Genomic DNA, 70,598 nt, shown 5'->3' on the forward strand with positions numbered 1-70,598 from the left:
GCAACCTCAACTCTGTCTTGCTTCAATCTCTCCTCTTCTTGTACACAGTATGAAATGAGCTCATTAAGAGACCACTTCTCCTTTTGGCAGTTATAACTGACCTTAAATTGACTGAATTGTGTAGGAAGAGAGAGTAACACCAAATGCACAAGTAAGTCCTCAGGGACTTCAAGTTTGTGCGCCTTCAAGTTTGAAGCAATGTGAGACATCTGCATGATGTACTCCCTTATGTTGCCCTTGCCCTTATACTTCATTGAGATCAAGCTAGCCAGAAGCGTGCTTGTCTCGGACTTTTCGTTTTTAGCAAAACGCTCCTCAATTTTGGCAAGGTATTCACTAGCATTAGCAATATCCTCAGAAGCCGTGCCCCGAAAGGCCTCTGGGATGCTGCGCTTGATGATCATAAGACTCACGCGATTCGAGCGCTCCCACCTCTCAAAGTCCCGCTTAAGATCAGCGGTACTTACATCCGTAAGAGGGGCGGGTTTCTCGGTTCTTAACGCGAGGTCAAGATCCATGCAGCCCAAAGTGATTAGAAGGGTTTCCTTCCAATCCTTGAAATTAGACCCATTTAACATAGGTATGTTTTGCACGTTGGTTGACACAGTAGCAGAAGACGTCATAACTACAGAGAAACAAAACCAAATTAATGCTCACATCATAAAATTCAAATAAGAATGTAACATCTCGAGGTACCGGCACAACATTCAAATCAAGTCTGTGGACAGTAATATGAATTTGTAAGTGGCAACCTCTTTGTAGTAATCAAACACTGACAATAAAATCATGTCAAGTAATGTCCACCTGTGGGCATCACATTTACTTACACGAAAACTGAATAATCATCACGTATTTATTACCACAGGTATGTGTGCATTTCGTGCCAAATATTAATCTTCCTGTGGGCCGACTAGTATCCGCATTAAAATACACACACACTTACCGTCCTAACATTCGCAGTAAAGAAGTCTAGACAAGAGAGGTTACTGTTGCAACGTCTTATTTCGACTAATCTATTTTGAACATTAGTAAAACATAAAGGAACATGAGATGTACCAAAATTATTGAATTTAAAACTTAATTGAACTCTCAAAAGAATTCATCCCAAATTAGTTAACCAAATAAAACCTTATTAGTTAACCATCAATCTGTTGACCAAATAATTTTCGCCAGAAAGTATCAAAATTTAGATACATTAAACATTAGATTAATTGGTAAACAGAAAAGGCAATTCATCGAGAATTGATTCCATATACATATATATTCCTTAATTATTAATTCATAAAACCAAAACCCTAATTCTCCTTTTCCCAATTCTCAGAGAATCATCAATAGAGTGGCTCTGATACCACTTATTAGAATAATTGAGTGAACAATCTCTATGATGATTAACCGAGAACAACGGAGAAGGAGCACAAACTGTAAAGCGGAAGCGTACCTTGATCCATATCGTATATTGAATTATAGCGGCTATGGATCTTCCAAACGATCAGAGACGTTCTTCGCGATAGTCTGCCGAGAGAATACAGAGATATCGAATGTTCTTCTGACGTCTGGGGACCATAACCCTAGCTTATATTTATATTGAATATAAACCCCTTTATTTTCTATTCGGTCCCTCATCAAATAGAAAATCACTTTATGGTATCTACACTTATTTCCATAACAAAATAAATACATTTTAGCCCAAACTTTAATCTTTATTGGATCACTTTAATTGGGCAACTGAAAGATAGCCATACACATTAAATTAGTCATGTGGAAGCCCAAATTTCTAACAGTGAGGGGCCTATACGAGCAAATGCAGCCCTTACTTGCACCTTCTTTATTTTTCAACCGTACTCTCTAAATTCAGAAAAACAAACTATGGTTTTTGACAACCTTTTGTATTAAGGGATTTCATTTCCAAATGCCTATATCTTGGAGATGGAACGTCATACCGCATACCATATCGGAAAGTGTGGTATGACAAAATATCATACAATACCAAACTGATTTTTTTGTTATATTGAAAATTCGGCATGATTAATTTTTGATACTGTTATCTTACTATTATTGCAGTATACCAAAGTACGGTACAGTATACCGTAATACCGTTATGCAAAAAATATCTATTTTATATACAAAATATTTAAATGTAGGATTTTAAGAGATTTTTTCTTTTTAATTCTATTTTATATATAGATATATTAAATATAATATAATATTTCAACGTTTACCGATTTTTTCGTATGCGGCAAAGATTCGTTATACCGAATCTACGGTATATACCAAATATTCGGTATTCTATAGTATACAGCGGTATAGGAAAATTGATACTGTTGCGCACTGAAAAATTACGGTACAGTATCATACCGTGCCGAAAATTGTTGTATACCAAATAACCGGTATTTTCGGCATTTTGGTATTTTCCCCACCCCTACCTACATCTCATTTGAACTTGACTTTAGCTAAATTTTCATACTCCCTCTGTCCCAATATGCACTTTGGGTTAGACACGAGTTTTAATGCAAAATTTGTAAAGGAATAGAGGGGTAGAAAGAAAAAGTAATTAAAGTATTGTTAGTGAAGAACAAGTCCCAACTCATTAGAGTGAAAAGAGTTTCCAAAATTAGAAAGTACATATTCTTGTGGGACGGACTAAAAATGAAAGAGTGCATATTCTTGTGGGACGGAGGGAATTTTTGGAATCATGATTTATTTTCTTGGTTTATTCAATTGTACAGGCAAGTATTGCATTGGTTTCGGTTTGAATAAAACATACTCAATCTGTCCTGAAGAGTATAAACTATTTTCTTATTAGTCCGTCTTCGAAAAATATGAACTTTCTGATTTTGTAATATTTTAACACAATACTCCTACACACTATTTTATTTACAACTTATATTATTACACTAACTACTAAAGATGTGGAGTTCACTCTCTACTAATACTATTTAAACTACTCTTTATCTTCCTCTCTCTTACTCTATCAATATACATTATAAACTCGTGCCAAACCAAATATTCATAATTTTCATGGACGAAGAGAGTATATTTATTCATGACAATTGTGTTTTCTTAATCCTGTGTTTACAAGGTGGACGCGTGGTGAGACAACCCCCCCTCCGTCCATTGGTCGAGCAACACACGGGAGACAAGATGCTTGCAACACGCCCTTCCTTGTGTCATCTCTACAAGACAGAAACCAAATGTGTATAATCAAGTCAAAATGAGATACATTACATATGGATGAATAGATTGTCTATTATTCTAACGAGATATTATATTTAGGGCAAATTGTCCTAAAAGTCACAGACTTTTTCCATTTTTCGGTTTTTCTCACGAACTAATAAAAAATTGAAGTATAATGTCATGAACTTTACCAGGTTATTGAAATTTTCCATTTGACCCGACCCTGGAGTTTTCCGATCGAAATCTTGTGCACATGGCAAGCTTGAATCTGACATGGAAAAAGGCAGATAGTCATTAACCCTAACAGTCACAAACTTTTCCCATTTTTCGGTTTTTCCCATTAACTTTTCCCATTCTTTCATCGCAATTTCTTCTCCCTCCAGTCGAGATTTCTACCGCAATTCAATTTTGATTTTTCCTATTTCAAACAATCGATTTTGCTCAATTTCAATTGAATGTGCAACTTTTCAACTTGTTCGAATTCAGCCAATTTTCTTGTTTGAATGTGCGGTTTTGATTTTAATTTCGTCCTTTTAGAATAATCACTTTAGCTCCTAAATCTTGATCAATTCAACGTTTCTTTCAACAATTTAAACGACTCCATTCCGAAAGGCCTTGTGGGAAAATCGAAGGAATCATTTCTCGACACTTCTCTTTGTGGGAAGCCTCTTGACATCATGTGCCCCGAAACTCTAGCTATTGCCGCCGGTGGAGCCGTGAGTGGCGGTGGCGGAGGGAAGAAGAAGCTTTGTGACGACACCATTGCTTCTGTTTTGGGGTGGTTTCTCTTGCTTTTACTATTATTTATCCTGTGTAGGAAGCGGAGCGGGAAGAAGTAGCAGTCAGTCGCCGTGGCGGCATTTAAGAAACAGGAAAGTGACCCTCCGCCTCCACACAGAAACTCCTCGCCACTGCCATGCTCATCGTTGTCGACAACGATGTAAAAGTGAAGTGGATGGAATTTTGGGGTGTGAATTTATGGTAAAAAAATGGAGAGTGAATTATGAGTGAATAGGGTAAATTTGGAGATTTTGTGGGTTAAAATACGAGTAAGCACGTTTGTATACACTCAGTAACCGCGTCAGCTTAAAAGGACACGTCAGCTGGATAGTTTGTGACTTTTAGGGCAGTTTGACGCGTCTGCAGCCACGTCAACTTATACACTCAGCAACCACGTCAACTTGCTTCATGGCCGGAAAACCCGTCATGAGAAAACGGTGACCGAATTTAAAGTTCATGACATTATATGCAATTTTTTAGTTCGTGAGGAATACCAGAAATCGAAAAAAGTTATGACTTTTAAGGAAGTTTGCCCTTATATTTATACTCCATCTGTCTAAAAAAAAAACAACGTTTAGGACGGCAACAGAATTTATGCATAATTAGAAACGAGATTTTATATGACGGGCGAAATTGGAAAATGCCCTTATTTTTATGGACGAAGCATTTTCTTAAAATAAATCACATTCAAATAAAAAATACTCCCTTCGTCCCGACCTAAGCGAGATGTTTCTATTTTGGTACATGAATTTAGGTAGTAGTGTTTTATGAATTAAACTGTTAATAATAAAGTAAGAGAAAGAGTAAATAAGAAAGGGAAACAAAGAAAAAAGTAAGAGAGAAGATAAAGTAAGAAAGAATAAAGTAAGAGGGAGGAAAAAGTAAGAAAGAGAAATAGAGAATAAAGTAAGACGGATGAAAAAGTAGGAGAGATAAGAGGAAAAGGTAGGAGAGAGGAATGGGTTGATTATTGCCAAAAAAGGAAACGTCTCACTTAGGTTGGGACGTACAAGAAAGGAAAATGTCACACTTAGGCTGGGATGGAGGGAGTATATAAGATGTCAATATAAATTGAACTAAGAGTGTCCACAGTGGGATGACACGGCGTCCGCCGAGGAAGGTGGCTGGGTCGCGCCTCTCTATAGTGGAGGACGAGGGCGGATAGGGTGGTGGATGGAGCCACGGGCACGCCGAGTATTGGGCGGGGACGCGGCTGAGTGCGAAGGGGGGCGGCGGTGGACGGGGCTCCTATTGCACGGTGGCGACAAGCCGCGGCGAGGACAAACTGAGTGTGAAGGGCCGGCGATGGGAGAGAGTGTCCACCTTATTTGATTTTTGGCTCCATGCGTAAGTCTAAAAAACAAATATGAAAATTTTAAAATATTTGATATATATCCTTTAAGATGGTGTTCGGTTTGCTAGATAAAATAATATCAAGATATAATCTAGAATTGAGTTGTGAGATTATTTTAGTCATAGGAGGTTTAACTATGAGTCTATGACTAATTATCTCATGATTATCCATCTAGGATTGAATTGTGAGATTGAATCTCACGAACCAAACATACTATATATTTAATCCGGATACAATCTTGCAAATCGAATACCCCTAACTATATATTTAATTATGATACAATCTTACAAATCGAATAGCCCTAAATATTTAAACACTATTTAGTTATGAGATGTGATCAAATGAAAACTTTAAATATTGTACAAACTCAAAACTATGATCTGGACCATTGAAAAATGTCAACAGATCACAAAAAAACATCAATAGGAAAATGTCAATAGAATTTCAACGGTAGTTAATGATTTGCTGATATTGTGTTAATACTATATTGATATTAAAATCTTGAAATTTTACACTGTGTTGATATTGTATTGAAACTGTGTTGAAGCTGTGTTGAGTAGTTTTGAGTTTGTATAATATACAAGTTTGCATTTTATGATTGCCTAGTTAGTTATTCTATTATTAATTTATTACTTATATCATTATTAAATTAAATGCGCAAATTAAACTTTAATGTAGTACTAATACATAAAGAATTATGGAATTTTTTTTATGGATCGATCTATGATTCTCTGGCTTCATAAATTTTGATAAATATTTATTCTTGAATTCGAGGAAACTATGGAATTTGATATATTTGGCCATGGATAATCTCTTCTCCTCTATTAATAGGGCTCGGTTTCCATTAGATCTTTTGTTGTCCTAAATATTATCCCACACCAGAATCCGCCATTGATTCCTCTGTTTCTTCTACTGCGCAACCCTCAATTTATGAATGTATGAGAGGTCGGCATGATAAAGACGCCTTCTTGGCAAGCAATTTTGTCGAACGCTAATTGCTTTCCCCGATTCCGCCGTTTGGTTCGTTGTTTTATGGCGGCGGCGGCCTCGAATTCCTTGTTGAGCCAAAGAGATTTTAATAGGAGTATGTCTTTCCGAAGGCTTTCTTCCGCTGCATCGTCAGCAATTGATTCGAGTAGGGGGAAATTTTTTGCGTATGGATTCAGCCGCGCCTCTGATAAATGCAATAATGTTTTGCGGAATTGTATTGATCCGAATAGCGACCGTGTTGGTGTGAATGAGGCGCTGAAAGCGCGGGCGTATGGCCCGTCGATTCCGCAGCTGCTGGATCTTTCTGAAGAGGTTGTTAGGGCGGAGGATCAGCGGCGGACTGTTGATCCTAGGGTTTTTAACGGTGACGCCTCTGCAAATTGGGGGAATTCCGCTGGAGCTAGGGACCATTCTTCCTCCGAGAAAATCATGATTGCCGTTGATGTTGATGAAGGTATCTAATATTCACAGATTTTGAATTTCGCTTTTGTTTTGATAGAACAATTTGTTGCATCTTTTGGTATTGTATCGAATAATATATTAGCTGGTGATTAGTAAATTGAAAAAGTGCCTTGTGCTATTGGCATAATTTAGGATTCTATTAGAGTCTAATCTTGTTTAGTATCATTTTGATTCTACTTGACTTCCTGATTCTATCATTGAAAGTCTAGAAGCATTTGTTATCTTCGTGAAATGTTGAAATCCATTTATTGGTTTGTTGGCAGTTCTAGGGAACTTCGTGTCTGCTCTTAATCGATTCATAGCGGATCGCTACTCTCTAAACCACTCGGTTTCTGAATACCACGTCTATGAGTTCTTCAAGGTACTGTGTAAGACAGGATAACTCTTTTATAGTCTCCTCAAAGTGAAATGTCTCTAGATATATCTATTTTGATCCTATTGTGATTTATATAAGTAAAATTTGCTTATCGTTTTTTTTTTCTGTTACTTGCACCTTGTTTCTGTATAGAGGATTTTATTCTGCTATACAGCAAACAAGTATAGAGAAGAAAACAATTGCTTCCTTATCTCTTTGCCCCTCACTGTGGCATCTCTTTTCATTTTTGTTTTGAATCATTCTGTGGAAGTGTTTTAAGCATTGAGTGGCTAGTGATGTATATATGCATATTCCGCCGTTTTAAATATGTTGTTCTGGCTTCTATCTATAGACTTGAGTTCCACTTTCGTCTGCTACAAACACCAAATAAATGTAATAGCATTTGAGATGTAAAATAAAATTGAGGGGGTTTGAGAAAGTGATTCTGCTGAAACTTGAAAAATAATTTTACGCTTCAACAAGTGAGCTACACAGGCATGGGATTGGGTGGACAATAATGTCATAGTTTGCTATATGATTACTTCGCGTCCGTTAATTGAGAAACTGCAAGTAGGGTGGTTTGGTTATTCTGCCTCCTATATTATCTCCAGAGACAATTGCTAATCATCTGTATCCTTCCTGACCCATACTTATTTTTCTTGCAGATATGGAACTGTTCACGCGGTGAAGGTATTACAGAATATGCTCAACTTGGCTTGTTGTCACACTCATACACTTTAATCACGTTTTCCTTTATTTTTGGGCTTATATGTGATTTCAATGATTTGAAGTTCATTTTAAGCATGCTGTTCTATCTTCCTTTTTCATCCCTGCTGCTATTTTTAGGATAAATCCATGATTTTATTTCCTCCCTTTTCTTGAAAGAAAATACATTTTTTATATAGATTTTATCATAGTATCATGATACAATATGTATTCTGTTGTTTCTGAATAGTGTAATATTGGCTTCGACTACAATATTGACGCACTCTTATGTCCAGTCCTTTAGTTATAAATGTTTTAGATGTCAGAGGTTTCTAATTGCTGCATTGGCTGAAATATACTCCCTCCGTCCCACAAGAATATGCACTCTTTCCTTTTTTTGTCTGTCTCACAAGAATATGCACTTTCTAGTTTTGGAAGTCTTTTCTCTCTAATGAGGTGGGACCCATTCACCACTAAAAATACTTTAATTACTTTTTCTCTTTACCTCTCTCCTACTTTACCAAGTTTAGATTAAAACTCATGCCGAACCCAAAGTGCATATTCTTTGGGGACAGAGGGAGTACTGTTTTTCAAATCTTGTTTGGATGAGTTTATATATTTATATGGACCTGATGGTTTGGTCCGATAAATTTCCTACCAAGAGCTTGATATATCTGCTCTCAGTCGAGTTGAATGAATCATTTACTTCCTTAAAAAGGAAAGAATAAAAATTGTGTGCGTGTTTTCTTGTATTTCATGACTCTATTTATTTGGAATTTGAATGAATGTATGCTGTTTCTCTTCTTGTGGCAGCTGATCATCGTGTACATGAGTTTTTCAAGACACCTTACTTCAAGAAAGGGATAAATCCAATTCCAGGAGCTCGAGAAGCACTTGAAAAGCTATCTGAAGTTTATAACTTGTCCATTGTGACGTATGTATACTGACGTTTTGATATTTCCCCTCAGGATCATTATCTGATTTAGTATATTATGTACAGGTCTCGCCAGAATGCTATCAAGGACCACACAATCGAATGGATCGAGAAACATTACCCAGGTCTTTTCCGAGAAATCCATTTCGGGAACCATTTTGCTTTGGATGGCAAATCAAGACCGAAATCTGACATTTGCAAGTACAAATCAACACATTTGTCCTTTTTCCTTTGTGTTTCAACATTTTTCCAATGTGTTGCGTTATGTATATCTAGCTGAATAGAACTATGTATGTCGTGCAGGTCGTTGGGAGCAAAGGTGTTGATCGATGATAACCCGAGGTATGCGGTAGAATGTGCAGCAGTAGGGATAAAGGTTCTGCTTTTCGATTATGAGAATTCATATCCATGGTGCAAAACAGAGCATGCTGCTCATCAACATCCTCTTGTAACCAAGGTCCACAATTGGGAAGAGGTGGAACAACAATTATCTTCGTTGCTTGTTTCTTAGTCATTTTATTTACTAAATTTGACAATTTTTTTGTTGCGATTCCTTCAAAATTGTGAAAGAGAATCCTCTCAAAACATATATAAGTAGTTTAATTTGCTTTTATCTAAAATTTCCTTGTACAGGTTAAAAAGGAATTTTGTAGGGAAGGTTCCACTACATGAAATAGCTCATGTTTAATTTTTATTATTGCATTTTGTTCAAGCTCGACAATCATTTAGGTCGTCATATAGCATTACACATTTCTTTTATTTTTATAGCTCACACAACTTTAAATACGTATGCTCTAATAAGAATAAGAATTACTCTATATGTTCCACGTTAATGTAAGAGATGATCCCCGCACGTTAATAGAGATGTTTCATTTTTTGCACTCGTATTAAAAAAAATAATAAAGTGGAGAAAACGTAAGTTTAGATAGAAAAGATGAATGTCACGGAGAAGAACTGTGCAGATAGAAGTCTTCGGTGATCAAAGCCTTCCGGATACCTTCCTCTTGCTCTAGGACGAAAATATGATGTTTGGGGGCGTGAATGGGTTCCCTGGAAGTCGTGTTTGTGGGCCTTAAATACGTAGAAATCTAAAAATGAATCGAATTTGGCCGCAACAAGTCGCTCGGTTGCAATTCGGCAAGTCGCTGCTGGCCTCTTCCGGAATCCCGTGCAGTCATACCGAGTAGCTGTATGTTCTCTGAAAAACTGCCGGTTTTAGTGAGTCGTTGACTTGCCATTCAGTGAGTCACTGAAACATGGCTGGCCTCCAATTCATTCTATGCGCTCGTTTTCACTCATTTTCACCTATTTTTAACTCTTTTTTTTTAAAACTTTATAAAATGGTCAAAATACCAAATTATAGAGAATAAAAGATATTAATGTCCTTTTAATAGCCAAATGTATACAAAAATCAATCAATTCCTATAAACACGTACAAAATCCAATTTTATCGAATGATCCTTGCTATGCCCTATCGCCATATTATACTCCCCCCATTTTAAAAAAAATAGACAATATTTGAAATGTACGAGTTTTAATACAAGATTGGTAAAGTAAGAGAGAGATAAAAAAAATGATTGAAATATTATTAGTGGAGAATATGACCCATCTCATTAAAAAAAAAGTTTTCATAAATAAAACTACTCTATCTTTAAGAAACATATAGCAAATATTGTCTATTTTTAAAGTACGGATGGAGTATTATATACAGAAGTTAGAAAGTCTTGCCAAATGTAATCGGAAATGATTCAAAGTAATGTATCATGGACTCAATCACAATGCTACAAGTGTAACTTCCTCGAAAAGTACCAGTTAACAAACTTATAGCTACGTGACTTTCTAAGGTCTAAGTTCACACATTAGCTCTCATTTCTTGGTGGCATATATTTTAAGAAATGTTAAAAAAAGTGAGTGGTCAAAATTTAATGGTATATGAGTCTCATTTATATATATTAGTTTTAAATAAAATATGCATAGAATGAGTTGGTGAAATGTGGGACCATTTTATCATTTATAGTAAAAATGAAACGGAACTACACTATTCGTAGACAAATAAAAACATGAAACAAGACTCTATTAGCTGACGGAGGATGTAGTTTCTTTGACTTTTAGCAACTGATACAAGAAAATTATACTACAATTGACTATAGTATTTCAATTTTAATTTGGTACGCTAGCTTCATAGGGAATTAAAGGCAGGAAAAAACTTGTTTTTTTCTCAATAAAACTGGAGAGATTGAGAGAATCAGAAAGTTAGCTTTAGTTAACGCGTAATCGTGGGGACCGTTGCTATCCATGATTAAGGTTTCGGAAACACTAATTTTTTGTAATGTTTACGCATTGCAAATTGCATGCCATTCCTAGTCTCTCTCTCTCTCTCTCTCTTTTTTTTCTAATTACTTTCGTTTTATTATCATGCCTTCTATGTCTATAACTGGAAATTGTGGAAATGGAATCGAAAAAAGGTTCGTGCATGGATGTTCACACCCATTTATTTACGACTTAAATTAGTTAAAAAGTGGTAAAAAGTCCAAATCATTTTGCACCTAATGTTACTTCTGCACTATTTTGATGCAAATTTCTCTATATATGAGCTAGAATCATATAGCATTCATATTCTTTGGTTTGCATCCAAATGCAGGGGAGTCTTCCCATTTTGCATTATTATTCTATGAAATATATTCTATCCCAAAAAATTAGTGTTGCGTGTCAAATATACTTTTATATAGACTAAGAAGCACCACATTTATATTTATTAGATTTATCAAGATTTTTCCATTTTTATTCATGAAACTCTATTGAAATGCCCGTGCTAAAGTGTATTTCAAAAAGTTTAAACTTATTAGACAAGATCCTTTGCTTACCTTTTTTTGGTACCAAATCAAATTAGTAGTTATTTTTAATAACAATGAGATCTTAATTATGGAAAAGCAACGGTTACGATCAACAACATTGAACTATAATGATAAAATCTAAAAAACAATTATATATCCTAATTTCCAATACCTGGCAAAATTAAATATGTCCAGAGAAAGAGCAAATCGAAGAAAAACTAAAACATTGATTAACAGTGGAAATAAAAGTGGGGTATATGTTCTTACGGGATATTATTGAACACATATTTTTTGACCCACAATTATTATAATCTAGCTAATTCATGTTTAAAATTTTCATAATCTATTGTATTAAAAAATTTCAATATATGATCAGTGTAAAAAGCCAACAAACTCTAGTGCTTAGATGTTTGGCTTAGCTAGTTTTGTATTTCATTTTAATAAGTCCTAGCTGGGTTGGTTAATTTCCATCTAATTCTCACGAATCTTTAGTTGTTAAAATTAACTGGATTTTTGCTTAATTTATTTAAAACATTAAATTCAAGAACAATGGAAATTGTTATTCTCACAATTTTAAATAGACTACTTAGACTAGAAGGAAATAAAAGCCCTCAAAAACAAGTTCTCAAAAATGGAAAAGTTTAAAAATATTTTATTACGTACGTAAATACACTAATAAAATTCAGAAGATATATCTATATATATACCTTGATAAAGAGTGGAACTAATAAAAAAGCTTATTAGTTCTTCTTCTAGAGACTATAATGGCTTCTGGTTTATGGAAAACTCTATTGATGGTGATAGTTGTGTGTTTGGCTGAGGGTGGGCGTGGCGATTTGAGCGAATCAGCATGTTTAAAAGTTCCGGTCTCGGAATTTTCTGAGACGGTGAAGTCCACCGTTGGTGTAGTGCAGAAGGTGGTCTCCATCGTGTCCATGTTTGCCGGAAAAGTGGGTGATTTCCGGCTTAGCAATGCCATCTCCGATTGCCTCGAACTCATGGACGTGTCCATGGACCAGTTGAGCTCTGCCCTATCTGCTTCGCTTAATACATATGGTAAGGTTGTTTTAGTGTAATGTTTTTTACAAAGGAGAGTTGTTTAATTAGGCATACATTTTTAGGGACAATAATCAAATCCAAAATCTCTATATATTGTACAAACTACAAATTATGATGTGGACCGTTAGATTTTAAGATTTGATGTCAACAAACATAGAACGTCAACGGAAAATGTCAACATTGTCAACCGACTGACATTGAGATGACATTTTCTTTTGACATAATTTATCATCTGTTGACATCGAATCTTGAAATCTAACGGTTCAGATCATAGTTTGGAGTTTGTAAGAAAAAGTACATGCTGATTGCAGATCTACACTTGCATGGATGTAATGATCCTTGAAATTTAAAAATCTTTGCTTATGAAAATATTCAGCTGTGATACATGCAAAACTCAATCTTATTGTAGAACCCTAGAATCCCATCCGGAGGTCATTTTTAGACAATGCAGACGTCATTCCTAGTCTTGTTTTTAGGTTATGATGGTAAGCATGACCTAAACTGATCTAAAAATGACATCCGTATTTTTCAAATCCGGATTTTATAAAATTCCCTAAAACAAACTAAAAATGACGGGTTCGACAGTTCGGCACTTGAAATTTGTTCGATATTGATTATAACCCCTCGTGTTTGCTTAAAAATCTTCCCTATAAACAATATGTAGGGAAGAGTAACGACACCGGAAATGTGATTGACGACGTGAAGACGTTACTAAGCGGAGCATTGACGAATCAAGACACTTGCATAGAAGGATTTGACGGCACAAACGGCGTCGTAAAAAGCTTGGTTTCCGGCAGCTTAGACCACGTCACCTCATTAGTCCTCGACCTTCTCTCCATGGTCAAGTCCAATTCCGGCGGCGGCGGTAGAAGGTTGACGAGCAGCGATCAATTTCCACGCTGGATCAAATCGCGTGACCGGAAACTCCTCCAATCCGCCAGCAGCGCCACTGCGGACGCGGTGGTCGCTGCAGACGGGACCGGGAACTTCAGCAGCGTCGCGGAAGCGGTCCGCGCAGCGCCAGAGTATAGCACCAGGAAATACGTTATATACGTCAAACGAGGTGTGTACGAGGAGTATGTGGAGATCGGGAAGAAGAAATGGAACATAATGATGATCGGCGACGGCGTCGATGCGACGATTATTTCTGGTAATCGCAGCTGTGTTGATGGCTGGACTGCTTACGACTCTGCTACATTTGGTAAGAATCTCATCATTCATTTCTGCGATTTAAAGTCCTATTTGGTTTTTTTTTTCATAAGTGGATTTCACTATTTAACTAAATTATTACTCCCTCCGTCCCGCTTAAGATGACACATTTTCCTTTTTAGTTTGTCCCAACCAAGATGACACATTTTCTTTTTTGGAAACTTTCTCTCTCCAATTAATACACTTAACCACTTTTTTCCACCCCTATTAAAATATTCATCTTTCTTTCTCTCTCTATTTTAATACTTCCACCCACCTTTTCTCTCTCCAATTAAACACATTAACCAATTACTCCTAAAATCCCGTGCCAGCTAAGGAATGTGTCATCTTAGCCGGGACGAAGGGAGTATAAATTAAAGTCAAATAATTTCTTAAAAGCCACTTCTTTCCAACAATGGAATGAGGAAACAGATGGAGTATTTCATATTGTCTTGATTTTTTAACAATAGAATGAAGGGTAGTGTTAATCAACATACTGTATTTTTTACAACAAACTCCACACTATGATAAGACCTGTTAGATTTCTAGATTTGCTGTCAATAGATGACAAATAACGTCAAAATAAAATGTCAATACATTGTCAACCAGTTGACGTCGTGTTGACATTTTCTGTTGACGTTATTTGTCATTTGTTGATATTAATTTTAAAATCTAACCATCCAGATCAAAGTTTGGAGTTTGTACGATGTAAAGAGTTTTCATTTGATTCCATCCCGTGGCATGAATATATAAATGTTTTAAAATGATCTTGTATTTTGACGAAAATAAAAAATTTTAGAATATTATAGATAGGTCACACACATATCACATAATTTCATTAATATATTTACTAACGAGCCTTGATAATGGAACAAATGAAGCCGCAAATGGGCAAGGATTCTTAGCCCGTGACATAACATTCGAGAACACAGCCGGCCCGCGAAAGCACCAAGCGGTGGCGTATCGATCCGATTCCAACCTCTCGGTGCTATACCGCTGCAATGTCAGAGGATATCAGGATACATTATACGCTCATTCAATGCGCCAATTCTACCGCGAATGCAAGATCAGCGGCACGGTCGACTTCATATTCGGCAACGGGGAGGCCGTCTTCCAGAACTGCGAGATCATGGCCCGGAACGGCCTTCCCAATCAGAAGAACACTATCACCGCACATGGCCGGCGGAATTCCAGCGAAGAAACGGGCTTCTCGATCCAGTTCTGCAACATTTCAGCCGAGCGCGAGGTTACGATTCCAACGTACCTTGGGAGGCCGTGGAAATCGCATTCTCGGACAGTGGTGATGCAGTCGTACATCAGCAGCGCAGTTAGGCCCGAAGGGTGGTTGGAGTGGAACGGCAGTTTCGCGCTGGATACTCTGTTTTATGCAGAGTACATGAATTACGGGCCGGGGGCGGGAACAGAGGCCCGTGTTAAGTGGCCCGGTTATCGGGTTTTGAACGGTAAGGATGAGGCGAAGAGATACACGGTGGCCGAGTTTATTGCGGGAAATACATGGCTGCCTGCGACGGGGGTTAAGTATAATGCTGGATTGACTAATTGAATATTTTAAGAAAAATTATCATTTTTTTTTATTAATTCACTTTTTATTAATTGATTTGAGTCTTATCTATTGTTATAGTAATAACATGGAGTATTTCGTTTTGTGTCATAGTATTATTGAAGCTTTGATTATATGCCATAACATGTTATAAATTATAATGGTTGGAATGAATAGAATATATGTCTTTGAAGTTTGAAGGAAATTATTAAGGCTACAGTGAGAAAGCCTGTTCATAAAAAAGGGAAAGAATTCAATATATATGAATATTAAAGATTATTGAATCATAAATATATTATTTACTTTCATTATTATAAATGTGTAATTGATCTTTATACAAAGAGTTGAATGTATTAGAGTTGATTACAATGAATCATGGACTCAATCACAATGCTATAAGTTAAAAAACTAGCTAAGTGATTTTCTAAGGTCTTAGTTCACATATCAGCAGTCTCATTACATAGTGGCAGTGGTGAAGCTAAAATTTTAGTATTGGGGGGCCCAATTTACTTTTCATAGTTGTGAGATTTTTTTGTGTTTTCATCGTCAAAAATCGTTGGGACCTAAGTGGAGACTATGAAAAAGATTAATAATACGTGTGAAATAACTTTAAAATTGGACTTACTAACAATATTAGTGTAAGATACATATATGGATGCAAAAACTAAGGAGTAATAAATATAAAAAATGAACATTGTTAAACTAAAAATTCAATATACAAGATTTGGGGCGCTTCTAACTCTAAACATGGTGGGACAAAGACAGAATGGTAAACCACCTATGCTAGTTATTAATACATGAATTATGGATATATGTATATGTAATATAGTAAACGATGAAATTGATGGGGGGCCATGGGCTCCCCTGGCCCTCATGTGGCTTTGTCACTGCACGATGATATTAATTTTAAGAAATATTAAAAAAAGTGAACGGCAAAAAATTAATGATATATGGGTTCCACCTTTATAGTAGTATTAATTTTAAATGATATGTGAGTGGAATGAGTAGGCGAAATATGAGATCATATCACTATTATAAAAATGAACTGGAACCACTATTCGCGGACAAATTAAAACAAGAAACAAGACTCTATTATCTGACGGAGGGAGTAGTTTCTTTGACTTTCAGCAACTGATACAAGAAAAACAACTGACTATAGTATTTCAATTTTAATTTGATACACTAGCTTCGTAGGGAATTAAAGGCAGGAAAAAACTTGTTTTTTTTTCTCAATAAAACTGGAGAGATTAGAGCATCCGCAGCGGTAGCAAGGACGCTGCTCGTCTGTCCGTGCCGCTGAGCACGGTATTGTCCGTCCACCCCTGGAGCTCGTCCGTCCGTGCCGCTGAGCAGCCCTACGTGGCAAATTCGTTTTTTTTTTTTTTTTAAAAATTCAAAATTTATTTTAAAAAATGTTTTTAAATAAAAAAAAATATTTTCCCACTTCCCAAAAAATTATATCCGTTTTCTACCCACTTTTAATTTATTTTTCAATTTTTTTTCCCCAAAATTCACATTTTCATCTATAAATACCCCCACTTCAACACAAAAAAAAAAAATCACATTCTCATCTATTCTATCATCATTCATCTACATTCTCTCATCTTTTTCCTCATACTCTCTCATCTAAATTCCCACCACACTACACAATGTCCGGCTCCGGCGATCACCCCTCCGGCAATCGCGGTTGGAACCACGATTGGTTCGATTCCGAGGCCGGATATAGTCCGGAAACCCAATTTACGGCCCCTCCTCAAACTCAAGGTTCGCAAGCTCCGGGTGGCTACCGTCCTTACCCGTTGCACGACCTAAACGCCCCCGGGTTCGGGTGGGCACCCGAACCCGGATCGGGAGGGAGCAGAGCTCTATTCCTACTCCTACTTCTGTTCCTACTCCTCCTGTTCGTGGCACCCTCACCGCGTACACTCCGGGTGAGATGATGGTGATGTTCAAAGCCTACTTGGCAGTCTCCGAAGATCCGGACGTCGGCACGAACCAAACCGGAGAAACTTATTGGTGGCGCATCACTCGCCTCTACAATGAAACCCGGCCGGCGGGAACCATATATCGCAATGATTGTATGGTTCGCAATTGCATCTTCGATGTAACGAGGCAATCCCGGGAAGTTCCAGGGGGATTTACCTCCAGGGGAAGAGGGTCGGCGGGGAGCGGCACGAACAAGCTTGACATCATCACTGCGCCTTGGCGGCATACCAACGGGAGGAGTTCAAACCGTTCAAGTACCTAGATTGTTGGCAGGAGGGGCGCCAACATCCGGCATAGGGGCGGCATAGCGAAGATCCTCCTCCGGCCTCCTCCAAAGAACGGTCCTGTCGGTTGCCCTATCCGACTGGGCGTCTCCGATGATGTGGCTACCCCGGCCTTGCCGGAGCTAACTTGGGTAGCCCCGACGCTGGCCCGAGCAGCTTCCCGCCCGCAAGGAAGGAAGAAGGCGGCGGCCAACCGCTCTCACCGTCGCGCCTCGACTCCATCCGCCCCCGCCGCCCCGCTCGCTCCCTTTGTGCCTCCTCCACCCCCGAACAACACGTTGTGGGCCATCTTGAGTCAACTCTATATGAACGATACGTCTCGGATGACTCCGGATCAACTTGCAACACATGAGCAAATGATCCGGGGTCTCAAGAGGCAATTGGGGATAGAGGACTAGTCTTCCACGTGTGTAATTTTTAATTTCTAGGATTTTAATTATGTATTTTTTATTTTCTAGGATTTTAATTATGTATTTTTATTTTTTATTTTTTAATTATGTAATTTTTTATTTTTTAGGATTTTAATTATGTAATTTTTATTTTTTAATGTATTTTTATAATGTAGAAATGTTTTTAATAATTGGAGTATTTAAATTGAATAATAGAATGGTAGGACCCTTGAGCTTGTCCTTAGCTAAGAGCACGGATGTGGGTGTTGTGCTCTTAGCTAAGGACAAGGAGTAAAAGTGGGTCCGGGCCAACCTCTATACTCTTAGCTAAAAGCACGGATGGGGATGCTCTTAGCTTTAGTTAACGCGTAATCGTGGGGACCGTTGCTATCCATGATTAAGGTTTCGGAATCAATTAATTTTGGAAAAACACTAATTTTTTGTAATGTTTACGCATTGCAAATTGCATGCCATTCCTAGTCTTTTTTTTTTCTTCTAATTACTTTCGTTTAACTAGAAATTGTGGAAAAGGAATCGAAAAAAGGTTCGTGAATGCATGTTCACCCAATTATTTACAACTTAAATTAGTTAAAAAGTGGTAAAAAGTCCAAATCATTTTGCACCTAATGTTACTTCTGCACTATTTTGATGCAAATTTCCCTATATATGAGCTAGAATCATATATTCATATGCTTCGGTTTGGGAGTCTTTCCATTTTGCATTATTAAAAGATAGTAGTAATATAGGGAGTAGTATTTTTTAGAAATATTTTCGATCCCAAAACTTTTGTGAATTGCGTGTCAAATATACTTTTATATAGACTAAGAAGCACTGTATTTACATTTGTTAATAAATATCAAGATTTTTTCATATTTATTCTTGAAACTCTGTTGAAATGCCCGTGCTAAAGTGTATTTCAAAAAGTTTAAACTTATTAGGATAACATCACTATAGATCTAAACGTAAATATCAATTAAAATTTGAATTATTGGGATTAAGCCCGGCCCTATAAGATCCTTTGCTCACCTTTTTTTGGTGTACCAAATCAAATTAGTTATTTTAATAACAATAAGATCTTAATTATGGAAAACCAACCGTTACGATCAACAATGATAAATCCTAGAAAACAATTATAAATCACAATTTGATACTAATTGAACACCTAGCAAAATTAAATATGTCCAGAGAAAGAACAAATCGAAGAAAAACTAAAACATAGATTAACACTGGAAATAAAAGTGGGGTATATATGGTTCTTAAGGTAAATTGAACACATATTTTTTGACTTATAATCTAGCTAATTCATGTTTAAAAATTTTCATAATTCTATTGTATTAAATAATTTCAATACTCCTATATGATAAGTTTAAAAAGCCAACAAACTCTAGTGCTTAGATGTTTGGCTTAGCTAGTTCTTTATTTCTTTTTAATAAATCCTAGCTGGTTTGGTTAATTTCCATTTGATTACTCACGAACCTTTAGTTATTTAAATTAACTGGATTTTTGCTTAATTTATTTAAAACATTAAATTCAGGAAAACGAAATTGTTATTCTCACAATTTTAAATAGACTACTTAGACTAGAAGGAAATAAAAGCCCTCACAAACTAGTTCTCAAACCTGGAAAGGTTTAAAGAAAAAGAAGCGAGGCCTTCGCTGGCACCTATACTCCATTTTTTTCTTTTTCTATTTAGTATAATATTAATAATATTCTATTACGTACGTAAATATATCTATATATATACCTTGATAAACAGTGGAACAAAAAAAAAGCTAATTAGTTCTTCTTGTAGAAACTATAATGGCTTCTGGTTTATGGAAAACTCTGTTGATGGTGATAATGGTGTGTTTGGCTGATGTTGGGCGTGGCGATTTGAGCGAATCGGCGTGTTTAAAAGTTCCGGTCTCGGAATTTTCTGGGACGGTGAAGTCCACTGTTGGTGTAGTGCAGAAGGTGGTCTCCATCGTGTCCAAGTTTGCCGGAAAAGTGGGTGACTTCCGGCTTAGCAATGCCGTCTCCGACTGCCTCGAACTCATGGACGTTTCCATGGACCAGTTGAGCTCTGCCCTGTCTGCTTCGCTTAATACATATGGTAAGGTTGTTTTAGTTTAGTTTTTTGTTTTTAAATGAGAGTTGTTTAATTAGGCATATTACATATAATCAAATGAAAACTCTCTATATTGTTCAAACTCGAAACTATGATCAGTACCGTTAGATTTCAAGATTTGATGTCAACAAATGACAAATAACGTCAACGGAAAATATCAACATTGTCAACTAATTGACGTTGTGTTGACCTTTTCTGTTGGCATTGTTTATAATTTGTTGACATCAAATATTGAAATCCAACGATCCAGATCAGAGTTTGAAGTTTGTAGGAAAGATGCAATTTGCATATTATCGCTACCCTAAATTTGTAATATACTCCCTCCGTCCGTAAAATGTTGTCCATTTTTTGTCATTTCGGTCCGTCTGCGAAATGTTTTCCACTTTGCTTTTTTTCTTCTTCTCTATTTTTAGTAAATGGAGCCCACGTTTCAACTAATGTATAGATGCGAAACCTAAATTCTACTAATTTTTTCCACTCACTCTTCGTCACGTTTCTTAAAAACCGTGCCGAGTCAAATGTGGACAACATTTCACGGACGGAGGGAATACTAAATAATAAAGTGATAATGAATCAGTACATTTGCATGGATATAATGATCCTTGAAATTTAAAAATCTTTGCTCATGAAAATTGATGATCAATTGACATGTAAACTCATATGATATATATGCGTGAAATAAATGTGACTGATTTTAAAAAATGTGACTGTAAACTATATAGGGAAGAGTAACGGCACCGGAAATGTGATTGACGACGTGAAGACGTTACTGAGCGGAGCATTGACGAATCAAGACACTTGCATAGAAGGATTTGACGGCACAAATGGCGTCGTAAAAAGCTTGGTCTCCGGCAGCTTAGACCACGTCACCTCATTAGTCCTCAATCTTCTCTCCATGGTCAAGTCCAATTCAGGCCGCGGCGGTAGAAGATTGACGAGCAGCGATCAATTTCCACACTGGATCAAATCCCACGACCGGAAACTCCTCCAATCCGCCAACAGCGCCACTGCGGACACAGTGGTCGCTGCAGACGGGACTGGGAACTTCACCAGCGTCGCGGAAGCAGTCCGCGCAGCGCCAGAGTATAGCACCAGGAAATACGTTATATATATAAAGCGAGGTGTGTACGAGGAGTATGTGGAGATTGGGAAGAAGAAATGGAACATAATGATGATCGGCGACGGCATGGATGCGACGGTTATTTCTGGTAATCGCAGCTTTGTTGATGGCTGGACTACTTACCGCTCTACTACATTTGGTAAGAATCTCATTATTATTAATTACTGCAACGATTTGAAGTCCTATCTGCTTTTTACCATTTTATATAAATAAATTTTACCATTCAACTAAATCATTACACATATATTTTATTATAAAATTAGTATATAGAGTTAGACTAATATTTCGCTAACTCATTTTTTAATGTCTTTTTACAAAGTTAAATAATTTCTTAAAACTCGTGTCAAGTCAAAATAAGTTTATAAATGGCGAAGGGATTGAGTTATTAATTTATATATACCGATTAATTACATTAATCTGACTAACTGCAACTTCTATTTAATTCTGTGCATTTAAGATTGGCTTTTCCAAGTTTCACAGAGAGATTTTTGGGACACGTCTCGTGGCATGTCTATACTACTATACTACCTCTGTCCCTGAAAATTTGATACATATTACCATTTTGGTCTGTCCCTGAAAATTTGATACACTTCACTTTTACCATTTTTGGTAGTGGACCCTATATTCCACTAACTTATTCCTACTCACATTTTATTATAAAACTAATACTTTAAAAGTAGGACCCACATCTCACCAACTTTTTCAACTCACTTTCAATTACATTTCTTAAAACCCATGTCGGGTCAAAAGTGTAGCAAATTTTGGGGACGGAGGTAGTATAATTTACATGGTATACATATTGCATATTCACTTGTATATAATACTCCACATCTTCACATGGTCCCCATACATCTTTGTTCCACGCCTTGGATGTTCAAAAAGGGATATAAATGCATGTTACGTCTTATTTCATATTATCACATGAATTTTTAACAATGGAATGAATATATAAATTTTAACATACTAAAGTCTTGTATTTTGACAAAAATCAAAATTTTAGAATATTGTAGACATGTCACACACTCACATCACTTGATGTAATAAACTAACCTTATAAGATACTTCAATCCCTCCATGCACCATTTAAACAGTCATTTTGACTCAGCACAGATTTAAGAAATTGTTTAACTTTGTGAAGAAAAAAATAAAGGGAGAAAGTGAGTGAAATGTGAGACCTACTTTTAGTACTCCCTCCATCCAAAGGTAGTTGAGTCGTATTCATTTTTTTTATTGTTTCAACGTAGTTGAGTTATTTCTTTTTTTTTTTCAAAAGCTATATCTTCTCTCATCCTTTACTCTTTTTTTCTCTAACTTACTTCATTTTCTTTCTTATTTTACTATCCTTTTTAACCTTTAACACCTCAGTTTCTTCATTTCCGTGCCAAAAGAAATGCTTCGACTATATCAGGACATATGGAGTATTAGTTTTATAATGAATTATGAGTGTAAAATATTAGTGAAATAAAATAAATAGTTCTATAAATGTTTGACAAACTAAAATGACTAAATGACTCTTTAAATGGTGGATAGAGAGAGTAATATTTTACTTTTATTAAAAGTTAATTTCATGAGCATATTTACTAACAAGCCTTGATCATGGAACAAATGAAGCCGCAAAGGGGCAAGGATTCATAGCCCGCGATATTACATTCGAGAACACAGCCGGCCCGGGAAAGCACCAAGCGGTGGCGTATCGATCCGATTCCGACCGCTCGGTGCTATACCGCTGCAATGTCAGAGGATATCAAGACACATTATACGCTCATTCGATGCGCCAATTCTACCGCGAATGCAAGATCAGCGGCACGGTCGACTTCATATTCGGCAACGGGAAGGCCGTTTTCCAGAACTGCGAGATCACGGCCCGGAACGGCCTTCCCAATCAGAAGAACACTATCACCGCACAGGGCCGGAAGGATTCCAGCGAAGAAACGGGCTTCTCGATCCAGTTCTGCAACATTTCAGCCGGGCCCGAGGTTACGATCCCAACGTACCTCGGGAGGCCGTGGAAATCGTATTCTCGGACAGTGGTGATGCAGTCGTACATCGGTGGCAGCATTAGGCCCGAAGGGTGGTTGGAGTGGAACGGCGATTTCGCGCTTGATACTCTGTTTTATGCAGAGTATATGAATTACGGGCCAGGGGCGGGAATAGGGGCCCGTGTTAAGTGGCCCGGTTATCGGGTTTTGAACGGTACGGATGAGGCGAAGAGGTACACGGTGGCGGAGTTTATTGTGGGGAATACTTGGCTGCCTACGACTGGGGTTAGGTATATTGCTGGATTAACTAATTGAATGTTTTAAGTAATATTATCATTTTTTTGTGATTAATTCACTTTCAATTAATTGATTTGGATCTTCTCTATTGTTATAGTAAAAAGATGGACTATTTCGTTTTGTGTCATTGTATTATTGAAGCATTGATTAATATGTTATGTATATGTCACATTTCACAACATATTATAATGGTTGGATTGAAGACAATATATGCCGCCTTTGGAGGAAATTATTAAGGCTGCAGTTAGAGAGCCTATTCGAATAAAGGGAAGAAATCAATTTATATTAAAATTAAAGATAATTGAATCATAAATATAGTATTTACTTTCATTATTATCAATGTACATTTTATCTTTATATACAGAGTTGGATGTATTAGCTCCTTAACACGAATCAAAACTATGAATGATGAAAATTGAAGTACTCTTTAATACTAGTATGAGTCAAAATTGTCATCCAAATATTAATGAGCTACTTAATACGTAACCTATTAATGAAATTCCAAAAGAATTTTCATTATTGAATATTACAAAAGAATATTCATTACGTCGCTTTCAAGATTTTACTTTAAATTTTCACTGTCTGGTGAAAGAATATTAACCTGTTTCGATTTTTACTTTTCACTGTTTGGTGCAGTATATATTAAGGACAAACAACTTTTATGGACTACATTTTATTTTCTAAAATAATTTTAAGAAGTTATGATATGTATATTTATTTTCACGCGCTTTTACTTGTATACTAAATTGGATTATTTGAAGTGGGCCATATATCATTTATTCCAACTTTTATGTTCATTTTTAGCCTCATTTTTATTTTGTCTTGTTTTGTTATAAATGTAGTCATTATTTTTATTCTTCTCTTCCATTAGCATAAAGCATTCCTGCCGTGCATTCCGTGCATTTCACTGTAATTTAAATATCTGAATCGGTCAATCAACTTGATTCACAATTGTGGTATATATTGGTTTAGTTTCAAACATTTGAACTACTATCTTTTTTTTATGAATACAAAATTGAATAATCACAGGAAAATATATGAAATTTTATATGCACCGTTATTGAAATGTAACATAATATGGATAAAACTAAAATTATACAATTACATCAATTCAAATTTGTGAGTATTTTTAAATATGTTTTATATAAGGATGATTTGTGTTTATGATAAAGTTTTTTCATATATACTCCATTTAAATCAAATACTGGTGTTTAATTTCCTGTAGTTGAATTTTATTCTTCTCATAAAATCGCATAAAACATACCAACAACTTTATTTTCGACGCACTTGTGAATTCTTCTCTAAAACGGCCATATGTGTTCGGATTCGGTTTGCTTACACCACTTTGCATGTGTTTTGTTGATTTCATATATGTTGTTTTTACTATGGTTTCAAGCAAAAATGGATTTTAGTTTTAATAGTTTTCCTATTTTGAATTTAGTTTATAATTTCAGCTTGGATACATGTGTTGGTTGAGTTTCACGTAGATCTAAGAATTCTAAGTTTGTATGCTTGTAATTTTAGTTTAGTAAGCTCAAACTTTTCAAAATTATTCTAATTCGGTTTTATTTGACTTTGTATAGGTAAGGTTCATCCAAGTTGACATCATGCTCGGATTCCTAATTTAGTTCGGTGTATCGGTTAAGTTTGTAGTCAATTTGAGATTCGTGTTAGAAGTCTAAAAATGGAGTTTAATGGAGTTTCAATCTTAGTTTTTGTTTGTTAACTTGGAGAAGAAGCACGGATAAAAAAGGATTTTAATTGTTCTTATTTGATTGTTGAAATGTGCTTTATATTTTAAAAAACTTTCATTAACTTTATGTTCTCTGCATTTGGTGTACATAGGTTGTATTGGAACCATGGAATAATAGTTCTATTGTTTGAGTTTTAACTATGTGAATTGATTCTAATTTCCAAAATGTAGGGTGAAATATGCATAGGAGAAAAGTCATCGGAAAATGTTTAGGATGCAGTAATTGCAAAATTGTTAGAATTGGCATTTGCATATGAGGACATGATCATACCATAAACCATATTTATAGTGATAACCTAATAACCCTCATTTTATGGACGAAAAATATTATTTTTGGAACAGAATATCATTTTATAGAATAAAAGTATCATTTTATGCATGTTGAAAAAATATTATTTTATCGTGTATAAATATTATTTTTAATAAAAATGATACTTTTGACCCATAAAATGATAGGGTTATTATATTATTACATAAATATGAGTTATGATATGATCGCACCCTTTACATATAATTATATATTTATTCTATAATTACAATAATTGTGATCTATAAGTTTTGATTTTTCTGGGAAGCTAATATGTTCCACTATTGACCCACCTCACTCACGTTGATTTTGGTAGATATTTGCTATAGTCTCCCCCTCCTTCCACGCTCAACAGTCGTTATCAAAGTGTCCAAAAACAATAGTAATAAACTAATAATAATTGGTCAAGTCAAAAAATGTGTGACGTCGACCACGTAAAGATCTACTAATAGGCACACTTAATTGTTGGGTGAATCCTGTATTAAATCCTCTTATACTTGAACTAAATCGAAATTAGAAAAGAAAGAAAAGAGCCAAATGTATTAGAATTTATGTTTGGTGACGACACAAAAACTTTTGTCATAAAGTATATGACATCCTTTATGTAACTAGACACCTCAAAGGTTGCAACTCCTTCGCCTTTCAAACCTTCGAGCCTTGTTTCAAACAAGTTAGCAAAGAAGTTTACGTTCGTGTGAGCACTCGAGGATCATGAGGGATCAATCAAGGATCACATGAAAGTCATGTTGAAAACCCTGCACGTCTTTATCTTTAGATGAACATGTTGAAACATTAATTTTATCACTACAACAAAAAAAAAATGAATAATGACACTTTTTAATGTTTTTAAGGACACTAATTTGTGTGTCTAATTATACCATCAACGGTTCATTAAGTGCCCTTATTGTTAGTGTCTCAATTAAAATTATGGGACACAAATAGAAGCGTCCTAAATAGCAAATGATTAAGTTAATTTGCTCTCGACTTAGGGACGTTTGCGTTCATTATGGTTACTTTTAAAATTTCCAAAAATACTAGTAATTGAGTTTCAATTTTTATGTTCCTGAAAGATATTTTTTTAGTGTATATGATTTTTTGGTAAAAACACCAACTTTCGTGGTATCCAACCATGGGCTTATATTTACATGCACAAAATAAACTATATTGATTTGTATGATAAAATCAACCGAACACCTTAAATAATGTGGCAAAAGCGAGTGACTGTTCCAAACGATGAGACAAAAACGGGTAAGCTAATAATTCTACAGGTTACACATTAGATGTCCATTGCCGCATGGATAAAAGATGTGTAACTTCAATTGCCACATTAATAGCCCGTTCTTCGAATTCTTTTTGCAAGAAATTTATTTATGAAAATAAAATGATGGATGCTAAATACTACTCCCTCCGTCCGTGAATAGGAGTCCATTTTTTATTTTAGTCTGTATGCGAATAGGAGTCCCAGTTCATTTATACTAATCACTAAAAAAAAATAAAAAAACGAATTAGTGACATATTTGTTCGTCACTAATACGAACTTACCATGACAGCCGCCCATGTTTTCTGTTATTGGGTCGGTTAGTAATATTAGTGACTAACAAATCTGTCACTAAATTTTTTTAGTGAGAAGCTTTGTAATGACGGATCTGCAGATACTTAATCTGTCACTAACCCTGTTAAGTGAAGAAATTTTGCTAATTAGCGACAAAATTATCTGTCACTTAATAGCGAGTTTTTTGTACAATTTTATTAGGCCACACATTCTATTACCTCATTCGACTCACATGTCATTTAAAACTAATATATACAAGGGACGATCATATACCGCTAACTTTTTTTCACCCACTTATTTTAACATTTCATATAACACGTGCCGAAAAGAAATGAGACTCTCATTCACAAACGGACGGAATATTAATTATCCAAATATTGAGATATAAATTTTTAGTAGACATATCAAATAATTAGACAAGATTGATAGTTTATCCTACTAAAAATATAACGAAATATCACAATTTCATTTTACAGCATTTTTAAAATCATAAATCTTCAAAACATTATATGCAACGACTACTAGGACATTTGATTACAGTGATCGTTATGTATATGATTTTTTAGGAAAAATCACATAACATAAAATATTTTTTATAAAAGTCGTAAAAGTTAGACCGATGTTAGATCTAGGATGGTTTGTCTGTATATATTATTTTCTTTGCGAAAGGAAATTCGAGATTCAGGTCCACATATGACATATGGCCCAACAAGTAGTCGGTTGCATATAGTATTTCCTCCGTCCGAGTATAAATCACTTAAATAGAATTTTGAAGATTTTGGTGCCCCAAACTTTTAATGTTTATTTATCTATTTATTTCGAAAAAGATAAAATATACACCTAATTAATTTGATTGAAATAAAAGAATACATTTTGTTGTAAACCAGAGCTTGACAAGAGAATCGGGAAGAGCGAAATACCAGAGAAAAAGCTGAAAAAGGCGAAAACAAACAAGAAAAAAACAGAGAGTATTCTTCGATCATATTGCAATCGGCAATCCTACTATTAGTCTAATATAATTGGCGAATTAAGTTGAGAAATATATGTATGTGACAGTATAAAATTCCATAACAATCACCTAATAAAACAAATCTACCTTCACATGTGATAAATCTACCCCCTTTACATTTTCAAAATTTTAAAGAACAACACATATCTCTCTCTCTTTCATTATTAAAAAGTAGCAATAAATAATTTAAATCTTGTCACATTTCACCGCCTCAGTGCATGTCTTTCCTGTCCATCAATCTAAACGCACTATGCTGCAGAATCCCCCTTCATACAGAATAATTGATCACGGATTCTTGTTTTCTAGCTTAAATTACATACCACTAATTAACCCTATCATTTAAGGAAAATGATTTATTGAGGTAATATCTTATGCCATATTATCCTTAATTTTTGTCTTATAGTTATATTTTATGTTCTTACTAATGTGTCCTTGTATCATGTGGAATATTTTAGAAAAAAACACGTATCCAATAAGAAATATGTACTCCTTTCGTTCCACGTTATTTGAGTCATTTTTTTTTTCGTATTCATTTTGAAAAAATAATACTCTAATAAATAGTTAAAATGGAGAGAAAGAAAAGTAATAGAGAGAATAATGTAGAGAAATGACTTATTATAAAATTAGCATGAGTAAGATCAAGATACCTCGAATCGCGTTGGATTCTTTTAATTTTTTATTAAATTATATTTTACATTTTGGAACTCAAAGCAAGTGTAGGATTTTTATGTACTCCTCTCTCGCATGGGTTTTCAACATTACGTACATTTTTCTTTAGAGAATAAAATTTTACCAATAATATTATGGATTTCAAGTTTCTTTTGATGAAGATATCTAATTACTGTACTTAATTTTGTGTTAAGTGCTACTACTATTTTTCATTTTCTGGAAAATATAAATATATCATCCTCGAATATTTTTAAAAGTATACGTACTTTTTATCATTATATTTGTGTATTAATAAAAATCATATAATTTTATTTAAACAAAACTATACGAATCGAGTTGACACAACTCAACAACACTCAAAGCCTAATATTACATGATTAAAACTTGATATTACGTAATAAAATTTAATATCACACAATTTAAGCACAATATAACATTATTAAAACTTTATTACAAATCATATATAGATAAGAAAACAAAAGTATAATAATTCTTTTAAATAAATAAACTAATAATTTTTTAGTAGATTATCTGAATCCAAAATCCGAAATCATCATATTCTTATTGAGTCGTACAGATAAGGACCCAAACCCAAAATTACTTGACATAACCCAGTAACTTCATGTTGATTTGTATTGCATTTCCATATTGTGTTGAAATTTGCCAACCCTACGTAATATGATTAACCCAAATCCATCATCAATCTCAATATTTTGAAATTGTTACCATTATTCAATTTCCAAAAAAGTATTCATTCAAAAAATATAATCAAAAATTTTATTATAAAATATAAGTAAAAAATTAATAAAATTTAAGAATATTTATAAAAATAGTAAAAATAAATACTCCTAGAATATCCAATAGTGAATATTTCAAAATCATAATTTGAGATTCATACCCTAGTACCTAGTAACAGGATGTAAGTGAAAAATGTCATTACAATATGAATTCTAATTTTATAATAAAATATGAGTTAGATAGCAATGATTTCAACAATCACATTTTTCGATTCGGTCGGTTCCATAATAAAAGTTACATTTCACGTAAATCATAAGTAAGTCTTACATTTCACTAATTCACTTCACCCACATTTTGTTATAAAACTGATATTAAAAAATGAATCTCATATTTCAGTAACTTTTTCAATTCATTATTCTTTATGTTTCTTAAAATCACCCACATTTTGTTATAAAACTGATATTAAAAAATGAATCTCATATTTCAGTAACTTTTTCAATTCATTATTCTTTATGTTTCTTAAAATCGGGGTTATACCAAAAATGTGACTTCTATTGAGGAACGGCGAAAAAAGTTACTCCAAAGTACTTAGTTAACATAGATTCTCGTAATAAAGCCTTTACGTCAATTATCTAGTCCTAGATTCGGCTGGAGCTTTACTAAAAGAGTAGGACCGTGTTGCAAGATGCAATTAATCTTGACAGTCTTTTCTAAGCACTAAAACGACTTCGATAATTTATCTCCATACAATTCATTTTCGTTAAAGTGACAATTACAATCACACAGAAGCTCTCACACGAACTAAATACGGTATAGTTACTACTCTATGAGACAGAAGCAAAACACATTTATTTTCACAGAATCTGATGTACAAATGTTAATAACTCCCACACATTTATATCTCCAAAATTCAGAATCTCGAATTTCTCACTGCTCCCCCTAAGCTTCTTCCATGGCTTCCACCTCTCTCAAATCTCTCATCCTCTTCCTCTTCCTCTCTATCTCGACAATCTCCGGTCTCAACCCCAACTCCACACAACTCAACCAGGTTTGCCAATCCTCGCCACACCCAAATGCCTGCTTCGAATCCCTCAAGCTCTCCCTCTCCATCAACATCTCTCCCAACATCCTCTCCCTCCTCCTCCAATCCCTCTCCTCCGCCCTATCCCAAGGCGCCCACCTCTCCTCCCTCCTCTCCACCGCCGCCGCGTCCAACCTCGTCGAGAAACAGCGAGGCGCCATCCAAGACTGCCGCGAGCTCCACCAGATCACATTGTCCTCTCTAAAAAAGTCCATCTCCCGACTGCCCGCCGCCGACTCCACAAAACTAGCCGACGCCCGAGCCTTCCTCAGCGCCGCCATGACCAATAAGATCACGTGCTTGGAAGGCCTGGACTCAGCCACCGGCCCGCTGAAGGCGCCGCTGCTCCAGTCCCTCTCCAGCATCGATATGCAAGTCAGAAACTCGCTGTCCATGCTGGGAGGAAAGCAGAGCAGCGGCGGCGGGAACAGGAGGCTGCTCGCCTTCCCGCGGTGGCTCTCGAGGAAGGCGAGACGGATCCTGGAAAGCTCCGGCGACGAGTACGATCCCGGCCAGGTGCTGACGGTGGCGGCGGACGGGTCAGGGAATTTCACCACGATTAGCGAGGCGATCAGTTTCTCTCCGAACAACAGCATCGACAGAGTAATCATATATGTCAGAGAGGGAGTTTATCAAGAGAACGTCGAGATTCCGAGCTGGAAGCCCAACATCGTCTTGCTCGGAGACGGCAGCGACGTCACTGTCATCACCGGCAGCAGAAGCGTGGCCGATGGATGGACTACGTTCAGATCTGCTACCCTGGGTACAAAACAGAATACTTTACCAATTTAAGTTATAATGAATTTGATTTGGAATTAGTGTAATTTGAATTTTCAGCGGTGTCTGGGGAGGGATTTCTGGCACGTGGCATAACGATCGAGAACACGGCGGGGCCCGAGAAGCACCAGGCGGTGGCCCTGCGCGTGAGCGCGGACCTGGCCGCGGTGTACAGGTGCGTGATAACGGGCTTCCAGGACACGCTGTACGTGCACTCGTTCCGCCAGTTCTACCGCGAGTGCGACGTGTACGGGACGATCGACTACGTGTTCGGGAACGCGGCCGTGGTGTTCCAAGGGTGCAACATCGTGTCGCAGCTGCCGATGCCGGGGCAGTTCACGGTCATCACGGCCCAGTCGCGCGAGAACCCGGATGAGGACACCGGGATCTCGATGCAGAATTGCTCGATTTTGGCGACGGAGGATCTGTATTCGAACCGTGGCTCGGTGAGGAGCTATCTTGGGCGGCCGTGGCGTAATTACTCGAGGGCGGTGTTTCTGGAGTCGTATATTGATGAGTTTATTGCGGCAGAGGGGTGGACTAATTGGGATGGGGACCAGGGCCTTGATACCTTGTATTATGGGGAGTATGAGAACTACGGGCCGGGCTCGGCCACGGATGGCCGGGTTTCGTGGCCGGGGTTCCATGTCATGGAGTACGAAGAGGCCTCGGGATTTACGGTATCGTCGTTTATCACCGGACAGGAGTGGCTTGATTCCACTTCGTTTCCTTACGATGATCAGGTCTGATTGCATTGTCACGTCACTTTTTCTCGATTTTCAGTGAAGCCAAGCATAAGCATGAATGTACAAAGCGATCTGCTATTAATCTCAGCATTCATGTTCCAAACTAGTCATCAACACAAGTATTTTTGTACTCTATCGGTTCTTCCGTGAATAAATGTCTTATAGTTGGCCTAATCAGATTTTTAAGACTGGTTAACTAAGAAGGAAAATGGATCAAAAAAGTTAGAGAGACCCGACTCCTACTTTTATATAATACTCCCTCCGTCTATGAAATATTATCTAAGTTTGATTCGGTGTGGGTTTTAAGAAATTATGTATTGAAAGTCTCGCATTTATATATTAATTTTATAGTATAATGTGAGTGTAAGAAATTAGTGAAAAGTGAAGTTCATTTACCAAAAAAAAAAAAAGCAAAGTGGACAACTTTTCACGGAGGATGGAATAAATTTAAAATAAAATATGAGTTAAATGAGTTAGTGGAATGTAAGGTACATTTACTAAAAATAGTACTCCCTGCGTCTCATTCAAGATGTCCACAATCTTGAATGGCACGAGGTTTTAGGTGAAGGAGTTCTGTGTGATAAAATAGAGTGTAAAAGGTGATTGAATATATTAATGAGGAGAGAGAGATTTCCTCAAAATATAGAAAGTGGACATCTTGAATAGTACAAACTAAAAAAGAAAAGTGGACATCTTGAATAGAACGGAGAGAGTAAATATGAAATTGGACATATTATTAGTGGAGGGACGAAAAAGGAAAAATGTACTCTTCCCTTAAAAATATGTGCACTTTCCATTTTCTTCCGTTCCACAAAAATATGTGCATTTCATTTATAGAAAGTTATATCAATTTAATAATATAGGTCACACTATCCATCAACGCTACTTTAACTATCATTCTCCTCCTTTCTCTTCCTTTACCATGTCATTCTCCTCCTCTCTCTTACTTTACCATCTTAATCCTTTACGAATCATCTAAGATTTGCCTACACAAATGGATGCACGTGAGTTTGGGAATATATTAGAAGATTCAAGGTAGAGTACCGACACGATATGTGGAGTATGTGCAAGTCACGTCGATTCTTTGGAGAATAAAAAATGTACTCATCAAATCACATTTAATTTACGCATTTTATGTGAATTTATGTGATTTATCATATATCTACTTGTTTAACACGAAAATGGAGTTGACTACATAAATAACCTAAATATATCCGTTTTGAAATCCGTTTGCTTTTAGTGTATTTTCGCTATGCGACCCCTATTTTTCACACGTGTACATCCAATCAACAACATGCATGGTTAAAAAGACATATATGCATCCAATTAGCAATTTGTGGGATTAAAAAGACACATTTGCTTCCACTCCCAACTGGAATACCCGCATTGAGAAAACGGTGCAGTTCGTGAAAGTTCATGACATTTAGTACCATAGTTGAAGTTCATGGGAGAAATCAGAAAAGTGGAAAGTTCATGAGTTTTGTAGGAAGTTTCCCTTAATATCAATGGAATTATTGAACATAACGTCTCTAACTATTTATACAAAACTCAAATCCATTTTGGATATAAGTTCACCAACTATGTATACAAAACTTAAATCCATTATTAAGTAAATGTCATATAAAACAATAATTAGACTTCAATCATTAACATCAAATTTAAACTCTATAAAATAGCATAATGCAATCCAATGATCAACAATTCAAGACCCAATGAAGTGCATGTTGGATCGATCACAAACCAAGAACCATCGAGGGTGTATGTTCTAGAGTAGCTTTGCTAGAGCAAAACCATGTGTAAGATATTGGGCAAAGAGATGACCTTTTGTATTGCCATTGTTTCTTCAAAGAAAAAGTTTTAGTTTAACATCAATGGAGAAACCCTAACCAATATGGTTAGTGATATTTTGGTTGAGAAAATAGGCTTACCTCTCCTGAAGCACACTGAACAGACGTCTCATGGAAGCATCCGTGTGAATGTTGGAAAACAAGTAATGGTACCTAATCGCATTAGTAAGTATGAGGAATAGGTATTGTGTCATATTATACATTATGTTCCACCTATATTTTGTTGTGTCAACAATGACAGGTGAATCAACAAGCAAAAATTGATAAGTACCTCAACAAACACTCTTTGATATTTGGCCAAAAGAAAGTTGTACTTGTTCCTTGTTCTCTTAAAGAAATACATAAAGATCAAGAGTACGTGCAATATATGCGAACAAAGGCGACAAGTGGAGGCAAAACCCAAAGTTGCAAAAGATTATGAGGCAAATAACAATAAAAGGTTACACTAGAAAGTGGAAGGAGTGAATTAGCAATCACAACAGGACAAGTAAGAAGGAAGACTTTGAGAATTTGAGATTTCTTTAAATTTATTGTAGGAAAATGCAAACATGAGATGACTCTTTAGTCAACTCAGGATCAATATATGATGCAAAGATAGATTTAGCATTCAAAGATTCAAGCGCACAGCACCACTTATCAAACAAGTCATCAATAACAAATCTATCAACAACACAAATGAGTTTCTCTATATAATCACTAAAAAGGGAGCATCAAAGGGAGATAAGGATAGTGCACTTGAATCTTAGGCAAGGAGTTCCCCAACTTGGCCTTGTTCCTCTGAATCCTTCTCAAGTGGCGTAGTTCGAACGTTTGACCATGCCTGAAACAAAAAGTATTTCAAACTATTTCACAAGAACTTTGGTTATTGTGAATCAAATGAAAGACAATGATAGAATATTGAAGATTTTCGTGTTATTGATAAAATTCTTCGTTCTTTGACGTCTAAATTTGAGCACGTCATTGCGACTATTGAAGAATCCAAAAATCTCAATACCATGTCTATTGATCAGTTGCATAGCATCATGCAAGTTCATGAGCATCATATGAAGAAAAAAAGCTACTGCTTCTCTTGAGCATATGATTCAAGAGAAGATATCAAATAACATCCATGACTTCCACCTACAAATGATTTAATCTAGGTTTGGCATTTTCTTAGCAACTATAGATTCACAAAATTTTCACCACAAATTTGAGATGATGTAGTTGCTTTATCACTTCCACCAAACCTATCCTAATATGAAGTATTTGAGTTTAATAAAATCAACATCCCCCCTTGAACTCAAATCTCCAAAGTTTTCATTCTGAGCATGAACTTCAATCTTTTAAAGATGTCGTGTTTCAATGGCTTCGTAAATATACCCGCAACTTGATCTTGTGACTAGCAACTTCGGATATATTTACGAAGCCATTGAAGCATGACGTTTTTAGAAGATTGAAGTTCATGCTCGGAATGAAGACTTTAGAGATTTGAGTTTAAGGGAGGATGTTGATTTTATCAAAGTCAAATACTTCATAATTAGGATAGCTTTTGGAGGGGATGAAGCAGCTGCATCATCTCAAATATGTGGGAAAAATTTTGTGAATCTATCATGGCTAGAAAATGCCACACCTACACTACATCATATGGAGGTGGAATATTTGGATGTATTTGATATCTTCTCTTGTAACATATGCTCGAGAGAAGCAATAGCTTTTTTCTTCATATGTTGCTCATGAACTTGCAAGCTGGTCTGCAACTGATCAATAGACATGGTACTGAGATCTTTGGATTCTTCAATAATCACAATGACGTGCTCAAATTTAGATGTCAATGAACAAAGAATTTTAACAATAACATGAAAATCTTCAATATTCTCCCATTACCTTTAATTTGTTTCACAATAACCAAAGTTCTTGTGAAATAGTCTGAAATACCTTTTGTTTCAGACATGGTCAAACGTTCGAACTCATCACGTAGGATTTGCAGTCAGACTCATATTGCTTTATCAACGTCGGTGAAAGCATTCTTCAAAATCTCCCAAGCTTGTTTTGACGTAGTGGATGTGCTTACTTTCTCGAACGTGGTTTCATCAAGACCTTGATAGGTATTGAACAACGCCTTCTTGTCTCATTTCCTCGCGTCTTTGAGGTTGTTCTTCACTTCTTCTGGTTGTTCGTCAGTGCTTCTTCTGTCTGAGGAGACGGGTTCAACATAACCATCTTGAACAATATCCCACGTGCCTCGTGATTGCAATACGACTCGCATTTGAATACCCCAATTCCCATAGTTGTGTTTCTCTAATTTGGGAATTTGAGGTTGAACCATGTTCAACGTTACCCCATAATATCAAATTTGTTGGATATTTAACACAAAATATAGAAACACTCAGGGATGTAATATTGAGGATAATTGAAATAAACTTCTCACAAAGAGTTTATACAAAATACACAAAAAAAAGGAGGTACTTCAGCACTACAAATTTTATCTCTCTATTTATGAGCTTACGGCTCTTTCTCTTACGCACACTCTCATATCTAATTTTTTGATATGCAACACAGTGAACACAAATAGGCTATTTATAGGGAAATAAAGTGCTAGCTAAATTACACATATACTACCTCCGTCCCACTTAAAATGCAACATTTGGGAATCGGCACGAGATTTTATGTAGTGTTGTTTTGTGAGTTAATGAAGAGAGAGTAAAATAAGAAAGATGAAAAGTAGAGATAGAATTATTTATATTTTAGAAAACGTTTCATTTTTAATGGGATAACCAAAAAAGAAATACGTTTCATTTTTAATTGGACAGAGGGAATACTACATATCCTATTCATCATCATTATTGGATATGTGATTTCATTTGCTTAATTGAGAAGATATCAAATAATATCCATAAATTCCACCTCCATATAATGTAGCATAGGTGTGGCATTTTATTAGCCATAATAGATTCCCAAAAATTTTACCACAAATTTGAGATGATGCAGCTGCTTCATCACCACCACCAAAACCTATCTTAATTACTATTTACTTGGTTTTGAATTGAATTTGGGATGAAAAAGCTGAATACTTAATTTGGCCTTTGTAGGATTTGTTACTCGTCGAAATGGTTGTAGTGTGTATATAAGTGTAATCTGGTTTTATTTCAGTGAACAAACTCTAGGCATAAACTTGGATAAAGCTTGATTGAAAGCTACCTACATTTGATGATTTGATCATTGAAGAATCTGAAAAGGACAAATTAAGTGCTAGCATGTTAATAACTATAGGTTTTAGTGTAATTGTCAATTTGTCATAATCACATTGGTGGTTATAGTGATTGCCTATACATAAAAAAAAAAAAATAGATGACTTATTTGTCAATCACTTGTTTCGTTGAGACTCCGAGCTTGATTTGAGAGCATCCTCATCCGTGCTCTTATTTAAGAGCACATAAATAAGAGTATGAAGGTGGGCCGAGGCTCAATTTTACTCCCTATCCTTAGTCAAGAGCACAACATCAACATACATGCTTTTATGCAAGGACAAGCTCAAGGGTCTCACCATTCTATCATTCAATTTAAATTCTTCAATTATTAAAAACATTTCTACAATATAAAATTACATTAAAATATAAAAACTACATAATTAAATCCTAAAAAATAAAAATTACATAACTAAAATCCTAAAAAATAAAAATACATAGAGAATGGTTGTGAGCTGAACCATTCGTGCTTCCAACCGCGGGAGTCGAATGGGTGATCGCCGGAGCCGGACATTGCTTTTTTAAGAGTGAAAGATTGAGAATTGATGAGAGAATATAGATGTGAGAATTGTGTAGTGTGGTGGGAATTTTTTTGTGTTGAAGTGGGGGTATTTATAGATAAAAATGTGAATTTTTGGAAAAAAAAATATAAAAACAAATTAAAAGTGTGTAGAAAAAGGATATAATTTATTGGGAAGTTGGAAAATATTTTTTTTTATTTAAAAACAAATTTTTATAGTATTAAATTTCGCATTTAAAAAAAAAACGAAAATGCTAAGAGCTAAGCCGATGGCCAATCGCAGCCCACCATGTCAGCCTGCTCAGCGGCACAGACATGCTCTTATTTAAAAGCACCGCCCTGCCATTGGCACAGACGGACAACGTGCAGCGGCGAGCAGCGGCACGGACGTCGTCCGTCGGCAAGGACGACCACTGCAGATGCTTTGAGATCCTCTTTCGACTTTTCATTCTACTCCTTCCATCCCATGGTAGTAGAACATTTTCTTTTACACGGACATAAGAAAAATGTATGTAATTAAACAAAAAAGGTAATAAAATAGGAAAGAGAAAAAAACAGAAAGAATAAAGTAAGAAAAGTAAGAGTGAGAAAATGTTATTCTTTACCAAAAAAAGAAATAACTCTATTACTATGAAATACTTAAATTAAAAATGACTCTACTAGTAGGCCTGCTTATTCGGCCGGTTCCGGTTCTAACCGGACCGGTTGACCGGTTAATCGGTTTTAAATTTTCATAAATTCAAGAACCGGAACCGGAACTGATCGGTTCCGGTTTGAAACCGGTCGATTCCGGTTCCGAACCGGAACCGATGTGTAATTTTAATCCGAATTTATTTATAATTTTAAATAGTTCAATACTAAAAAAATAATAATCCAACATCTAGAATCATAACAAATAATACCTAAAAATTAAAATATAAACACAAAATACAAACCAACAATACAATAATATTCATATATGGATAAGAGTGATGCCAAGTGTAGTAGGTCGGGTCGGACTAGTTTATGTTAGCAATTTTTTACTAATACAAAAATAGGAGTTCTAAACTTTAGCAATTTTTTTTAAAAAAATGAGTTTTAAAATTGAATTTCATTTTTCCTTTTTTGGCTAAACATAGTATTCATTGGAATTTCCAATACTAATTGATATTGTTGTGACTATTTGGTTTATACCGGAACACTTAATAAATTATTCACAAATATGTTAAAATCGTATGTTAAATGAATTGTTACATAAATTTGTAATAAATATATCATATGAAATGATATTGTATTTGTATAAGTTCTTTTGAAAACTAAAAACAAACTTATGATGTTCTACTCATTGTAGTTAGTTCATAAAAAATGGATTAGAGAAATAATTATAGATTCAAAGTATCACAGATTAAACATTTAAATCTAAAAATCACTCAATCTTTCAAACTATTTTACTTTAATTCAAACTTAATTCAATAAATTAGATTTTTTAGTATATTAAATTATAAAAAAATAAAATTGAATTATAATCCGGTTCCCGGTTAGGAACCGGTCGGTTCCGGTTATGAACCGGAATCGGTGTTATTTAAAAAGTTGGAACCGGTACCGGAATCGGAACCGGATTCCGGTTCCGGTTCCTCAATTAACCGGTCAATTCCGGTTCCGGTTCCGGTTAACCGAGAACCGGAGAACCGTTTAAGCACTCCTATCTACTAGTACTACTATGGAACGGAGAAAGTACTATATCCTAGGGTTGTGCCCTTTTCAATGAACCTTTCAAATTATTATTAGAAGAGCTAGTTATGTAGCAAGAGCTTTAGTTTGAGCTTTGGCGGCACTAACATAAATTATGTTGTATCATAAATGTCACGACAATCTGTATCTAATTTTAAGTCGTACGCGTACATGTGACACTAAATCGATTTCCACTTAGAGCACCCGTTCGGTTCACGGAATTAGAATTGGAATTGAAATTAGAACTCTATGGAAGGAATTGAATTATAATTCTATTTCTAATTCTAACTCAATTCCAAATTTTTTGTTTGATGGAATTAAAGAATTGATATGAAATTATATTATAATTCCTAATTCTTTGTTTGGTAACTTAAAATAAAAAATCTATGTATTTTAGTGGAACCTAACAACGGAATTAAAATTCTAGGTTCCAATTCCAATTTCAAGACCCGAATTCCACCGTACCGAACAGACCCTAACAGAAATGAGATGCTTGTACCGTTGTACGCACAAGTTAAACTCCTTTCACATTTTTCTTCTTTCTTTATATAAAAAAGAAGAAGCTTAGATTAGGCTCCTCGATTTGGTATTTTTTCTAATTTTGTCCCATGTATTGGGGCCTCCATAAATCTGTTTACATGTACTAATAATTTTTAGCCCATTAGTGAAGCCCAAATCCAAAGGCCCAGGAAAGTGTAGGCTGCTTACGGGAGAAGCTTCTTCATCGCATTTCAATTCCAATTTCATCTTCTTTTCGCGCCTTCCCAAATCTTTTCAAATACCTCTCTCTCACTCGCTCGTTTTGAGAAGCCGACGCCATTGATGGATCAGCAAGGAAGGAAGAGGGCTTTAGAGCTAGAACAGCCAGAGGAATCGGAAGATATTCAGAACGGCCCTTACCATGTTGAACAACTTCAGGTCATCCATTTTTCCCCAATTTTCCCGCTTTCCTTTTTCTGGGTTTTTCGTGGGCTTTCTTCAATTCACTGAAATGCAAGTATAATTTTGAAGTTCCCACCTTTTAATCCTCTTCAATTTTGTTTTTAGAATTTATCCCTATCATTTCCTCGGCGCCAATTTTTTTTTAATTGAGTTTCGAGAACTCGGCATTCGTAGATTTTACTGAAATCAACAAAGGGGTTCTTGCAATTTCTTGGTAATGGGTTAATTTTGTGCCGGTATTGGATTTGGGAGAAGGGAGATTTCTGGGATTTCATAATTAATGATGGTTCATATGCTAATTACCGGGACCGGCTCTTGTATTTTCATAGTATTATTATTGTTATCTTGGATTTTGGTATTGAATTGGTAGGTTATCTGTTTGTGAAATACTTGTAAAATATCAAACATTTAAGAGGCACAAAGAGAGGATGGCCTTCTTTGTATGTGATGTCTCCCAAAGGCTGAACATTGATAGCATTCCTCATTTCTTGCAAGGAATCTTTATGTTGCTTTATTGTTTTCTCTAGGCGTCCGGAATTGCTGCTATCGACATCAAAAAGCTTAAAGATGCAGGGTTGTGCACTGTAGAATCAGTGGCATACGCTCCAAGGAAAGAGCTTCTGCAAATAAAAGGAATTAGTGATGCAAAAGTTGATAAGATCATTGAGGCAGGCACGTTTTCTTGCACATAATGTGATATTCTTTGATGGGTCTCAATTTCTTTCTAAATCAGCACCTTTAATTTACACTGTTTGGTTAATATTTTAACAGCTTCGAAATTGGTTCCGTTGGGCTTCACAAGTGCCACCCAACTACACGCCCAAAGGCTTGAAATAATTCAAATAACATCTGGATCTAAAGAACTGGACCGAGTTTTAGAAGGTGAGCTTTCATTGACCATAAAAATAAATGTATTGTCTTGCAACTGCGCATCCTCATGTTGATTCTTTTCACAGGTGGTGTTGAAACAGGTTCTATAACTGAATTATATGGGGAGTTCCGCTCTGGAAAGACTCAACTATGTCATACACTCTGTGTGACTTGCCAAGTAAGATCATGTGAAGTTGTGAACTGAATTGTAGTAGTACTATAAGATAACATGCGCCAATTGTTCAACTTGAGCAATATTGATTACGACTTGTCAAAAGTGATGGTCAACTAAATATTTGAATAAGATTAATGAAGCTAGTTTGTTAAGTACCTTTGTCGGTGTCTTATAGGATTCCTTCTTGCCCATTCTATCATTTTTTTGGATTGACAACGTACTAATTTGTGACTGCAACTGTTTTTCAGCTTCCATTAGATCAAGGTGGCGGTGAGGGGAAAGCTATGTACATTGACGCTGAAGGGACATTCAGACCACAGAGATTACTTCAAATAGCTGAGAGGTTAGTATTGCTTTCTGTAGAACAACACTTTGCTATCTCTTATTTATACATGCTTTGAATCACCTGAAGTGCTCAAATATGTAGGTTCGGGCTGAATGGTGCTGATGTTTTAGAGAATGTGGCCTATGCCCGAGCTTATAACACTGACCATCAGTCGAGGCTTCTGCTTGAAGCTGCATCAATGATGGTAGAAACAAGGTATTTGCTTACTGTGCTTGCGTACAAGCCTGATCCCTATACAAGCCTGATCCCTAGTGATTACTTCTATATTGGACGTTTTTATACAAATTCCAAGTATTCCTTGATTACTAAGCAGCAGACATATCTCAAAATGAATGTGTTGTGTTTGTTAGAACCATCTTTTTTTTAATGAGATATATTGAAATAAATGTTTTTGATAATGCAGGTTTGCCCTCATGATTGTAGATAGTGCTACTGCTCTTTATAGGACAGATTTCTCCGGAAGAGGGGAATTGTCAGCTAGGCAAATGCATCTTGCAAAGTTCTTGAGGAGCCTTCAGAAGCTAGCCGATGAGGTTGTATATATATGCCTGATACTGAGCTCGTGTATAGGCATACTTAGTAAATTCTTGATTTTGTTGTTGCAGTTTGGGATTGCTGTTGTTATAACTAACCAAGTTGTGGCACAAGTGGATGGCACAGCAGTTTTTGCTGGTCCTCAAAGCAAACCCATAGGTGGCAACATCATGGCACATGCTACAACAACAAGGTTGAGTTTTTGAGTCTTTTTTGTCAAGGATTTATGTCATTTGAATGTTTAATTAGTGAATAAGTGACTTTGTGGTGACAGACTAGCTTTGAGGAAAGGAAGGGGAGAGGAGCGTATATGCAAAGTAGTGAGCTCGCCGTGTCTCGCGGAGGCTGAAGCCAGATTTCAGATTAGTACAGATGGAGTAACAGATGTTAAGGATTAGTGCATATCTCTGTATCTCAAACAAACAAGAACTCACTGCCTTTATTCACGTCCAAATCCTTAAAATGATCATTTTTTTGGCAATGAATTAGCCCCACTCGGGCTTTTATAAGCAATTTGAAGTAAATAAATTCAATTTTTAGCAGTTACTAGAAATGAATTCACCATCAGTCTAACCATATGACATACTATGTCACAGACTCACAGTGTATCTTCTGAACCATCAACTCCAGTTCAGCAATCAGTTTTCTACATTCATCTGCGTTTTTTGCCTGAACCTCAATGAAAAAGACATGCCCTGCTGGCTGCTACTGACCTATGAAACTCTAAATCACAGAAACCAGATAAAGAATAAGCAGACTTTTCTTATAATCCTAACTCCTAAAAAATCTTTTTGTATCCACTCCTCCATGTAATAGTTGAACTCAAAAGCATTGATGGTGGAAGACGGAATGGACATACCGGAAACATGCAATCATCCTCCTTAAACTGCATCGAAGACAACAAGTCGTTCTAGAGAATTAGATGGACACTTCCTTTCTAGTTTTACAAAATGATAGTACTAAATAAATTAGCAAAAATGCGTAGTACAAAAAGACTAATCAATAATCCAAACATTTCCATTTTCTTAAGTTGAAGGGTTTAGGTATTTTCTTAGTGTATTCTAGTAGAGTTCATTGAAATATGTAGTAGGAGTAGCATTTACCAAAATCATGTACATTAACAATATAGTGAAATTATCTCACTGCCTAAAATATGAGAAGAAGGGGTCAAGCTTGATGAGATCTAGCCAGCATATAATGTACTAGGAGGCTTATCTGAATTCATAAAGCAAACCGATAATATAGTTTCTTTTTTATTCTTTTTATCCAATAAGCATAATTTTTAAAGGTTATTGTGGACTTAAACCTAAGAGCTGTGGCCTCCGACACTAACACACCAGGCCAATGCACACTATTCATGAGTCCAATAAATGCCGGTTAAATTCCATTTACAAGAGTAGTGTATTAACATTTAGGAAAGTGCATGAGCAGGAAAACAAGCCGTAATAAGAAAGAAATAGACAAATAAGATAGTGCCGCGGTGATGAAAATTTCAAAGTATGAAAGAATAAAAAAAGAAGTAGTCCATTGGTGGAAACGCCCTCGCCCTTTTAAGTATTTACTATGTTGCACTTTGATTAAAGTAAAGCAGCTCAAAGATGGCGATTCTTGTGTGGCTTCTGCTGCCCGTCTTATTTACGGATTATACAGTAGCAGAGAAACAGTCTGCGTTTTTCATATTCGGAGACTCAACTGTCGATGCCGGCAACAATAATTTCATCCAAACCATACCGGAAAACAAAGCTAACTACGACCCGTACGGTCGGAACGCCCCTTTTCAGGGCCCCACAGGCCGCTTCTCCGACGGTCTCATCGTCGTTGATTACTTAGGTAAGTATACACCTTCATCATATTACATATATATAGACTATATTATGGAGAGTAGGGGATTGATGTGATAGAATGTTAACTAATTGCCAATTTAGAACTTCGAACTTCAATTATGTATATTAATATTATCAACACATACGTAACTTTATCAATACAAAATGTAAATTTAAATATCAATAAAAAGACATAAGTATATCAACATTCTTATGTGTTGATAATTTTAACATACAAAATTGAGATTCTAGATTGAAAATTAGTTAGCATTTTAACGCGGCCCCAATGGAGGAGTAGGTTGTTTTATTTGATTTAATTTGATTTTCATACAATTACTATTATATGCAGCTGAATATGCTAAGCTGCCTATGATTCCACCATTCTTGGATCCATCTACATCTGATGATCTTAGCCATGGTGCTAACTTTGCATCCGGTGGGAGTGGAATTCTGTCTACTACAAATGAGGGACAGGTAACATACACACAGATTGGATATTCATAATATTGATCATGTCATGTGTGTGTAAATTAAGTGTGATGATATTGATATACATAGGCGATCGATCTAAACACGCAACTGAAATATTTTGAACAAGTGGCGGAGAGTTTGACGACGAAAATGGGAGCGTCGGAAGCAGAACAAATCATATCGAATGCAGTTTACTATTTTAGCATCGGAAGCAACGACTATTTAGGGGGTTATCTTGCGAACCCTAACATGCAACAACTCTATCATCCCGAACAATATGTCGGGATGGTGTTAGGAAATTTGACATCCTCAATACAAGTAAGTCCTTTCTAGCTACTTATATTTTCCTAGATAAAATAGTACTAAGATATAATCTAGGATTAAGTTGTGAGATTATTTTAATTGGACGAGGTTGGCTATGACTAATTATTAAATAATTTGCAGGAATTGTACAAGAAAGGTGCAAGGAAATTCGGGTTTTTGGGGCTGTCCCCGCTAGGATGTTTGCCAGTTATGAGATCAATTGCTCAAGAAGGATGTTTTGAGCAAGCTAATTCACTTGCATTAGCACATAACAATGCCTTAACAACTCTTCTCAATAATCTCGAATACCTTCTCAAAGATTTCAAGTATAGCAACTCCGATTTCTACACTTGGCTTCTTCAACGGATCAACGATCCATCCACCTACGGTAATTCAAACATACCATCTATGTTCCAACATCAGTTATGAGAATAACTGGTGTAGGATATATAGACTAAATTGACACTCTCTCCTATCAGACTAGTCTTTTGGACTGAGTTCTTATTTGATCTATATGAATCTAGCTACCTATCTGAATTAAAATTAAAATTAAATAATTGTATATACTTTGTGATAGGTTTCAAAGAAGGTAAAAATGCATGCTGCGGATCAGGCCCATTTGGGGGAATATTCAGTTGCGGAGGGATGAAGGAGACGACGGCTTATGATCTGTGCGAGGAAGCCGACGACTATGTCTGGTGGGATTCTTTTCATCCAACTCAAAGGATTCATCAACACTTTGCTCAAGCTCTTTGGGACGGTCCACAGACAACTGCAACTCTCGGGCCCTATAGTCTCCGCGATCTCTTCTTCGGTCCCACCACCATTGCTGATGTAGTTGATGCTGATCACCCTACATTTTGATCAACATCAATCATGCATCTAAAGACAATGCAGGTCCAGACATGGTTATCCAAGAAAAAATAATGTGCGAAGACGTATAGAAGTTGTTGAATATATGAAATAGGCATAAATAATGTTTGGATGAGATTTAACTTTATACCAAATTAATCGATGGCATTGGTTATCCAACACTTTTAATATAGGGATATTGGCATCTAATCTCATGAAACTTTCAAAAAGTTTAGTTTTTTCCACGAACTTTAAAATTGGCAAATAATATCATGAACTTTACCACGTGTTTGTTTTTTCCCACGAATGAAAAAATTCCCACAAATAACACTATGATACCGATTTTTTTCGTAATTACTCGACAACAATTTTGAAAGTTTCAAGTTTTTCAATATTTGAAGATAGTTTTTCTTGAAGCACACCCTCAAAAATTGTTCTTCAATCTATTAAAATAACATGAATATTTTCATTCGTGGGAAAAAACAAACCCAAGGTAAAGTTCGTGATATTATTTGCCAATTTTAAAGTTCATGGGAAAAACCCAACTTTTTGAAAGTTTCGTGATATTAGATGCCAATATTCCTTTAATATAGTAGTAGTAAAAAAAATGTGAACATTATAATTTTTGGTAATCCATTTAACGTATATTGGCAATGACATTAAACTCGAGGGCATCTTAAATAATCGGGTGTGGAAATTGAGCCTACTTATTAAAGGGTAATAGGGTAAAGGCGTAAAGCTATATAGCGGCATTATGACCGGCAATAATAGGATATTTTAATGGAGTAGTGATATAGGGCAAGTACCCCTTAAGTATATAACTAGAGAACGAATCTCAGCCACAAGATCAAGAAATCAAGGGCTGATACTTAGTCATGTATTTGATCCAGATTTTACTTCACTATAAGAATGAATTGGTTCACTATAAGAAGGTGGGGGTAAAATAGTCATTTAACAAATGAAATTGGGGTTAAACTTGAATTCCTCTCTCAATTCCAAATTCTCCTTTTGCCCTCCATCGCTCTTCTCCTCTTGTCTAAACCTCAAATTCTCACAGAACGCCGATTCACTCCGTCGTCGTCGTCGCCTCATTCCGTTTTCCTCAACATCCAATTCTCTCATTCCGTCATCGAATAACGGATTCAAATCAGAATTTTTTTTCAAAATGCAAGTTGTCCTACCAATTTTGAATTCATTTTTTATTATTTCTTCAACTGATTCAGATTTCATTTTTTGTAGGTTTTAAACGTTAGAAGAAAATGCAACCGGAGGTCTCGACGGAATACTCCAAGGCTTCGATCATGAGTCATTCCTATTTTTTATTTTAAATTTTAATTTACGATATTTCTGTGTAGAAAATGTGATTCTAAATGCATAGTTATTTATAGTGATGTATATTTTGTTTAACTGTAGAAACTGAAGTATATTTTGTGTAATTGATGTACCTATTCTTTGTTTATAGTGAAGTATATTTTGTTTATAGTGAAGTATATTTTACCTATATTGTGATAACATGATTACAGTGAAGTGCTTATATGATTATAGTAATGTATATTTTATTTATAGTGAAGTATGTGAGGTGATCTAGTAGTATATTTTGTTTATGGTGAACTAGTAATATATTGTGCATATAGTGAATGTTTACGGTGAAATATTTTACCTTTATAGTGAACCAAATTATGGTTATAGTGAAGTATTTGATGCATGCCTTATAGTGTTCTGTTTTTACATTTCGATGAAGTATATTGAGCATACAATGAAGTATATTGTGGTTAAAGTGAAGTATTCCGTACTTATGGTGCACTATTTTTTCATCTCATTGAAGTAAAATGTGCATAGAGTGAAGTATTCCATAATTAGAGTGAAGTGTTTGTGATGCATGCTTATAGAGATATGTTTTTTTTCATCTCAGTGAAGTAAAATGTGCACATAGTGAAGTATTCAATGGTTATAGTGAAGTATTTGTGATGCATGCTTATAGTGATATATTTTTTCATTTCAGTGAAGTAAAACGTGCTTAGAGTGAAGTATTCCATGCTTAGAGTGAAGTGTTTGTGTTCCTTGCTTATGGTAGTGCACTATTTGTTCATTTCAGTGAAGTAAAACGTGCTTAGAGTTAAGTATTTCATGGTTAGAGTGAAGTGTTTGTGATCAGTGCTTATAGTGCTCTACTTTTTAATCTCAGTGAACTAAAATGTGCATATTATGAAGTATTTCATGGTTAGAGTGAAGTGTTTGTGATGCATGCTTATAGTGATCTGTTTTTTTCATCTCAGTGAAGTAAAACGTGCTTAGAGTGAAGTATTTCATGCTTAGAGTGAAGTGTTTGTGTTCCTTGCTTATAGTGCACTATTTGTTCATTTCAGTGAAGTAAAACGTGCTTAGAGTTAAGTATTTCATGGTTAGAGTGAAGTGTTTGTGATCCATGCTTATAGTGCTCTATTTTTTCATCTCAGTGAACTAAAATGTGCATAGAGTGAAGTATTTCATGATTAGAGTGAAGTGTTTGTGATGCATGCTTTTAGTGATTTATTTTTTCATCTCAGTGAAGTAAAACATGGCTAGAGTGAAGTATTCAATGGTTAGAGTGTATAGAGCTTAAAGTGAACTAATAAATGTTAAGAGTGAAGTGTTTTACCTTTGCAGTGAACCAGTTTATGCTTAGAGTGAAGTATACGATATATGTCTTATAGTATTTTGTGTTTTCTGATTTCAGTGAAGTGTATATACCTTAGAGTGAAGTATATGATGATTGTTTCTATGGTGAGCGGGAACAAGATTGGAAATGTATTTCCTAAAAGAAGCAGCAAGGGAATACTCCAAAGGCTAAGAGCAAAGAATTGCAGCGCATTAATGTTGTTGGAAGCAAACCATTAGTCATTGAATAACTTGGCGACAACATCAAAACATTATCAAGAATGTAGCAACAACATGAATATAGATGTGGAAAAATGATTGTAAACTACAAGCGTTCATCACCATTTGTATGAAACTGATATGGTTCATAATATGTGTCATTTAGTTCAATATAAAGCTCATCCGTTTCAATAAAATTCAATATTATGTTAGACTATTTACTTCACTGCAGAGCATATTTGCTTCACTATAGAACATATTTACTTCACTGTAATTCACTGTAAAGTTATTATACTTCACTATAAGCATATAATAGTTCACTATATGCACAATATACTTCACTGTAGTGAAAAAATAGTAAACTATAAGGCATGTTCAATTTACTTCACTATATGCACAATATACTTCACTAAAAATTAAAAAAACAGTATACTATAAGACATGCACAATATACTTCACTTTATACTCAATATACTTCACTATATGCACAATATACTTCACTTTATGTTCAATCTATTTAGTTCACATATGAATACTTGTTAATTATTAAACAAAATATAGTTCACAACTTAAAATTGTGATCTAATAAGTTTTGGTATGAAGTGAACAACTATAGTAGTGAACTAAAACAAGTATGCAGTGAACTACACGTATGTAAGAAGTGAACTAAAAACAAGTTTGCAACAAAATAAACTCACTTAACATGTTGTTTATAGTGAAGTAAATGTGATGCTTGATATTTCAGTGAATAATATTGTTTATAGTGTACCGATTTTCATTCCAGTGAAGTATAATGAAAGTATAGTGATGTATATAGTGCATATAGTGAAGTAAATATGATGTTTGATATTTGAGTGAAGAATATTTTTTATAGTGCACTGTTTTATCATTTCAGTGACGTATATTAAGTATATAGTGATGTATATTGTGCACATAGTGAAGTATATTCTGCATGCCTTATAGTGTACTATTTTTTTCATTTCAGTGAAGCATATTGATCATATAGTGATGCTATGATGTTTATAGTGAAGTAAATATTGCTTGTAGTGAAGTAAATATGATGTTTGATATTTTAGTGAAATAAAGTGAACTAATTTTTTCTTAAAGTACACCATCTTCGATCATCACATAATTCAATTCATGAGATGGTGAAATCAACTCTTGTGATGAAATATTGAATTAGGAAATCATGAAGTCAACAATTGACAATGGAGAAACCATCTTTTGCAATGATATACAGATATAGTAGATCGTGAAATCAACAAGTGAGATGAAGAAATCAGCTCTTGTAGTGAAGATTTCGCAATTGACAATGGAGATTGCTGAGCGTGAGCATAAACGATGAAGATTGCAACAAATTAGCATCTGTCTTGCTATATCTTGTTGAGGCATTGAAATTAGTCGAGGAAGAGGGGGTTATATTGTTGTTGCAACGCAGCGCCACGTCGACGGCGTCGGAGACCTCTTAGTGGCTGGCGGTGATGGATGTGAGGGATAAGAAGTTGTAGGAGGCGGAAGAGGAGCAAGAGAAGGCAAGGGCGCGGGCATGGAGGTCTGCCGGTGCTGCGAGCGGTGGCGGAGCAGAAGAGGGCATCGCCGAGTTTGATTTTGTGTGAGCACTTTTGCGTGAGATTGTGTGGTTCTACCATAAAATTTGGTTTCCAATAATGCCATTATTCTATTTTTGTTAATTAAATAGGAAAGATTTGTTTCCTTTATTTTTAGCCTTTGGATTGACATATTGTGTGGCTGAGATTTATTCTCTAGTTATTTCTTTAAAATTAGTTAAACATTGATCGCATCTCGTCATAGAGTTTAATCTTTAACTTTAACTTTAACTTTAACTCTAACTTAATTTATTTCTATTTAGGCACTTCAATTGTACTGTTTAAAATAAAAAAATAACGTTTATACTAAGTTATAATATTAAGGTAATTCCATATTTTATCATTATCAATTGTTTTAGAGATATATAAATATAGTATCTTAATGGATTAATATACTAGTATAGGTTTGTGTTAAAATGACAATCACTCTTAAAGTGACACCGTGACACCACTTATACAGCAATATTATAAACGTTACACAACGATATTACAAACACTACACAACAATCTATAGATTGTTGTATAATGTGTGGGATATTGCTGGACAAGAAAAATTGTTGTATAAAGACCAATGATTGGCACGTGTACAAATGATTGGCTAGGAATGGTGGTATGATGTTATTTTAAGGGGTAGTGGCACCCTAACATGCCCCTACTAGTATAATATAAAAAACATAAACAAAAGCGCAAAAAAAACTTACACATACACAATTCAATATTTCCAAAATTATTTATTATTAATTGTACTCTACTTCCTATTTATGCAAAAGGGTATATTAGTCATAAAAAATTTATACTTTTAAGATGAACTGATTTCAAATAATGTACAGATTTTTATTAATATTTTATTTTATAGCTGGCCACATTATGGCTATTTAGCCTCACTCAAAAGAAATATTGAAAAGAAATATGACACAAAGAAACATACACGAACAAAATTCAATATTCTCAAAAATTATTTATTATTGTACTCTACTCCTATTTATGCATAAGGGTATGTTAAAAAATTTATACTTTTAAGATGAACTGATTTAAGTGATGTACATATTTTTATTAATATTTTAATTTTATGGCCGGTCATATTATGATCATTTAGCATCGCTCTAAATAATACTCCCTCTGTGCACCCCCCCTCCCCCCCTTAATTGGCACGATTTTCTTTTTCGTGTCATCAATTAATTGACATCCTTATTTTTTTTACTATTTTTGGTAATGAACCTCACATTCCACTAACTCAATTCACTTACATTTTATTACTCCTTCCGTCTCATAATAGATGTCACATTTTTCTTTTTAGTTTGTCTCATAAAAGATGTCACATTTCCTTTTTTTAGAAGAAGTTATCTCTCACATTAATATAATAAATATATTACTTTCTCTTCATTTAACACACAAAACAAAATCTCCTAAAATCCCGTGTCATTTCTCAAGTATGTCATCTATTATGCGATGGAGGGAGTATAAAATTAATATATAAAAGTCGGATCTACATTCCACTAATTGTTTTCACCCACTTTCTATTATATTTCTTAAAATTCGTGTCAAATTAACTGATGTCAATTATTGATGAACAGAGAGGAAATAGTTTAATGAGTTTTTCAGCTCAGTAAGACAATATAAGCCATATGTATAAATGACAAAATAATTTTATATATTTGCATGAATTGTTATACACAGTGTGTCTTTTAATTATCATAATGATAATGATATCTAAATAGATTATTATCTCAAAATTTAAAATATATAGCCTTACCAAAACAAACTTCATAACTCATTATTTTATTTGTATAACATCATAATTTTTTTTTTTTGCTATTTTATGTAAATCGTTATTCAAAAGTTCCTACCATCACAATGACACATGGAAAAATAGAAAATAGAAATAATTAGTAATAAACCGTTATACTTGGAGAAGTGAGATTTTTCTTTTAATATTACCGATTTTCATTTGGACTTTCTTCCACATATTTCCTACCCTCCAAACGGTCGAAAACGATGTCCTCCATAACGTGTCACGTGGTGTTGGCGCGTCGGCTAGCCAGAAGGGGGTGATCTCCGTGGCGAGCGTCCCTCTACGGCGGGCTGGTCGCAACAGCGCATCGACAACCCGTCCCGCCAGAATGTGCCAATACGCACCGTGGCGGATGCTCCAAAATATACCACTCAATGTATCGACAAATTCTCCGACTCATTTATATCCGCGGGGGCAAATTTTTGCAAATAGCCAGATTAACTCGTAATTGGTGATAATTTATCTCGATGCATTCCAATTTGTGAACTTTTAAGTTGAAGGATTGTGTGATCCGTAGTCATAAAAAAAAGAGCGAACTGCACCAGAGGACCCTAACTTTTCGGCTTGTTGCACCGGAGACCCCTAACTTTAAAAAATCCCATCACATGTATCTAACAAAATATATAATCACAAACCTTGTTTTCTCGGACCATAACACCCTTAGGGCTTGAAAGGGAAAACTGGACCTTTTACGATGTTGTCCCTGCATCTCCTGCTGCATGTACTGTGGCTGACGCGAATGGTATTGATTTGACAGAAACATCAAGTCGTTTGTCCTCTCTGTTCCATCAGAATGCAGACGGACGCCACCTCTATCAAACCTGCATTGATATTTTGACAATATTGAAACAATTGGTTTTTATTTCTCTCTCCTATTTTCCTCCACTTCTAAATTTGACTTCATCATTTTCTCGCACAACTCTCATCTCACCACATTTTTCGACTGCCAATTTCGACTCGCCATTGTTATCAATCATCAATGCCTCCAAAAAGGAATCGAAGTTCCGCTGGAGCGTCCTCATCCCGTTCGTCACGGCGTAAAAAGAAGCCGCCAACGCCACCGTCTTCACCATCACCTCCGACATCACCCAGGGTAGTCGACGTAGACCCAGAAACATGGACCCTCCGCGACCCTCGGTTGGAATTCTTTGTCCCCGAGGAGGAATATAGTAAGTTCAGATTTGAAATTGCACAAATCGTTCACCTATGTTAAACACAAAATGATTTTGACTGTGATTTAGGGATCCTACAATTGTTTGTTTGTGAAATTGTTTGAGGGTTTTAATTTGGAAATTTTGTAGTTCTATTTGTGATATTTCTTGGTTTAATTTTGGATTTTTTCTAACTCTATACAAAACCCTAACAGGGGAGCGTCCGTGGATGTTTTCTGTTGCTTTTCATCATGGAGGGTCAATGTTCGAAATAAATGAACAGAAAAAGTATGTTGGGGGGCATTTGACATTCTTTGATTTTTGCAATATTAACCAATTCGAGCTGTTAGATCTGTCCAGCATGGTGTTGTGGTTGAGGTATGATAGGAAAACCGTTTGTGAGTTCTATTATGTTCATCCAAGGTACAGTGAGGACTGTATGGGAGTTGACATAGGAGGTCCATTGCTTACCATTATTGACGATCCGCATATGGCCTCTTTTCTCGAAGTCGCGGCTACTAGCACAAAGCTAGTTAACATTTATGTCGTGGAGATGACTGCGGCGGCCGCCTTACTCAAGAAGCGAAAGGAAGAAGCGGAGGAGTTACTAACATTTGTCAAAGCTTGTAAAAAATCCACGGTGGTCATTGAAGAGATTGACGAATAAGAACCAATTGTGCCGAAGCGACAGCCAAAAAGGAGGAAACATCAGCACGACGAACAGAGGAAACCATCGGCACCATTATTGATGCTTGAGTGGTACCCTAGGGATGTTGAGTTTGAAGAGTTTTTGACCAAAAGTTTAGAAGACAAACGTCGGGAATGGAAGAGGGAAGATGAGGCAGCAAGTAAGAATTTGATGGATGCATTTGCATCATGTAGTGTAGAAGGAGTACAAGCCGAAGCTGTTGTGGTGGAGGTTTCAGAGAATGATGCAGTAGATGGAGTTGTTGGACAAGGAGAAGTCCATGCATGCGTGCAGGAGGACGTAGTTGAGGTATTGTTTGTGATCGTGATTGAAAATATTGTGTCTTTTTGAGATTTATGTTTTATGTTGATATTGCAGGATGTCCCAACCCCAAGACCGTCAGCTAATTCCATGTCAGGTCCTCCTACTGGCCAATCGTTGCCTCCTCCAATTCACACCTCCGTAGCAGATATACAACCTGTGGTAGAAGAAGATGTTGAACAAGTTAGAGATGTTGGACCATAGAGCATTTCAGAGGTTAGTACACAGCTTTGAACTATGTTTGAATTATGTTTGTGATTTTTGATTTATGTTTGGTTTTCATATGTGATTTATCTTTGTATATATGGTGTTAATTTGTGATTTTAATGTTTAAATCAGATGGGACAATCAATTCATAGCCAAGATGTGCAACATGTTGAAGCCATTGACGTACCAGAATGCATAGCTGTTGACGACCCTGTGTACGAGCCGACCCTGGATTTTTCAGACGAAGCTATGTCAACCGTAGTCGGAAGTTCCCATTATAGAGGAGATTTCGGATGAATTGCTAATGTCCGGATTTGGACGTGATGTGGAACATGCTGGCCATGAAATACATGATGGACTAGGAGTACAAGCTGGATCAGAAGTTCCCGGAAGTACAGGTTGGACCGGAAGTACGTGATGAACCGGAAGTAGAACCTCCAGAGGACGTATACATTCCATCGTTTGATTACGTTCCGGACGGCTGCCATCTCCATAACGAGGCACCGCTGACTGATGATGAAGATGAAGAGGTTGACCATTTTATCTCGTTGGCACACATGTGCCGAGATGATCAACTGTTTACATCATTTTACGAATCCATTTTCCAGCAACAACATGTGAATCAGGAGGCAGAGACTGTAGACCAGACGGGTGAACGTGAAGACCAGCCGGGGTCATGGGGGTCAGGGGAGAAAAGACGGAGGAAGTATTCGCCTTATGTGGAAAAGAGGAACGTGACAGATAACCCACTTTTCGAGGAAAAACTTGTGGATGAGCTACAAGATATTGATGATCTTGAAGATTTGGAGGGCTTGAAGAAGAGAGGCATAAAGTACACTCCGTTCAAGCTCCTGCCTAATGAGTTACCGTTGTGGAAGCCTGATCATGTTTTTAAGCATAGAGATTTCTTTTATGAGGTGTTGAGGCAGTACGCAATAATGTCCAGAAGGCGGGTGCACGTGAAAAGAAATGACGGCGACAAACTTTGTGCGATTGTAGAGGGCAAGGCTGTGAATGGTATGTTTACTTGAGGAAGCTCGAATCACACAACGAGCGGGATTATGTGGTGATGAATATGCAACGCGATCACGCGCACACATGCTCCCAAGTGTTGGATCAGAAGTGGCCGACGGCAAAGTGGCTAGGTGAGCGTTACATGGAGAAGATCAAAGCCAACCCTCACATTCCACTGGCAGCTATACGGCAGTGTGTCGATGAAGATTTTGGGTTGAAGATAGGTAGGATGAAGGCATATCGGGCCAGAGAGCATGCACTGGACGACATATTCGGCTCTGCGGCTACCCAATACAAGAACTTGTTCTACTACAAAGTCGAACTGGAGCGGACGCACCCTGATTCCAGCGTACATATACATTATGAGAATTCGAGGGATTCTGGAACCGTGGGTCCGAGATTCCTGAGGTTCTATTGCTGTCTAGGTCCATTGAAAAAGGGATGGAAGCAGTTCTGTCGGCCAATTATATTCTTCGACGCTTGTTTCTTGCGAGGAATGTACAAAGGACAGCTCATGACAACAATGGGAATTGATCCCAACAATGGCTGGTGGCCGATTGCTTGGGCTGTGACTGAGACCGAGAGCTATGTTCAGTGGAAGTGGTTCGTGGAATACTTGTCTGACGTCCTTGAGTTGCATGCAAATGACCCACGATATGTGTTTATGTCTGACCAACAAAAGGTATGGCCAATGTGAATTCACTATTACATAATATACTTCGGACGTGATTTAGTTTTATCTGTTATTATATCAATACAGTATGTACTGTCACTGTGAAATTGTGGTAATTTTTGTTTTGTCGTGCTCCACTCGGTGGTCAGGGTCTTGCTAAGGTGATTGTTGAGGAATTCCCACAGAGTGAGCATCGCTTCTGTGTTCAGCACATATACAACAATTTCAAGAAGAGATCGTCGGGGAAAATTTCAAAGAATGGTTGTGGGAAATTACTTCGAGTACCACCCTCGAACATTATATGGACAAGATGGCTGCTTTGCAGATCGAGTATCCCCAGGCACATCAGTGGCTGACTGGAGTTGCTCCCAAAGAAAAGTGGGTCAAGGCATTTTTCTCTCCACATACTTGTTGTGATGTGCTCCTCAACAACATATGTGAGACATTCAATTCGAAGGTTGCATTGGCTCGAGAGAAAGCAATTATCAGCATGTTGGAGGACATTCGCTCCAGTCAGATGGAAAGAATTCAGATCAGAGGGCCAGTGGATCAAAATCTACGATCACGCAGTCCCTCCTGTTATCAAGGAGCTTGTGGATAAGTGGTACTCGCAGGCTTCATCGTGGAGGGCTACTTGGAACGGAGAGTCTTCGTACCAAGTAACAGGGCCGTCTGGGCAATATGTTGTCAACATGCGCGATTTTTTACATGCTCCTGTAGATTGTGGCAGCTAACAGGAATCCCGTGCACTCATGCTATCGCAACAATCAACAAGAATGGCGAGGATGTGACAAGATACGTCTCCCGCTATTATTTGAAGTCAACAATGAGCATGTTGTACGAAAATGTCTTTTACCCAATCAATGGGGTTGACAATTGGCCCAAGAGTTCTTATGGTGCATTGGAACTGGCACCCCCGAGGTCAAAGCGACAGCGTGGTAGGCCGAAGAAATTGAGGCGTGAGGAGCCCCAGATTCGCCTTCATGCGGACGGAGGTGAGTCACTGCGATGAACGTTCGTGATGCGATGTCGCCGGTGCGGTCAAGAAGGTCATAATAGGAGGACATGCAGCAATGATCCTCGGACAGATGCTCGTGCGGCGGTTGGGGAGAGTTCGCAACACACCGGGTCGCGTGAGCGTGGTGAGAGTACTTTTCCTGAATCGTCAAACAATCGCCAACGCCAAGAGGTAGTATTCATTAAGCATCTGAAACTATATTCTCTACTCGTACTCAGTGATTTCTCATATATACTATACTATTTATTGCAGCCTAATGTTTCTGATCCGGGACCTAGCACTCGGACCAGAGCCAGGACTCACCCTCAGCGATGTGGTCGCCGCGGTGATCAAGATTGACTGCCTTACGTACTATAAAAACATGGTGTTTGTTTGGAATGGGTTCAGTGTTCGTATGTTACAAAAATACTTGTTTTTGCTTAATATTTTGTGGCAGTGCGATGATATTGCTTTGTATGTTAAGCCTGGTGAAGTTACAAACTACTCTGTTTTGTATTTTGTATTTGGATGGCAATGATGACATATGATATATTTTGGTGGCATGATATAGATGTTACAAATATGATGATATATTTTGGTGGTGCAATGTGATATAGAACTAAGTCTGCTTTTTTCTTCATTTGTGTACATAGTTCGTGATTTCGGTCATAGTTTAAATACTTCATTCGTGATTTCAGTCATAGAGTCAATTAGGGTTAGGCTTCATTCGTGATTTAAGTTATAGTGTTGAATAACTTTATGTGATTTAAATCATAGTTGACTACTTCTTTCGTGATTTAAGTAAAATATAATTCATTTGTTGAATAACTTCATGTGATTTCAGTGATAGTTGTATACTTCTTTCACGATTTAAGTTATTGAATACTTCATTCGTATGAAAAGAAAACGTAATCAACATTATTACATAACGAAGTAGTCAACACAACATAGTTTTGTTATAAAAGCAGAAAAATTACAATGCATAGCACCAAGATTGTGATTTTTAACTTTCGGGAAGTTGTTGCTGTTTTAGCAATTTTTAGCGTTAAATCTTCACACTCTGCAGTTTTCATGGCCAGTTGTAACTTCAAGGCTTCAAACTCATCACATTTCATGCGCAGTTTCTCTTGAATAACACCTTCAAGTAGCGATTTGGCTCTAAGCTCAGATTCGAATTGGTCTCGTTCAAGTTTCACTCTCTGAAAGTAACTGTCTTGGCTTGGGGGATAGGCCCACATCAACCCATCGAAAAAACTTGCAATCATCTTCCTGCAGAATACTTTGTTGTTAAATTTTCATCCAACAAAACTAATGGAAAAACGAACAAAATACATCATTTTAACCTTCCATATTGGGCAGCGATAGTAACGTCTACCCGGGTTAGCAGCCATCCTAGATGTCACAAGCTCAGCCTCAAGATCGTGATTACAATTCACAATTTCGGGCCGAGGCCAATCCCAATTGAAGCTTGACCCGAAAGATTGAGAAGAAGAAGACATTGCAACACGACCTACATTCAATTCAACATTACAAAATTCAAATCAGCATTGCAATTTCGCCGAAAAATAGCACAAAACCTAAAATCATAATTCCAGGTGCCCAACTATAACCCTACAACCATAAAATTCAACTAGGAATTGAATTGGAAAAAATAAAAATTCAGATGCCCGACTGTAACCCTAGAAAACCTGACTTGACTACCCTAAATAAAATTCAACCAAGAATTGCAAATTAATATGAATGATATTCTAAAAAAAAACAAATAAATCACTATTTCTCTCTCAAATGAAATCCCCTAAAATGTGGATACCACTGAATCCGTAAACCCTTGCCCCAAAATAAACTCCTAACTCGCTGGCGCCAAGTGAAAGGGGAAATCGCATACGTTACGTTACAACTTAAAAAAAAACTAACACAAGAAGTAAGTAAAAAGGTCGAGTTAGGTATGGTGATGCTTGGGGTTCACAAGCCGACGAACGAAGAAGTAAGGGATGAAAGTAAAGAAATCCATAGAGAGGGAGAGATAATATACTAGTTTATAACAAAGATGAGAGATAATATACTACTTTATAAAAGAAAGATGAAAAAGAAATACTAAAGAAAATAGGATAATGGAAAAATAGACTATAGGATGTTTGACATCTCTTACACAGCAGAGTAGGTGTGCAGAATAGGTATACAGAATAATGGCAAAGAGAATAAATTGCCCTTCGACCCATTTGGACATTTTCGTCCGAAAAATGGCAAAAAACACAAGGTTTGTGATTATATATTTTGTTAGATACCTGTGATGGGATTTTTTAAAGTTAGAGTTCTCCGGTGCAACAAGCCGAAAAGTTAGGGCCCTCTAGTGCAGTCCGCTCTAAAAAAAATGTTACCAATATAAATTTATGTATTTTAGTGGGTGGAAACCTATATATATTTTCCAAAATACATGAGGAAGATAGATATGAAAAAATGAGAGAATTCGGAATAAGGGATCAATTCCGCTGACCTTTCGAAATGAGGGATTAATTTCGCTGGCCTTTTGTAATTTGGGATCGTGGCATGCGTATTTTTCAGAATAAGGGATTTCTAATTTTTTCAATTTTTTCTATTCTATTTTAATATTATTTCCCTCCAATCATTTATCAATTGCCTAAATCACCCCTCTCAAATATTTTACTCCTAATTTCTACAAAATCACCGACACAGTTTCCTGCCATGTACAAACACGGCCAGCAAAATAAATGCTCAGCTGGAAACGAATCCTTGGCTGGATCACCTTCCTCATCCTCTTCACCCTCCCCATCTCCATCCCCTCCCCCTCCGCCCTCGACCGCCGCGGCTCCCCTGCCGACGCCACCTGATACAACTCCACCCACGACTGATGTAACCACCCAAAACCAGACTACCACTCATCGCTCCAACCGCTCCACTCGCACACCATCATACTTGAAGGATTATGTTTGAAGTAGTTTCTGTCAATTATGCATATTAGTGGGTAGTTCTCTTGTTTAGTAGTAGTTGGTAGTTTCCCAGTACGTTTCTATAAATTAGTTTATGTAACTTTAATAGAGGACATCAGAAAACTTTCCAATCAAGTGCATATTCCTTTCCTTTAGCTTTCTTCCAAACTTTGATTATTACGGTGCTCAGCAATTGGAGTAAGTAGTTGCTCAAAATACTACTTTTGCTTATAACACCACCCACCTTGGCGCCGCCACCTACACCTGCACCATCTGGGCCGTCAACTGCCAGATGAGGACGTGATAAGGGAGATGGAGCGGACGGAGAGGGGGGTGATTAAGGTCGGTGATTTTGTAGAAATTAGGAGTAAAATATTTGAGAGGGGTGATTTAGGTCATTGATAAATGATTGGAGGGAAATAATATTAAAATAGAATAGAAAAAAGAGAAAAACTTAGAAATTCCTTATTCTGAAAAATACGCATGTCAAGATCCCAAATTACGAAAGGCCAGCGAAATTAATCCTTCATTTTGAAAGGTCAGCGGAATTGATCCCTTATTCCGAATTCTCTCCGAAAAAATTGTACTTACTCTGCAGTAAGAAAAGTTCTAAGAAGAAGCATATTATTTTATTCATCAACTAAATAAGTTGTGTGGATTGATTTCATTTTGCCTCTGCAGATCCAAGCTGTTCATCTCTCTCTCTCTCTCTCTCAATTCTTATTTGGAATCAATCAAAAACTCTAACCACTCTATCTGTGTATCATCATCATCTTAATCATTTGCATCAAACAGATATTTTCTTCTCGCATCTCGTCCACCAATTTCCCTCTCTCCGTCCCAGCCTTCTTCAGGAAACCTCGGTGCTGTGAGCTCCAACTATCACAGGCACGTTTGAATTCAACTATTTTAGTTTTGCAAAGATTAGTTGTTTTTTGGGCAAAATGATGCGTGAACGTTTTCCAAGTCTTCGAGTTTCAGTCATAGATAACTTCGCTACTGTTTTTTTTTTTTGTAATTCACGTATCTACAGTGCTGAATTTAGGGCTTGGATAGTGGAAAATCCGGGGAAGAAAGTCAAACGCTGGCTTAATTTTGATTTTGATTTTATCGGGGAATGCTATACCTGAAGCAACCTACGGTGGCGGTGGTGATGGAGTTTAGAGGCCGGGAGAGAAGGTAGAGACAGACCTCTAGGTTGCAATTGAATGCCAGAGTGATTGATTCCCGAGCCCGAGGCTCGGGAATCGCGAAGAATATTTGGAAAGGAATGGAAGATGTTTCGGAAATTGTGCAGCTACAACAGCATCAAATCCAGCCTGATTCTCCACCTCCAGTGCTGCCTCCTGATGGATTTATGCAGAAATTCAGACTATATGAGACTCAATCGGTACAGTTATTGTGTTTTCAGTTGATGATTCTTGGTGGCATCCAGTAAAAACTTTGTCCTTTGTTTTATTGATCCCGAACTGATATATGTTATGCGTGAGATTTCTCGAAATGAATCGGAGATGTCTCTGAAACTTTTTGTTTGTTATTGTTTCTTGTGCTTGCTTGCCATATCAAAAATGTCTAGCTAGATGTTAATTGATTGAATTTCTGGATGTGGTTTTGACATGACTTAACTTGCAAATTTTTTCTTGCTTAAATTCCCCGTAGAGAGCTTGATTTAATATAAATTAAAAGATGTTATCTGCATGCATGTTATATAAGGAATTTGCCATACTTTGTCACTATTTGTAGTACCAATTGATGCCATTTTGAACTATCTGGTTTTTTTGCCATTCACAAGCTTATTGCTCGATTCTTCAGGTGTGTTGAAATAGAAAGGGCTACTAGAAGTGCACTTTGTTATCACATACACATTTAGCTTCTCCTACTCTGCTCATATTTAAAAGTTTAAAACTGTTAGATTACATTGTTGGATAACACGAAATTTATGTGCCGATGTTGAAATATGCTATTATTGTTACATACAGCTGATTTCTTATCCCCTTGGAACACTGTGTTAAATATGATACGTGCATCTTCTTCTCATAATAAATATTGTACCAGGTAGTTTCTACAATTTGATGTACGCCAGCATTCCCATACTGAAAGATCTCTTTACCCAACTTTCTAACCATTGTTTTTTAATACTTATCATCTAATTGTTTTTAACTTCGGTTGCAGAATTTTTATATGGTAGGAAGGGACAAAACTAGAACCTTCTGGAAAATTTTGAAAATTGATAGGTCGGAACCATCAGAGCTTAACATTCATGAAGACTCTGCCACATATACTGAGCGGCAGTGCTCTGATCTCTTAAGAAGAATACATGAAGGAAACAGAGCTACAGGAGGACTTAATTTTGTCACTACTTGTTATGGCATCGTTGGTGCGTTCTAGTGCTAATAGTGTCCTATTCAGATTATGGTCGATAATTCTGATAATTAGATTCTCTTTTTTTCATTTTCAGGATTCATTAAATTTCTCGGGCCATATTACATGGTGCTCATAACAAAAAGGAGGCAGATCGGTGTAATATGTGGTCACTATGTGTATGCTATATCAAAAAGTGAGATAATTCCCTTGCCATCTTCAGCAGTTAGAGCCAACATGGTCAATTATAATAATGAGAACAGGTTATAGCCTCTCTGCATTTGTAATGTGCTCGTAAAACTTTTTTTTTTTCTAATTTAAGGGGAATCTGACAGCCATTTTGTCACTTTTATTTTATTAACAGATCACTCATTTAAATGTGGAGTATAATATTTCGTAATATTTCTGCTCCCAATTTTTCAAATGTTATTTCTTACCGTGTAATAATTGTCAAGCTCAAGCAGTGACCTACTTCTACTTCTCAGTTCAACTCCTATTAAATGATTAGTAATCCGTTTGCTTGATTTCTGTTTAAGATTCTTATCCAAAAAGAAGTCACTCTTATACTTGTGGCGCCTGAACTGTTACCTGATGTGTGACGGAAATTCTTACAAGCAGTTAATAAAAACTAATGCCTTCTTTAATTTGTTTTTGGGTATATACTTTCTATAATCAGTATCTTCCTTGTGTTGCAAATGAAAAAATATGGTCGTTCTTGGTTCTACATATTGCTCTTACCCACTTTGAATATCTAATATGCATTGCATTAGATTTTACTTAATTGTTTATTGACTATTTTTAGTTTATTGGTTACCTAGATACAAGAAGCTCTTGTGCATGGTGGATCTTACCAAGGATTTCTACTTTAGTTACTCCTACCATGTGATGAGAAGTCTGCAGAGGAACATGTGTGATAATGAGACAGGGCAAGTCTTGTATGAAACTATGTTTGTGTGGAATGAATTTCTGACTCGTGGAATACGAAATATTCTTCAGAACACTTATTGGACTGTTGCCTTGGTCTATGGTTTTTTTAAGCAGGTGAGGTCGCATAATCTCCACGAGTCAATGACCTGACTTAAAATATATGTAATTCCAGATTTCATAGATCATATATTAATTTGGTGATACTTTTTCACCTCTGTTTAGTCACAATTGATCATTTAATGATTTGTATCTTGCCATCGCTTTTCCAAGTAAGCAATGATCTGATACTGATTGCATGATCTTGATGAACCCAACGCAGGATACACTTTCTATATCAGGGAGGGATCTCAAGCTGACTCTAATCGCCAGGCGTTCACGACATTATGCGGGTACTAGGTAAGTTTACCCCTATAAACGTGACAAAATTTGGAGTACTTAAGTCGAGTCCAAGTTACATATTCTCTCAAAGACAAAGGAGCTTTGGATTCTTAGTAGTTTGACACTGATAAACTGGTTATCTGGTCTAAAGAGTATTCTAAAACAAAATTATTATTTTCTCATTGGTGGTTATTAGAATCTCATTAACTGTGGAGGTCTATATGACTTACTATGACGTACTAGTGGGATACAATGAATGACCTGAGTCTGGAAGCCCGATCAAACAAATGTTTTGTTGCATAACTTGGGTTTATCAACGTATAGTTCTCCCTTTTAGGTAGGTCCCATTAAATGATTGTTCCAGTTCCTACTTGTTATTCTCTTTGAAATTTTCGCCCTTAACCCTTTTCACCTCTAAATTTCTCAGAGTATAGTTTTTGTCAGATTTCTGTCCTTTTCAGCCATCCTTCTGAAGCTAAAACTTATTAATGCAGATATTTGAAGCGAGGTGTGAACGAGAGGGGCAGAGTGGCAAATGATGTTGAGACTGAGCAAATTTTATTTGAGGATGTCCCTGAAGGTCTGCCTTTGCAAATTAGTTCCGTGGTCCAAATTCGTGGGTCGATACCACTCTTCTGGTCACAGGAGACTTCCCGCCTAAATATCAAACCAGATATTATATGTATGTTTGAACAATTACTTAATTTATATTTGTTCATTTTTCATATATACAAGATGTATATAACCTCTGAGCTGTGACTTCTCTTTTGCAGTGTCAAAGAGGGACCAAACATATAAGGCTACAAAGCTTCACTTTGAAAATCTTGTTAAGCGATATGGGAATCCCATCATTATTTTGAATTTGATTAAGGCAAGATATGTTCGGCTTTGGCATTCAAGTGGTTTTTTCAGAAACAAGATTGACATATTTTTTTTGAAAATGCAAGGAGCCAAAGTTTTAATAACTGCTTATGAAATGTATTAGCTGAAACCTTTCTTTAAACGGAATAGTTATGTGTGTATATGACCCTGATTTTCAAATTTTTGGTAACAGACGAATGAAAAGAAACCACGAGAATCCATTCTTCGCACAGAGTTCGCTAATGCCATAGATGTCATCAATAGAGATCTTTCTGAGGAGAGGCGTCTTAAATTTCTCCACTTGGATCTGCATAAACATTCCCGAAGGTATCTAATGTTCTTTTAAATATTGCTGTTGCTTATGTACTTATGTTTGTAGAGATCTGATTTGATGTTTCTATTACTGTTTGTCACCAGCAAAGCTACAAATGTATTGCTACTGTTGGGAAAGGTGGCTACATATGCTTTGACGTTAACTGGTTTTTTCTATTGTCAAGCCACACCAGAGATGCTATCAGAGGGGCAGCTTAAATGTCCTAGCTATGAGTAAGTCGCACATTCCACATGGAACCAAATTAATATGTTCTCTTTGACATTTTAATTTCCTACTTACCAAGTTAGTACATTATTAAAGAAATTTTATAACAATGTTATTCTTAGATATCATTATTTTATCAGCTTGTTGTATATTAGTATAATGGCCATTACTTTGACCTAACGTAATAATCAGTACATATAATTCTTATATTCACACAACACTTATACTATGAAAGTAATGTGTTAATGTTTCATTTGCTATCAGCTAGTTCCAATTAGGGTGGATCTGTATGGTATACCTTACCGAAACTATCATACGGTATACCTCATCGAAAATTCTAAGAAAAAACTATACCTTTATCTTACCAAAATTTTCAGTATACTATGGCGAATTTCAATATCGATATGGAGGGAGTATTGATATTTTATACTCCCTCCGTCCCATAAATTTTGTAACATTTTGACCGAGCACGGGCTTAAGAAATGTAATGGAAAGTGAGTTGAAAAAGTAGTGGGATGTTGGTCCTACTTTTATATTCCCTCCGTTTTTTAAAAATAGGGAGGTTTGAAATGGCACGGGTTTTAATGTTAGTGGATCATGGGGTTGACTTTAAGTTGTTGATTGTAGTGGTATAAGTGGTAAATAAATGATGTATAGGGGTGTAAAGATTTCCTAAAATAGAAAGTTTGAAAGTTGCTATTTTTAAAGAATGGACTAAAATGGAAAGAGTTCTATTTTTAAAGAACGGACTAAAATGGAAAGAGCTGCTATTTTTAAAAAACGGAGGGAATATAGTTTTATCCTCCCTCCGTTCCATGTTACTTGAGGCGTTTCTTTTCGGCATGAGATTTAAGAAAGTTGTATTTAGTGAGTTAAATATAGTAAAATAAAGTAGAGAGAGAATAAAGCAAGGGAGAAATGAGAGAATAAAGTAAAATTAAAAATAAAGCACCTCTTGTACAGTATATATCGCAAATTCGGTATATACCGTGTATGTGATATATAACATATTTTCGGTATATACCATAAATTTTGGCATACCGCGGTATATAAAGCATATGTTACTTTACCGAAATCTTTCGGTAAGGATCACATCATACCGAAATTTCAGGGGTTTCGGTATTTTTCCAGTACGACATGGTCTTGTTCCAGTAACAAGATTTTCATGCAATTAAAGGTTAACCCATATATGAAAATAGAGTATGCTAAGATACATGAAGTCCCAAGATAGTTAACAGAATAGTCTGACCACTCTTACAGCTATCACTGGCACTATAACTTAGCATAGATGCTAAACTGGAGTCTTTCTTGCATTTTATACAGGAACCTTTTTGCGCCTGGCATGGCAACCTCAGCTTATGCTGAGAATGGAAAGCATAATGATGAGGAGACTGAGGATTCTGATAACTCAGATAGAAAATCTAGTGGGGGCAATAGTAGTACAAACAGTAATCCTTCGGTCAGTCCAGCAATGATCCAAAAGGGAGTTCTTCGAACTAATTGCATAGATTGTTTGGATCGCACAAATGTTGCACAGTATGCATATGGCTTGGCTGCTTTAGGGCATCAGCTGCGTGCCTTAGGAGTTACAACCTCGACCAAGATGGACCTTGATGATCCATTGGCTGAAGAATTGATGGGATGGTATGAGAGAATGGGTGATACTCTAGCACACCAGTATGGTGGATCTGCTGCTCACAACAAGGTAAGTTAGTGTTTTATTTAATTTTTTCATATTTTAGGGTTCATTTACTGTTTTTCAATGATAGAAGCCTATGTATTTAATATAAGTCATAATGTTTTAAGTACTACTATATCTTTATAGTTTATAGAAAGTACCTTCTGTATCGGCCTATACCCCAGTTAAAAGGTTGAGTACTGATATTAGGTATACGACTTTGGATTCGTAAAAGGAATATCCAATTGTGAATTCGTGTATGATAGAGTAAAGGTGATCGATGCTGGAAAACATAAATTGTATTGAGAAGAGAACTCCTCAAGCCAAGGCTTATGGTAGAATTACCATCCCAAAATCCCAATCTAAATAAAACGCAGATCCCTAACTGTGTAAGGAAGCTATAAATAATACCTAAGCTGAAAGCCCATGCACACTTGTTACTGACTCGAAACTAAATTTACTGAAATAAATAAAATACTAAATAACATAATGCAGTAATTGATAATCTGCAACAGTTCTCATCCTGGATCAATAAACCGCCCCCGGACAGTGCTCTATCACTGTACTTGCACACTTAACTGAATTAGGGTTCCTCGTCGCCATGCTATTCGTTCAATGCAACAAATTATTCTGTGATTTTGGTAGCACCGCGAGGGCAAGATGATAAAATAGAACACTTACGACTCTTTTCTTCTAGCCAGAATTTGCTTTCAGTTAGGAAGTCAATGATTTACCTATTAACAGGTCTAAGTTTTGTTTTGTCATAGATTTTCTCTCAGAGAAGAGGCCAATGGAAAGCAGCAACACAGTCACAGGAGTTTTTCCGTACATTGCAGAGATATTATAACAATGCATACATGGATGCAGAGAAACAAAATGCAATTAATGTGTGAGTTAACAGATGTCATATTTTTATGCACTTTCAAGATATTTATGTATGTTTAGAGATTATATAAGAAATGAGATGGTGGAGTAACTTGGAGATAGTTCTCTTGTTTTTGGCATACCCCATAAAAAGTGAAGAGTTAACTTCATCTTACAATATTGTGTTCTTGCATCTGTTGTGAGCTTTTCAAGTTTTCAATCAAAATTTCACTTTATTTAACTGATTGCCCATGATACCTGTGCAGATTTTTGGGGCATTTTCAACCTCAACCAGATAAACCGGATCTGTGGGAGCTTGATTCAGATCAGCATTACAATGTGGGAAGAAATGGACAATCAAATTCAGATAATCATGAAAGGTATAATCAATAGTTCTAGCTACATATATGCTAGAAAAATTCTTCAATTCAAGTGGTAAAAATTCTTCTATACCTTCTAGACATGGTACTCAGGTTGGATATAATTACTAAGCAATATTGCCAGATGTATGTTCACTTTTATGAATTCAAACTGATAGTAATGCTGGAGCTTTGCCAAGAATGAAAAATGATTAATGGAAGCTACCCTTCTTAGAACAACATAATCAGGAGCCCAGACATTATTAGTTGTCGAAATCACTCAGTTCTGTTTCACATGATATTTCACTAAGCAGTTCAGAGTTTAACACTGAAGTTTCTTCATCCAAAAGATGTAGTATTTCACAGTGAAACAGATGAAGTTAAACATGGATATGTGGGTGGTTATTTTGTTCTTGTACAATACAACTCTTACAAGTGTTCGGTATGCGAATGTTTACTAATATTTTTGTCCACTGATATATTCTCTTCATGACAATTAGATGTATTAACCGCAGGCTGCTGACCAGAGTTAGATTAGTTCAATATGCTGGTGAATATCAAAATTTTTTGTCTGCTTTCATTTATATTTGAATTAGTTTCTTAGTGTAACAAGAGGGAATATGATGTGTGCTTGTTGATCTTCAAGTGTGACACGCCATTCATTTGGTGTGGTGTGTTAATCGTTGAAATTGAAATCAGTAGGGAAAGGTATAGTTTGAGTCACGAGCAGCTTCATGAACCCAAGTCAGGAGCCGTATTCACTCAAAATGGTATATGTGAACAACTTATGAAACGTTCAAGATGTACTTTACGTAACTATATCATGCATGATGTGCTGGTAGTAATGTTCATGCTGACATTTGCTCTTGTTTTGCATTTCTAGGTCACTTTTCATAAGATCATGGTCAGATGGGAACATCCTTCGTGAAAGTCATTCACCCTCATCTACATCAAACATGAATAAGGTTATGTCTACCTCTGGTTTCCCTGGTAAATCGAATAGAAGAAGCATGATTCCTTCTGAGTCTACACCAAATATGTATACATCAGAAAGCGAGTTAGCATATTCAAGGTGCTTTACTCTCCTTGTGATTTGATGCTTTATTTAGTTTCTTATGCAGGCAAGATTGCTTGAATCAAGTATAATACCTCCTCCGTTCCATATTACTCGCATGTTTCATTTTAGTGTAATTAAATTAGTATTTTAAGTGTAACGAGAGATCACTTAATAATGGAATACTTAATTAACTCTAATATATTAATTAAATACCCTATTTCTTACTTAATATATAAATAGTGTAAGTAGTTTGGGATGTGCCGAAATAGAAAAGTGCAAGTAACATGGGACAGGGGGAGCATGTAATTTCGTGTAAGTGACGCAGTAGTGCTGCAAACCTTTGTATCTTTGCATGGCCCTCCAGTAGGAGGCTTCAGTTAAGAGTATAAGGGGCTTTGTAAACATGACCTAGGTCCTAGGGTTCTCATAAAAAATATGTTCTGCTGTTTGGAACTCTGATGAAAAGTGGTGTTGCAGTTTTCTTTGCATGGCGCTCCAGTAGTTTTGTTGTATTCTCTTGTGGTAGCCATAGGCTCAAATTTACTTGTAAATCTTGTCTAGCTCTTTGTGTGGCCCTGCAGTAGTTTTTTTAATTCTCTTGTGATAGCCATATGCTCAAATTTACTTGGATATCGTGTCTAGCTCTTGTCAATATATGTGGGGAATGAATATGCTTTGATGTAATTTAGGGATTTAACCCAATTTCTTAGTAAAGGTGATGTAGATCATATGATTATTGGTTATTTAAATCCCGAATACCATCCTAAGGTTCCTTTGCATTTCCCTGGACATGTGTAGACTTATTATGTATTCTCACTACATTTGGAAATGCCATATTTTTATTTTGGTTTGGTTGTTTAAAATATATTCCTTCTGCTATTAGAAAATTTCTATTCCTTTTGTTTCTATTATTGAAAATTTATCATCTTCTCCGCTCTTTAGTGATACTTCTCCGATGCCTACTAGGGAGCTTTTTGCTGAAATGCAAAGAGTAAGGTACCTTGAACATGAAAATGGGGATGCAATCGACTGCTCAAACTTTGTTGACTTAGATTGGCTCTCTTCCTCTGGAAATTCATGTGAGGAAGAGCTATTGGAAAGGTAACTCTTCTACAGATTGTATACATTTATATCAATCCACTCTAATCTAAATGGTTCTATTCCCTTCATTTGAAGTCACATTTTATTTGGACTATTCATATTTGACTTCCTAACAAACTTTATGAAATTCTAAGTTAATTTTAATTAGTGACAGATCAGTCAAATTTATGTCTCAGGAATCAACTGCCAACCCTTCTGAAATTTATGTTATTTCAAGGAGCTAATACCTTTCTTTTTTATACTCAGGTCAATGCTGATAGTATCTCCAACAGCTGTGCTATCGTCAGAAAATGTAATGAATGGAAAAATTAGTGAAATTGCACCTTCCACAAGTGAATGTGGATCTAGCAGAAAGGTAATGTACATCTACCCGCCTATCTATTTGCTTAAAAATCAAGTTGCAGCATGTGTGA

The 70,598-nt window shown here is 36.1% G+C and overlaps 8 protein-coding genes across 16 annotated transcripts in view; all 8 read left to right on the forward strand.

Moving 5' to 3' along the window:
• Positions 1 to 6,086: 6,086 nt before the first annotated feature.
• LOC125186343 lies at positions 6,087 to 9,448 on the forward strand. The gene is made up of 6 exons (XM_048082693.1): positions 6,087 to 6,752; positions 7,024 to 7,121; positions 7,781 to 7,805; positions 8,634 to 8,754; positions 8,821 to 8,955; positions 9,058 to 9,448. Exons 1-6 carry the CDS (start codon positions 6,260 to 6,262, stop codon positions 9,263 to 9,265), a joined length of 1,080 nt encoding a protein of 359 aa, XP_047938650.1. The 5' UTR covers positions 6,087 to 6,259; the 3' UTR covers positions 9,266 to 9,448.
• Positions 9,449 to 12,337: 2,889 nt separating this feature from the next.
• LOC125190779 (pectinesterase/pectinesterase inhibitor PPE8B-like) lies at positions 12,338 to 15,502 on the forward strand. Its single transcript, XM_048088179.1, has 3 exons — positions 12,338 to 12,644; positions 13,312 to 13,848; positions 14,717 to 15,502. The coding sequence occupies exons 1-3, from the start codon at positions 12,353 to 12,355 to the stop codon at positions 15,397 to 15,399; spliced, it is 1,512 nt and encodes a 503-aa protein (XP_047944136.1). The 5' UTR covers positions 12,338 to 12,352; the 3' UTR covers positions 15,400 to 15,502.
• A 4,345-nt stretch (positions 15,503 to 19,847) lies between these two features.
• Positions 19,848 to 23,685, forward strand: LOC125187681 (pectinesterase/pectinesterase inhibitor PPE8B-like). Its single transcript, XM_048084306.1, has 3 exons — positions 19,848 to 20,147; positions 20,885 to 21,421; positions 22,894 to 23,685. Exons 1-3 carry the CDS (start codon positions 19,856 to 19,858, stop codon positions 23,574 to 23,576), a joined length of 1,512 nt encoding a protein of 503 aa, XP_047940263.1. The 5' UTR covers positions 19,848 to 19,855; the 3' UTR covers positions 23,577 to 23,685.
• A 6,683-nt stretch (positions 23,686 to 30,368) lies between these two features.
• Positions 30,369 to 32,364, forward strand: LOC125191209 (probable pectinesterase/pectinesterase inhibitor 12). The gene is made up of 2 exons (XM_048088719.1): positions 30,369 to 31,430; positions 31,505 to 32,364. The coding sequence occupies exons 1-2, from the start codon at positions 30,539 to 30,541 to the stop codon at positions 32,191 to 32,193; spliced, it is 1,581 nt and encodes a 526-aa protein (XP_047944676.1). The 5' UTR covers positions 30,369 to 30,538; the 3' UTR covers positions 32,194 to 32,364.
• Positions 32,365 to 40,244: 7,880 nt separating this feature from the next.
• LOC125190690 (DNA repair protein RAD51 homolog) lies at positions 40,245 to 42,871 on the forward strand. Its single transcript, XM_048088058.1, has 9 exons — positions 40,245 to 40,409; positions 40,961 to 41,105; positions 41,205 to 41,315; positions 41,390 to 41,481; positions 41,727 to 41,821; positions 41,906 to 42,019; positions 42,228 to 42,357; positions 42,430 to 42,551; positions 42,633 to 42,871. Exons 1-9 carry the CDS (start codon positions 40,314 to 40,316, stop codon positions 42,754 to 42,756), a joined length of 1,029 nt encoding a protein of 342 aa, XP_047944015.1. The 5' UTR covers positions 40,245 to 40,313; the 3' UTR covers positions 42,757 to 42,871.
• Positions 42,872 to 43,956: 1,085 nt separating this feature from the next.
• On the forward strand, positions 43,957 to 45,934 carry LOC125189551 (GDSL esterase/lipase 1-like). The gene is made up of 5 exons (XM_048086817.1): positions 43,957 to 44,188; positions 44,531 to 44,655; positions 44,740 to 44,970; positions 45,097 to 45,343; positions 45,533 to 45,934. The coding sequence occupies exons 1-5, from the start codon at positions 43,957 to 43,959 to the stop codon at positions 45,817 to 45,819; spliced, it is 1,122 nt and encodes a 373-aa protein (XP_047942774.1). The 3' UTR covers positions 45,820 to 45,934.
• Positions 45,935 to 55,585: 9,651 nt separating this feature from the next.
• LOC125189552 lies at positions 55,586 to 57,473 on the forward strand. The gene is made up of 7 exons (XM_048086819.1): positions 55,586 to 56,125; positions 56,266 to 56,397; positions 56,442 to 56,494; positions 56,574 to 56,792; positions 56,837 to 57,111; positions 57,205 to 57,305; positions 57,387 to 57,473. Exons 1-7 carry the CDS (start codon positions 55,586 to 55,588, stop codon positions 57,471 to 57,473), a joined length of 1,407 nt encoding a protein of 468 aa, XP_047942776.1.
• A 3,624-nt stretch (positions 57,474 to 61,097) lies between these two features.
• The window catches only part of LOC125187910 (phosphoinositide phosphatase SAC2-like), a 10,628-nt gene continuing 1,127 nt past the window's right edge, over positions 61,098 to 70,598 (forward strand). For 2 of the 9 annotated variants that reach the window (XM_048084563.1, XM_048084565.1), the window contains exons 1-15: positions 61,098 to 61,451; positions 62,234 to 62,438; positions 62,520 to 62,685; positions 63,241 to 63,463; positions 63,669 to 63,745; positions 64,222 to 64,409; positions 64,501 to 64,598; positions 64,782 to 64,915; positions 65,006 to 65,134; positions 66,450 to 66,831; positions 67,572 to 67,693; positions 67,935 to 68,048; positions 68,911 to 69,099; positions 70,027 to 70,185; positions 70,432 to 70,540. In XM_048084563.1, the coding sequence (XP_047940520.1) occupies positions 61,332 to 61,451; positions 62,234 to 62,438; positions 62,520 to 62,685; positions 63,241 to 63,463; positions 63,669 to 63,745; positions 64,222 to 64,409; positions 64,501 to 64,598; positions 64,782 to 64,915; positions 65,006 to 65,134; positions 66,450 to 66,831; positions 67,572 to 67,693; positions 67,935 to 68,048; positions 68,911 to 69,099; positions 70,027 to 70,185; positions 70,432 to 70,540 (2,415 nt within the window). In that variant the 5' untranslated portion in view covers positions 61,098 to 61,331. The other 7 variants (XR_007170680.1, XR_007170681.1, XM_048084564.1 and 4 more) reach the window with 7 other exon arrangements.

Source organism: Salvia hispanica, chromosome 5, assembly GCF_023119035.1.
Source record: "Salvia hispanica cultivar TCC Black 2014 chromosome 5, UniMelb_Shisp_WGS_1.0, whole genome shotgun sequence".
NCBI classification, from domain to species: Eukaryota; Viridiplantae; Streptophyta; class Magnoliopsida; order Lamiales; family Lamiaceae; genus Salvia; species Salvia hispanica.

Excerpts from the sequence above, each read along its gene's own strand:
- LOC125186343 (XM_048082693.1), top strand. The coding sequence starts at position 6,260 with ATGATAAAGACGCCTTCTTGGCAAGCAATTTTGTCGAACGCTAATTGC. Across the intron at positions 7,122-7,780 it reads ACGTCTATGAGTTCTTCAAG|ATATGGAACTGTTCACGCGG; the intron begins GTACTGTGTAAG and ends TTTTTCTTGCAG. Across the intron at positions 8,755-8,820 it reads TATAACTTGTCCATTGTGAC|GTCTCGCCAGAATGCTATCA; the intron begins GTATGTATACTG and ends TATTATGTACAG.
- LOC125191209 (XM_048088719.1), top strand. The coding sequence starts at position 30,539 with ATGGCTTCCACCTCTCTCAAATCTCTCATCCTCTTCCTCTTCCTCTCT. Across the intron at positions 31,431-31,504 it reads GTTCAGATCTGCTACCCTGG|CGGTGTCTGGGGAGGGATTT; the intron begins GTACAAAACAGA and ends TTGAATTTTCAG.
- LOC125187681 (XM_048084306.1), top strand. The coding sequence starts at position 19,856 with ATGGCTTCTGGTTTATGGAAAACTCTGTTGATGGTGATAATGGTGTGT. Across the intron at positions 20,148-20,884 it reads TGCTTCGCTTAATACATATG|GGAAGAGTAACGGCACCGGA; the intron begins GTAAGGTTGTTT and ends TAAACTATATAG. Across the intron at positions 21,422-22,893 it reads TTACCGCTCTACTACATTTG|CCGCAAAGGGGCAAGGATTC; the intron begins GTAAGAATCTCA and ends GAACAAATGAAG.
- LOC125190779 (XM_048088179.1), top strand. The coding sequence starts at position 12,353 with ATGGCTTCTGGTTTATGGAAAACTCTATTGATGGTGATAGTTGTGTGT. Across the intron at positions 12,645-13,311 it reads TGCTTCGCTTAATACATATG|GGAAGAGTAACGACACCGGA; the intron begins GTAAGGTTGTTT and ends AACAATATGTAG. Across the intron at positions 13,849-14,716 it reads TTACGACTCTGCTACATTTG|CCGCAAATGGGCAAGGATTC; the intron begins GTAAGAATCTCA and ends GAACAAATGAAG.
- LOC125190690 (XM_048088058.1), top strand. The coding sequence starts at position 40,314 with ATGGATCAGCAAGGAAGGAAGAGGGCTTTAGAGCTAGAACAGCCAGAG. Across the intron at positions 41,106-41,204 it reads TGATAAGATCATTGAGGCAG|CTTCGAAATTGGTTCCGTTG; the intron begins GCACGTTTTCTT and ends ATATTTTAACAG. Across the intron at positions 42,020-42,227 it reads TCAATGATGGTAGAAACAAG|GTTTGCCCTCATGATTGTAG; the intron begins GTATTTGCTTAC and ends TTGATAATGCAG.
- LOC125189552 (XM_048086819.1), top strand. The coding sequence starts at position 55,586 with ATGGAGAAGATCAAAGCCAACCCTCACATTCCACTGGCAGCTATACGG. Across the intron at positions 56,793-56,836 it reads CAAGTAACAGGGCCGTCTGG|ATTGTGGCAGCTAACAGGAA; the intron begins GCAATATGTTGT and ends ATGCTCCTGTAG. Across the intron at positions 57,306-57,386 it reads ACAATCGCCAACGCCAAGAG|CCTAATGTTTCTGATCCGGG; the intron begins GTAGTATTCATT and ends TATTTATTGCAG.
- LOC125189551 (XM_048086817.1), top strand. The coding sequence starts at position 43,957 with ATGGCGATTCTTGTGTGGCTTCTGCTGCCCGTCTTATTTACGGATTAT. Across the intron at positions 44,189-44,530 it reads CATCGTCGTTGATTACTTAG|CTGAATATGCTAAGCTGCCT; the intron begins GTAAGTATACAC and ends TATTATATGCAG. Across the intron at positions 45,344-45,532 it reads CAACGATCCATCCACCTACG|GTTTCAAAGAAGGTAAAAAT; the intron begins GTAATTCAAACA and ends ACTTTGTGATAG.